The following is a 72,089-nucleotide window of genomic DNA, read 5'->3' as shown; positions in this document are numbered from 1 at the left end:
GGGTAGAGGAAGTATCTTCCCTAGAGGTGTCCTCAGGCTTGGCCACACCTGGTGGTCTTCAGGGCCTGGGATGGGTGTCTGAATGGGGACAACTTGGTGACTCCCCAAAGCACTTTCTGGAGTCCTCTCATTCTTAGAGGGTCGAGGAGCTGTTCATCCTCCCTGGGACTCTTAACTTGCTAGGCCGACGGTCATAAGGGAAGGGGTTGGTTACAGCTAGTTCTGTATGGGGCTCCTGAGCCCAAGGCAGGAGCTGGAGGCTGGGGTATTAGCTCTGGGGGAGGGCCTGTGTGCCACACCTCTTTTCTGGAGTCCTCTCAGACAAGAGACTGGTTTGCAGAGGTGGCAGATGCCCTATGGACATACGCTGTGAGCCCCCATCCCTCCCACTACTCATGGCACCCTAGGTTAGGGGTGTGTGCCAGAAGTGTCACCTCATCTGGGGGAGATTAGGTGATGAGGGGGAGTGACAGCTGGCGGTGGCAGGTGTCAATTCCCCTTTCCTGGATGGGGAGGTGTGTGATCTGCTGCCTGGTCAGAGAGGGGCAACGTGGGGGGCAGGCCACCATCTCTCCAGCCACAGCTGGGATAGGAGACCTCCTTTCTTTTCCCCTCACTTTTCCCATCCCTTTCTTAAAAATTGCACCTCATTACTTGCCCCCTTTGCCACCAGTTCCCACCAAGGAAAAGAAGAATTGCTGGAAACCCACCCCCCACAGAGCCCAGGTCCCGCAGCCCAGCCCTCCCACAGCCACTCCCAGTAACTAATCCTTTCTCCCTGTTACTCTCTCCTAGAATTTTGTAGCCACTTTGGCTAATGGGCTGATCCTCCAACCGCCTCTTGAAAAAGAACTCCAACCGCCTCTTGAAAAAGAACTACAAACCACTGCTCACTTCGAAATAAAAGAGGACAACAAATGGAAGAACATACCATGCTCATGGATAGGAAGGAATCAATATCATGAAACACACGCCCCAAGGTGGTAATTTATAGATTCAATGCCATCCCCATCAGTTACCAATGAGTTTCTTCACAGAATTGGAAAACTGTTTAAAGTTCATATGGAACCAAAAAGAGCCTGCATCTCCAAGACAATCCTGTTAAAAGAACAAAGCTGGAGGCATCACGCTACCTGACTCTCAAACTGAGTACTGGCTGGGAAGGGGCTACAGTAACCAAAAACAGCATTTTGGTACTGGTGTACCCAAAACAGAGATAGAGTAGACCAATGAACACAGAATCAGAGTCCTCAGAAATACTACCACATTATCTACAGCCATCTGATCTTGACAAACCGAAATAAGAAATGGGAAAGGATTCCCTATTTAATAAATGGTGTTGGGAATCATTAAATATAAGCAGGAAAGCTGAAACTGGATCCTTTCCTTACCCTTATACGAAAACATTCAAGATGGATTAGAGATCTAAATGTTAGACCTAAAAACTACAAAAATCCTAGAGGAAAACCAAAATTATTCAGGACATAGGCATAAGCAAAGACTTCATGTCTAAAACACCAAAAGCAATGGCAGCAAAGCCAAAATTGACAAATGGGATCTCATTAAACTAAAGAGCTTGCACAGCAAAAGAAACTACCATCAGAGTGAACAGGCAACCTACAGAATGGGAACATTTTTGCAATCTACCAATCTGACAAAGGGCTAATATCCAGAACCTACAAAGAACTCAAAACAAATTTACAAGAAAACAACCCTGTATCAAAAGTGCGATGGTGAATGAGATTTCTCAAAAGAAGAATATTCATACAGCCAACAAACACATGAAAAATGCTCATCATCACTGGCCATCAGAGAAAATGCAAATCAAAACCACAATGATACCATCTCACACCAGTTGAATGATGTATCACAAAAAGTCAGAAACAACAGGTGCTGGAGAGATGGAGAAATAGGAACACTTTTACAATTGCTAGGATTGTAAACTAGTTCAACCATTATGGAAAACAGTATGAAGATTCCTCAAGGATCTAGAACTAGATAAAAAATTCATATGACCCAGCCATCCCATTACTGGCATATACCCAAAGGATTATAAATTATGCTGCTCAAAGTATACATGCACACGATACATTTATTGCAGCAATTCATTCAGCAAAGACTTGAATCAACCCCCAAATGTCCATCAGACAGATTGATTAAGAAAATGTGGCACATATACACCATGGAATACTATGCAAGCCATAAAAAGGATGAGTTTGTGTCCTTTGTAGGGACATGGATGCAGCTGGAATCCATCATTCTTAGCAACTATCACAAGAACGAAAACCAAACAATCAGATGTTCACCATAGGTGGGAACTGAACAATGAGATCACTTGACTCGGGAAGGGGAACATCACACGTCCCAAATTTTACCATGGGAGGGGAGGGGGAGGGATTGCATTGGGAGTTATACCTGATGTAAATGACGAGGTGATGGGTGCAGCACACCAACAAGGCACCAGTATACATATGTAACAAACCTGCACGTTATGCACATGTACCCTACAACTTACAGTATAATAATAATAAATAAATTAAAAAAAAAAAAAAAAAAAGAAAAAGTAAACATCCTTTTGTGAGACCCCCTCCCGACCCCGACCTCCACATCAACATATCTCGTTATGCATCTGGCCCTTTCTCGGAGTCTATCCAGCCCTCTTGCTTCAAACCAGTTTATCCCAGGCCCCCAGACACTTAGGACCAACCCCTCCAGGTTCGCGGCCCCCGCTGGCCTCCCGCAGTATCACGGCTACTCCAGCCCCACTTTGTCCTTCCCTGTGTCTGCTCCTGTTTTCCTTCCCCTCCGCTCCCCAGCTGTGGACTAAGCTGAAGACGGGGGCAGAGAGACTGGAGAGATGGTAGGCATGCCTGAGATATTGGAGTGCTCCCCTGGATGGTGCTCTGGTGGGGTTCTGGAAGTGAAAATTTGAATTGTTAGGTTTTGGGGCTCCTGGTGGGGGCAAGATAGCAGGTAGGGGCTGTAGGGTTGTCATGGTACAATTTTGGGGCATTCTATACTACACTTCAGGGAAAAGTAGGGACCTGGAGTTTTAAGAGGCTGTGGGGAGATCCCAGATCTGACCCATGCTCCCATCTCAGGTTTCCTGTGGCCCCCTCCCAGGTTTCCTGTGGCCAGGCGGAAAGCAGCAAGCCCAATGCTGAGGACAGGACGTCCAAAGATTACTACTTAGACTCCTATGCCCATTTCGGCATCCACGAGGTGAGTGCGGACAGCCATGCAAGCCGGCGAACCTTAAGGGGGTTAAATATTGGGGAGGGGGCGGAACCTAATTTCCCACGCATGCGCAGTGCGTCCCCCGGAAGCAGGCCGCGCCTGTGCCCCTCTGCAGCTCACCAACCAGGGTTGCTTCGCCAAGTATTTGCCTAGGACACCGAGGTTAGGCTCAAGCTCTGCAGGGGTCCCTCGCTGAAGGCTAGGGTGGGAGCGCGCATGCGTGCCTGGGGCCTTAGCCTGAGGTCAGGCAGGGCACGCTGGTATCTGCCGCCCTCTAGAGACTGGTGGTGCAACTGCGCCCTGGCCTCTCCCGGTCTGACAGCTTCTGGACCCTTGTGACGAAAATACTGAGATCCCAGAATGCAGCTGGGGTGGCATACTAAGGAATTTTCTTCTTCCCCTGAGACCACTTTCATAAAATTGTGGCAAAATATACACAAATTACCATTTTTTATTTTTAGAGACAGGGTCTCGTTCTGTCTCCCAGGCTGGAGTGCAGTGGTGCAGTCACCAGCCACTGCAGCCTTGACCTCCCAGGCTCAGGCGATCGTCCCACCTCAGCCTCCGGAATAGCTGGGATCACAGGCGCGCACCACCACGCCCGGCTAATTTTCTTATTTTTTGTAGAGGTAGAGTCTTGCTTGGTTGTCCAGGCTGGTGTTAAGCTCCTGGGCTTAAACTATCCTCTCGCCTTGGCCTCCTGAAGTGCTGGGATTACAGGCGTGAGCCACCGCCCCCGACCTGAGGACTTTTAAAAGCCAGAGTTCGCTGGTTCTTAGGTAGCAATGGTAGCATCTGGCTTAGATGAGAGTTTAGTCCATCTAGTCTGCTTTTACAAATAGGGAAACTGAGGTGCACGGAAGGAAGTGAGAGGGCCTAGAGCTGTCCCTGGCCGTCCCAGCTGTCAGGACACCCTGTTCTCCAGCTGAGGATGTAGGGCCCCTCACGACGTCTTTGTGCTGCTCTTCCCCCACGAGATGCTGAAGGACGAGGTTCGCACCCTCACATAGCAACTCCGTGTTTCACAACCGGCACCTCTTCAAGGACAAGGTGGTGCTGGATGTGGGCTCAGGCACGGGCATCCTCTGCACGTTCGCTGCCGAGGCCAGAGGCTGAAGGGTCACCGGGGTGAGTCTCCAGGGTGGCCAAGGGGGCCCGAGCCTGGGGACAGAGAGGGGCTCAGGGATTGGATGGAGGGGGATGGGGGCTGAGGATGGAACTGGGGGGGAGTCTCACCCTCCCTTCTTCCTGGGCCCTCAGATCGAGTGTTCCGGTATCTCTGATTATGCAGTGACGATCGTCAAAGCCAACAAGTTAGACCACGGTGAGCTCAGAAAGAGTATGGGTTGGTGGGAGTGGAGTGGGGGAAATGCCCTGCTTCCCCAGGGCTTCCAGGAAGAGTTGTGGGGTCTACAGATGGGCCACAGATTCAGCGGCTCCTCTCCCATGGTCTTTTGGGCTGCCAGCAGCCTGAGAATCTGAGTGTCAAAGCCCTAAGTTTTTTTTTTTGTTTTTTTTTTTTTTTTTTTTTTGGTTTTTTGAGACGGAGTCTGGCTCGGTCACCCAGGCTGGAGTGCAGTGGCGCGATCTCGGCTCACTGCAAGCTCCGCCTCCCGGGTTTACGCCATTCTCCTGCCTCAGCCTCCCCAGTAGCTGGGACTACAGGTGCCCACCACCTCGCCCGGCTAGTTTTTCGTATTTTTTAGTAGAGACGGGGTTTCACCGTGTTAGCCAGGATGGTCTCGATCTCCTGACCTCGTGATCCGCCCATCTCGGCCTTCCAAAGTGCTGGGATTACAGGCTTGAGCCACCACACCCGGCCACCTCAGTCTTAAAGTTAGGGCAAGAACCACTCTCTACTTTCTTGAATGAGTAACAGAGTCTCATGGTTGGTGGCTGAGGGCCCACAATGAGAAGTCTCCCCTGTGATTCCCAGATGCCCTCCTCTAGTTTGACCAACACTAACTTCCAGAAAAGTCTACACCTACAAGCACATATATGAGTAAATTTCATGCCAGTAGCATTTCGTACCAGGCTCTTCCCTTGGCTTCTTTCATCTGTGTATTGTGTAGTTTGACACTTTTCAGGATGTTGAGGCATTGCACTCTTTTCCACTACCACCATCATAGTACGTCCCCCAGCTTTTTAAACCAGTCTTCTGTTGATGGGCGTTTAAGCTACTCTGAGATTTTCTTTCTTTTCCTTTTTTTTTTTTTTTCTTTTTTAGACAGGGTCTGGCTCTGTTGCCCAGGCTGGAGTTCAGTGAGTGGTGCAATGATGGCTCACTGCAATCTCTACCTCCTGTGCTCAGGTCATCCTCCCACCTCAGCCTCCCGAGTAGCTGGGACTACAGGCATGCGCCACCATACCTGGCTTTTTTTCTTTTTGTAGAGGCAAGGTTTTGCCATGTGGCCCAGGCTGGTCTTGAACTTCTGGGGTCAAGCAGCCATCCTCTCACCTTGGCCTTCCAAAGTGCTGGGATTAAATGCATGAGCCACTGCGCCCAGCCTGCTCTGAGATTTTCATCCCCTGCACATAATGTCATACACAAACTAATATATTTGTGAGGTCAATTTATAAAAGCAGATTGTTTGGGCAAAAGGTTAATTAGTGGCCAGGGCAACTGGCCATGCCCACTCTCTCGCTTTTATGCTACTTAGGGTCCACCACGTCCACTAGGAGGTCCTTGATGGCCACATCTTTGATGCAAGACATGTCAAAACCATACAAGATCTCCCGCCCTTGGGAGGCAGGCAGGGAGGGTTGAAACCAGAGACCATCCCTGGGACCTGGTGCAGGACTTTGGAAGGCAGAGTGTTGGCCTGAGGTCTCAGAGCCTGACCTGTCAGCTAGAGGTGGTGCTAGAGGCACAGAAAAGCCACTTTGTCCTTTAAGTATCTTCATGAGCTCTGCCTTGTGACAGCCATGCTTTGTGTTTGGCGCCCAGGCTCCAGGAACGGTGGTGAGCAACGCAGGCTGGCCCTGCCCCAGGGGGACATCCTCTGGAGGACACACCTAAGCCGGCAGCTCAAGGCCTGCAGCATGTGCACTGGAAGGCAGGACTCCGGGGTGATGAGCCGGTGCACACGAAGACGGACCACTGCAAAAGAGCATGGGGACAGGCTGGACTCAGAGATGTGCCTGTGGTCCAAGCTACTTGGGAGGCTGAGGTGGGAGGATCGCTTGAGCCTGGGAGTTCAAGGCTCCAGTGAGCTGTGATCCCACCACTGCACTACAGCTTGGGCAACACTGTTTGTTTGTTTTTTCTCTTTTTTTCCTTCAGAGACCCGTTTTTGTTTTTGTTTTTAAGTATGGTGATAGTGAGTATTTATTGAGCTGGAGCTAGGGGGATGGGGTTTGGTGTGGGGGGGCAGAGGAAGTTGTTGAGGGGGAGAGGAAGTTGTTGAGTGACAGAGGAGAGGAGGCTGGAAGGGCAGGCACCCCACCCAAGCCACCCTCCTGAAAGCAGGTGGGAAGCTGGCGCAGGGTTTTAGGTCGGCATTTGGGTCAACATTTGAGGTCATCACATTGGCAGACTTGTCAAGAAGGGGTCAGGAAGAGGACAAAGCAGGGCCCCTGCATTTGAGTGAAATTTGGCCAGGTGGGGGGCAGGGCAGGAGTGTGCACTGGACAGAGTTAGGGTGGAGCTCCCAGGTTTGGGTGTGGGAAAGAAGGGATCAAGGAATACAGGCTTGAATCTGGGACGGTTTGTTGGGAGCCAGACGGGCAGGATGAGAAATGAATGAGGAGCTGAGGCCAGGCACCAGTGAGTGAGGACCAGCAGGAGGGGGACAGCAAGGTCATGGGCCCTCCAGGAGCTGGGGAGGGTCGGGAGGAGGAAATGAAGCGGGGTGGAGATACATCCGGAGCTTTCCCTCTCCTGTCCTGCAGGAGGTGGACATCTACACTGTCAAGGTGGGAGACCGGACGTTCACCTCCCGCTTCTGCCTGCAGGTGAAGCAGAACGACTATGTGCACGCCCTGGTGGCCTACTTCAATATCCAGTTATAGAACTGATAACAGGTGAGCTTTCTTGGGGATCACGTCCTCCGCCAGAGATTTCAATGGAATGATCCCATTTAGCCCCCAGTACAAGCTCATGAGGGTCTGTTATTATCCTTGTCTTGTGGGGGTGGAAAGTCTCCATTGTGCAGAGTGTTGAAATCAGAATTTGTACATGAAGCCACAGCCCTGAATCATTCATATCCCAGGACCCTCTTCCCTTTCTCTGACTCTGCCCTCACGCTTCACTCTCTCTGGGTCTCTAACCCCCATCTTGTGCCCTGACCCTCCTTGGTCTTTGTCTTTCCTCCTCCTCCTAGGACTCTGTCCCCCCTCATTCTTGTGGCCCTCTGTCTGGGTCTCTGTCCACTTCTCTGGGTGCCTGTTGCCCTCTGCTCTCTGGTTCCTCACCATCCCATCTCTGATCTCCCTGGACTGATGCAGATGTTGCTGTGTGGGCGGGACACCTCTCCTCCTCACAGGGCTCTAACACTTTTCCCTTCCAGAAGGGCATCCTGGCCATTTCACCCATGGACTTGAACTTGCCCGTGGACTGAGATCTTCCTCAGAAGCTGCTACAAGATTGGACCTCATGTCCCTGCCCTCTTCATGTACTTTTCCAAGCCTTCCTATTCTACTCAGGGCTGTGAGGTGATGGTTGTCCTTCCAATTTTTGTCAAAAATAAATTGTTTAAAAATTGTCATATTAAAAACATTACAAAGTATTCAATTGTCTGTTCTTTCACTCGAGAACTAAAGTTCTAAGTAGAGAAGATTTGGTTCAGAGATCTCTGTGGTTTACAAATTGAAGGATATCTATTTGGAGTACCTACAAGGGCCTATTGCCTGGATGTGTAACATATTTGAGGATATCTATAAATATGATTCCAGCAACTTGCATTTTTTTCTCCTATTGTGCAATCTGGTTATTCCAGCTAATCATGTGTTGATGGTCATGAAGTCTTTCCAGCGAGTTCCAGAGAAAGGTACAGTCTAACTTCACCTGTGTCTAGGATACCACCGTCTTCTTGCTTTTCTCCTCCTATTGCTCTTTTTGAGTCTTTTTTGCTGATTTCTCATCTACCTATAGACAGTTGTTTGTCACACACCCATACACAACTTTTTTTTTTTGAGACAGGGTCTTGTTCTGTTGCCTAGGCTGAAATACAGTGGTGCTACCATGACTTACTACAGCCTTGACCTCCTGGGCTCAAGTGATCCTCCCACATCAGCCTCTCCAGTAGCTAGGAATAAAGGCATGTACTACTACATCTAGCTAATTTAAAAAAAAATTGTAGAAATGTTGTCTTGTAACCTTTGTTTTCCCAAAGGTTACTGAACTGCTGCCTAAGCCTATGTACCTTGATTTTAAGAAGGCCTCTGCTTGAGACTTAGAGAGGTTTAGTGGTATCTACTATCATCCTGCGTCTTAAAATATCTTGAGTTTGGCATAAAAAATGATGAAAGGAGATTAAATTTTTTAATTTAAAAGAACAACACTAATTTGGAAGGATGAGAAGCAGAATGCCTTTCCTTTGTTTTTTTCTGTCGTTGGGTTCTATTCACATCAAGTGGACTTAAATTGAAAGTAAATGAGTTGATAAACAACTAGATTCAAATTAGAAGCAACTTTGTTGCTTGGGGTTCTATACAGATCTGTCAACAGAGGCAGCCCACTAAGGCTGCACTATATACCACCCCACCCTCTGAAGCCATCCTTGCAAACTATTTAATTAAAAAATTCTCATTTTATAATGGCTTGATTTTTTAAAAGCATACATTTAGAAAACTATGTATCCCTCAAACATAAAATCTATCCACTAAAGTTTGATAAAACATGAAAACTAAATCCATAAACCAGAACAGAGGAATGAGCATTTCGAAATGCTTTTGAAGAGTGTTGGTAGTTTGATAACATGACAGTTTAAAAGCAAGATCCTTTTCTTTTTATTTTTTTAATTGCAAAATTCACTGATATAAATTGTCAAATTTTAAATATTTTAAAGAGGTGAGCTACTAATCATTTGAACATATTGCTATCAGTGGCATAGTAGCCATTTTCATGAAGTTGAACATATACTAATAAGCAGAAATTAGCTCTATTATAACCCTCAAAGTCTGAATTTATTGAAAGTAAGGTTTGCTAAAGAAACCTTTGTTCTAATGAAAACACTCTACACAACTTTACTAAAAAGCAACAACCATATTAAGCTGTCTTGTGACCTATTTTTTCTATAAAGTTGTCCAACACAAGCATTACATGCCCTTTTTGAGCTATATGGCCTTTCCTACAGTTATAGTAGTTAAAATACATTAAAATGTTTAAACTATCTTTAAGAAACATGTACATTTTATTCAGCCTACCAACAGAATAAAGTCTGCTTCATAGGATCTCTGAGCTCCTTTTGAAGTGCTATAATTTCCATCAACACTTACGGTACAAATTATTGTACCCTATTAATGCTGATTGTGGATTAGGAAGTATATGGGAAATAACAAAAATTAAAATAAGATAATATTAATAAAATATATGAAGCCTCCAATATAAAACAAAAAGATACATACTCAAAGAATCCCATTTTTTTCATTAATTAAAGCTTCAATTAAATAAATCTTTCAAAATAATGAAAAGCTTTCTTGATTTCATGTAACTTGATATAGAGAAGTTAAAATGTATCTTGAAAGACATTTTGACAATGGCAAATTAGAAACACACTAATAAAATACAATCAGAAACTTTAATCCCCCCAAATCCTCCCCATTCACTGTAACAAATACCTAGCATAGCAGCAAATCACAGAATAATCCTTGGGAAATGTTTTACAATTTAATTTTGAAAATACGTATTATAGCAACATGTCAAGTTTAAGGTTAACACAAAGTACTCTTCAGTAGCCCAATATTTTAAAAGTACAAGATTTTATATTAATCATGTTAAATTTCTTGTTGACAAAGCTAGCACAGGCTTTTTTAAAGACAATAAAACTTTGTGTGTAGAATCTTGCTATAGAGGTAGCTATTAAAACCACACAGGACAGAATTCTAAAATTGCTATAACATTTTACCCCATATACAATAAACGCTTTCCAGAAACATTGTGGTGTTCTAAGGCTGAATCAGTTGGCTCCCAGAGCTGAGTAGCAATAGGAAAGTATGTTTTATTATGAATGTCATGGAGACCGTGTTAAAACTCAAAAGTCACAGGCAGTCAGCAGCAAAGGGTCAATAATGCTCCCAGAGACACCGTGTCATCAACAAAGCCCGAGGTTTTCTCAGCACTGCACACAGCTTAAGGGCAAATTAACACAGCCAGGGAAGGACACTGCCCAGCTCCATTTCCCACAGTACACTATGGCTGCTCTAGGGAAAGCACCCCCAAAATGAAAATAAAGCAAACTGGTTGTGCAATTGGAAGCCAACTAACTTTTTAATGCAATCACAAATTCGTCCTTCAAAGAGGCTTCCAAAAAAAATCCAAACACTATTCAATCTCAAGTCTGCCTAAAAACGAAACCACAAGAAGGTTTCATTTTAAAAGTGCTGCATAAGGCCAGGCGCGGTGGCGCAGGCCTGTAATCCCGGCACTTTGGGAGGCCGAGGCCGGTGGATTACCTGAGGTCAGAAGTTTGAGACCAGCCTGACTAACATGGTGAAACCCCGTCTCTACTAAATACAAAAAATTAGCCAGATGTGGTGGCAGGTGCCTGTAATCCCAGCTACTTGGGAGGCTGAGGCAGGAGAATTGCTTGAACCTGTGAGGCGGAGGTTGCGGTAAACTGAGATCTCACTACTACACTCCAGCTTGGGCAACAAGAGCGAAACTCTGTCTCAAAAAAAAAAGAAGTGCTGCATAAATAGGAATTAAGACATAATTACTTAAGTATAAAAAGGACAAACATGGTCTTATGAAGCATTTCAGTTTTTAAAATTTATTTATTTTTATTATTTTATTTTATTTTTGAGATGGATTTTCGCTCTTGTTGTCCAGGCTGGAATGCAATGGAGCAAATTCCACTCACTGCAACCTCCGCCTCCCGGGTTCAAGCAATTCTCCTGTCTCAGCCTCTAGAGCAGCTGGGATTACAGGCGTGTGCCACCACGCTTGGCAAATTTTGTATTTTTAGTAGAGATGGGGTTTCTCCATGTTGGTCAGGCTGGTCTCAAACTCCTGACCTCAGGTGATCCTCCCACCTCAGCCTCCCAAAGTACTGGGATTACAGGTGTGAGCCACCGTGCCAGGCCTCATTTTTTATAATCTTAAAGTTTAACCAAAATTTTTGTGAGTAAAATATTTTAGTTTGGGAGATTTTACTGTTAACCTTGGGGTATAGTATTGCTAGTGTTCAAAGAGATTATTCTTACATTTATAATTAAAAGAGTAAATGAGGGTCCGGTGCGGTGACTCACGCCTGTAATCCCAGCACTTTGCGAGGCCAAGCCGAGCGGATCACGAGGTCAGGAGTTCAAGACCAGTCTAGCCAACATAGCGAAATCCCGTCTCGACTAAAAAGCCAGGTATGGTGGCACGCGCCTCTGGTCCCAGCTACTTATGAAGCTGAGACAGAAGAATTGCTTGAATTCGGGAGACGGAGGCGGTGGTGAGCCGAGATGTTGCCAGTGCTCTCCAGCCTGGACGACAGAGCGAGACTCCATCTCAAAAAAGAAAAAAGAAAAATAAAAGAGTAAATGAGAACTCAAAAACTACTACATTTTAGAAAGTGTGAATTACATTTGAATGACTTTGTTTCCAAAAAAGGAACATAACATTTAAATGTTTTCTGTTGGTTCTGAGGACATTTTGTCAACAGTTTTTGTATCCGACACCTTGATAAATATATGATGCTAATATTTTACATTTTTCAGTAAAAGTCTATGGGTAGGAATATGCTGATGTATTATTTCTTAAGAAAAAGGTGATTCATGACATCCATCATTTTGTTAATCATTAGGTATTATTTCTAAGTTACTATGTAAAGCCATCCTTCTTGAAACATGAAGAAAAGGTGCTGGAAGCAAAAAGGATAGTGAAAAGGTTTAAGGTCTATTTCTTAATTTTTACAATTCAGGCTTTTTATTTTCAAGCAGATAAAATAATGTCTTTAAGCATTAAAATATGCTGTAGCTCAAGATTGAGACAACTGTAAACATTCCTCCAACATGTCAAGGGAAGAGTTGCAGTATGTTTCTATTGTTGTAATATCAAAAGAATATTAAAAAAGAAACACACTACAATTGTGTAAAATGGCATGTAAGAGAATTTAAGAAAAAAATCACTGCCCTTTTATAACATTTTAATTGTATTTTAAAGAAATGTTCTCTATTTATTCATTCTAGTGATGAGGCCATCTTGTTTTGCTTTTATTTACTGACAATTATTTATAGGTATTGAGGAAAATAATTCTATATTGTTTAGTAAGGTGCTACCATAAGAATACTCCAAAATTATCATTATTCTGGGGATATATGAATTTTGACTATATCCCCAGAATAATGACTAATAAGAATATGAATTAAAAAATAATTTGACTAATAAGAATATGAATTAAAACATAATTCCTTTGTTGGCTATTTTTTACTATTAGAAAACTGACAGAGATGGCCGGGTGTGGTGTCTCACGCCTGTAACCCCAGCACTTTGGGATGTCAAAGCGAGCAGATCACCTGAGGTCAGGAGTTCGAGACTACCGTGGCCAACATGGTGAAACTCTGTCTTTACTAAAAATATAAAAAAAAATTAGCCGGGCGTGGTAGCAGGCGCCTGTAATCCCAGCTACTTGGGAGGCTAAAGCAGGAGAATCGCTTGAATCCGGGAGTTCCGGAGGTTGCAGTGAGCCGACATCGCCACCACTGCACTCAGTCTGGGTGATAGAGCGAGACTCAGTCTCAAAATAAATAAATAAGTACTTAAAATGAAAATAAAAAAGTTTGGCTACTTGAAATTTTAAAATTTACATTTGGCTCACATTTTATTTCAGAGGATTGCTTCCTTTTTAAAATCTCAGGCTGCCTGCTCAAAGGACCAGAAGCCAGGAAGTTCATAAAATCTGAAATTTTAAAATAATCGTTATTATATTCTTTTCATTTGCGAATAGCCATATAATATGTTATTTATAAATGCACATCACTTTGTACACAGGGTTAAATGCAAATACACTCCCGGTTGGTCCTAGCTCAGCTCAGGGAGGAAGCCATGCCTGAAAAGGTTGCAGCCCAGGCTGTCACTCTTTCTTCATTCAGCCCAGTGTCTGGTCAAATCTTCTGTCACTCAGGTACTGAAGGGGCGGGCTTTAAGCGTTATCCAGTCAGAGACTCTAAACTAGGAACCGTCCAGTAAGACACGCTCCTGGAAAGTACAGGACGGCTTCCGGGATTTGGTGGGTCCTTTGTCTCTTCCTGCAGCCAGATCTACTGGTCTAGTCTTCACTGCTCTGTATCCTCCGCTCCTGGAGGTGCAGTCTGTGTGGCCCGGTGACCTGCAAGACCCACTAGGAAACCCACCCACTAGGAAACCCAGAAATGGTAAGAGTGCCGGGTCCGACATCTCCAGAGAGGGGGAAGGGGCTGGTTGAAAGCGATCGGAAGTGGCTGTAGCGGGACTCAGGCCTCCCAGCAGTCAGCTCCAAAATCTGAGGCGCCGAGTTCACGTTGGTGCAGCTCGGCCCTCAGTCCCCTTCAGCCGTAAGATGGCGGCTGGGCGGACAGGCGGGACCCCGGGCGTCCTGTCTCTTCCCTTCGCAGTGACTGTGCCCGGCCTGGAGCCCTCTCTGGGCAGCTTTGCACCCACCGCGCCGCATCTCTACCCGATTGTGCGGTGACCACGGGAGGGTAGTCAGGGGAGAATCCTGACTCGGGGTGCGGGGTTCATGAATCGGAAGAGCTTTTGGTCCCTCTTTTCTCTTATGAAAAATTTATGGCAGTCACCGCAAACGTTAAATAATTTATTGAAACAGCAGTTCAAAAAATGTAGAGCACCCAGCTATGATTTGTAGTTTGTGGTCCATGGGAGAGGGTTTAAGAGAAGACTTTTATAAGGTGCATGATGAAAAAAACCCACATTCATTAATCGGTTACGTACAGTTAGGTTGGTTGGTTGGTTGAGATGGAGTCTCGCTCTGTCACCCAGGCTGGAGTGCAGTGGCCGGATCTCGGTTCACTGCAACCTTTACTCCCGGGTTCACGCCATTCTCCTGCCTCAGCCTCCAGCGTAGCTGGGACTATAGGCGCCCGCCACCACGCCGGCTAATTTTTTGTGTTTTTAGTAGAGACGGGGTTTCACCGTGTTAGCCAGGATGGTCTCGATTTCCTGACCTCGTGATCCGCCCGCCTGGGCCTCCCAAATGCTGGGATTACAGGCGTGAGCCACCGCCTCCGGCCACAGGTAGTTTCTTAATTTCCACTCTGAGCGTACAGATTTCCTGGTTATGCAATCAGAGGGTTTATAGTTGGTTAGGTCTGAATTTTGTTTCCCCCAGTGTAGTAATGTACAAAAAAAAAAAAAAACAAACAAACCAAAAAAACGCACTTGAGTTAGATTTTTTTTTCAAGTCAAAATCCAAAGACTAGAGCCACATCAGTTTCATCGCCTGCCACTTAGTTATTTTCACACTCCACAGGGGAATGATTTTCCCTGCGTTTTTCAAATGCGTCCCAAGCAACTTCTCAAGTCAACACCCCCACCACCCTGCATTTCTTCCTCCTAACTCTGGCTTGCAGTAAAATACTAAATTTTCAGTTCTTTTTGACATTCCCAAATGCCAGTTTCCCCTCCCTAATTCACATTATCAACTATTTGTCCTTTACTGTACGTTTTAGATATCGTGTTTTAATCATTTTTTAAAAGTTAAGATGGAGTCTCACTTTGTCACCCAGGCTGGAGTGCAGTGGCGCAAGCTGCGCTCACTGCATCCGCGCCATCCCTGTTCACTGCAGCCTTTTCCTCCTGCGTTCAAGTGATTCTCATGCCTCAGCCTCTTGAGTAGCTGGGATTACAGGCGCGTGTCACCACACCTGGCTAATTTCTGTAGTTTTAGTAGAACCGTGGTTTCACCTTGTTAGCCAGGCTGTTCTCGAACTCATGACCTCAAGACTGCCTGCCTTGGCCTCACAAAGTGCTGTGATTACAGGCATGAGCTACTGCATATGGCCATGAATTACTCATTTTTTGACAAAGCATTGGATGGGGCTTTTACAAAGATGTGTTTGAAAAATATTTCCCCTGAGAAGAAAGTGAAGAATAATCCCCTGACACTGTATTGTAACTCTTTTATCTTCTCTATGTACAGAGGTCTTATCAGAATATTTTTGGATCAAGGTTTCCCTTTGGAAACTTTTGGGATTGTTTTCAGCCACCCTTGAGTTTTTCCGGGTCTTGGGTTTCGGTATCGTTTGGGGATAAACCAAGATACCCACCATGGTTATGTCTGCTAGAGTGTCTAGTGAATATCGGCTCCTGGGTTATTTTCTTTAATAGGAAAACCTGAGGTATGGAGTGTAGCCCCTCAAGGAAGCAGGTGGATGCCCTAGGGCTGACAGGAATCTCCTGGTGTACTTAGATTTTTGAAAAGCTAACCCCTTGAGACATTAAAACTGTCTTTACCCAACCCAGCTTCCATTTCTTGGAGACACATTGCTGGTCAGCCAGTCAGATGCTGGTATTGAGGGAAAAACATAGAAATAATTTCTGCCCCCTGGGTTTTTTTTTAAGGGGACGGAAAAATAATGAAATAAATATAGTTAAAGAAAAATAGTGAACAATTTGTGAAAGAAAAAAATGGCATCCCAAAAGTCAAAAAGAACCTGACCCCAGTGACACAGTGCAAAACTTGGAAAGTAAAATGCATCTGGGGCACTCACTGGGCCATACGTAGTGCAGTGTCTCCTGAGAGGGTGGTTATTGAGCACTCAATTGAGCAGGATGGGGTGGGACAATCTCTTAAGTGATTGATTGGCCTTACTTGACACATGAATAAGGCACATTTGTTTTTTAATCAGCACTGCCAGTCTCTAGGCTTATCACCTGTAAAAGATTTGTTCACTTATTTGAACCTCAGTTTTTAATTGTTTGTTTTTTTAATCTAATATATAGTTTCTTTCCTTTTTTCTTTTTTTATTTTTTTTTGTTATACTTTAAGTTCTAGGGTACATGTGCACAACGTGCAGGTTTGTTACACATGTATACATGTGCCATGTTGGTGTGCTGCACCCATCAACTTGTCAGCACCCATCAACTCGTCTTTTACATCAGGTATAACTCCCAATGCCATCCGTCCCCCCTCCCCCCTCCCCATAATAGGCCCTGGTGTGTGATGTTCCCCTTCCCATGTCCAAGTGATCTCGTTCAGTTCCCACCTATGAGTGAGAACATGTGGTATTTGGTTTTCTGTTCTTGCGATAGTTTGCTGAGAATGATGGTTTCCAGCTTCATCCATGTCCCTACAAAGGACACGAATTCATCCTTTTTTATGGCTGCATAGTATTCCATGGTGTATATGTGCCACATTTTCTTAATCCAGTCTGTCACTGATGGACATTTGGGTTGATTCCAAGTCTTTGCTATTGTGAATAGTGCTGCAATAAACATACATGTGCATGTGTCTTTATAGCAGCATGATTTATAATCCTTTGGGTATATACCCAGTAATGGGATGGCCAGGTCATGTGGTATTTCTAGTTCTAGATCCTTGAGGAATCGCCATACTGTTTTCTACAATGGTTGAACTAGTTTACAGTCCCACCAACAGTGTGAAAGTGTTCCTATTCAGCACTTTGGGAGGCCGAGACAGGCGGATCACAAGGTCAGGAGATCAAGACCATCCTGGCTAACACGGTGAAACCCTGTCTCTACTAAAAAATACAAAAAACTAGCCGGGTGAGGTGGTGGGCTCCTGTAGTCCCAGCTACTCGGGAGGCTGAGGCAGGAGAATGGCATAAACCCGGGAGGTGGAGTTTGCAGTGAGCTGGGAGGCGGAGTTTGCAGTGAGCTGAGATCCGGCCACTGCACTCCAGCCTGGGCGACAGAGCGAGACAACGTCTCAAAAAAAAAAAAAAAAAAAGTGTTCCTATTTCTCCACATCCTCTCCAGCACCTGTTGTTTCCTGACTTTTTAATGATTGCCATTCTAACTGGTGTGAGATGGTATCTCATTGTGGTTTTGATTTGCATTTCTCTGATGGCCACTGATGATGAGCATTTTTTCATGTGTCTGTTGGCTGTATGAATATCTTCTTTTGAGAAATGTCTGTTCATACCCTTTGCCCAATTTTGATGGGATTCTTTGTTTTTTTCTTGTAAATTTGTTTGAGTTCTTTGTAGGTTCTGGATATTAGTCCTTTGTCAGATGAGTAGATTGCAAAAATTTTCTCCCATTCTGTAGGTTGCCTGTTCACTCTGATGGTAGTTTCTTTTGCTGTGCAGAAGCTCTTTAGTTTAATTAGATCCCATTTGTCAATTTTGGCTTTTGTTGCCGTTGCTTTTGGTGTTTTAGACATGAAGTCCTTGCCCATGCCTATGTCCTGAATGGTATTACCTAGGCTTTCTTCTAGGGTTTTTATGGTTTTAGGTCTAATATTAAGTCTCTAATCCATCCTGAATTAATTTTCATATAAGGAGTAAGGAAAGGATCCAGTTTCAGCTTTCTACTTATGGCTAGCCAATTTTCCCAGCACCATTTATTAAATAGGGAATCCTTTCCCCATTTCTTGTTTTTGTCAGGTTTGTCAAAGATCAGATGGCTGTAGATGTGTGGTATTATTTCTGAGGGCTCTGTTCTGTTCCATTGGTCTATATCTCTGTTTTGGTACCAGTACCATGCTGTTTTGGTTACTGTAGCCTTGTAGTATAGTTTGAAGTCAGGTAGCGTGATGCCTCCAGCTTTGTTCTTTTGACTTAGGATTGTCTTGGCAGTGTAGGCTCTTTTTTGGTTCCATATGAACTTTAAAGCAGTTTTTTCCAGTTCTGTGAAGAAAGTCTTTGGTAGCTTAATGGGGATGGCATTGAATCTATAAATTACCTTGGGCAGTATGGCCATTTTCACGATATTGATTCTTCCTATCCATGAGCATGGTATGTTCTTCCATTAGTTTGTGTCCTCTTTTATTTCACTGAGCAGTGGTTTGTAGTTCTCCTTGCAGAGGTCCTTTACATCCCTTGTAAGTTGGATTCCTAGGTATTTCATTCTCTTTGAAGCAATTGTGAATGGAAGTTCATTCATGATTTGGCTCTCTGTTTGTCTGTTACTGGTGTATAAGAATGCTTGTGATTTTTGCACATTGATTTTGTATCCTGAGACTTTGCTGAAGTTGCTTATCAGCTTAAGGAGATTTTGGGCTGAGACGATGGGGTTTTCTAAATATACAATCATGTCATCTGCAAACAGGGACAATTTGACTTCTTCTTTTCCTAACTGAACTCCCTTTCTTTCTTTCTCTTGCCTGATTGCCCTAGCCAGAACTTCCAACACTATGTTGAATAGCAGTGGTGAGAGAAGGCGTCCCTGTCTTGTGCCAGTTTTCAAAGGGAATGCTTCCAGTTTTTGCCCATTCAGTATGATATTGGCTGTGGGTTTGTCATAAATAGCTCTTATTAGTTTGAGATACATTCCATCAATACCGAATTTATTGAGAGTTTTTAGCATGAAGGGCTGTTGAATTTTGTGAAAGGCCTTTTCTGCATCTATTGAGATAATTATGGGGTTTTTAACTTTGGTTCTGTTTATATGCTGGATTACGTTTATTGATTTGCGTATGTTGAACCAGCCTTGCATCCCAGGGATGAAGCCCACTTGATCATGGTGGATAAGCTTTTTGATGTGCTGCTGGATTCAGTTTGCCAGTATTTTATTGAGGATTTTTGCATCGATGTTCATCAGGGATATTGGTCTAAAATTCTCTTTTTTTGTTGTGTCTCTGCCAGGCTTTGGTATCAGGATGATGTTGGCCTCATAAAATGAGTTAGGGAGGATTCCCTCTTTTTCTACTGATTGGAATAGTTTCAGAAGGAATGGTACCAGCTCCTCCTTGTACCTCTGGTAGAATTTGGCTGTGAATCCTTCTGGTCCTGGACTTTTTTTGGTTGGTAAGCTATTAATTATTGCCTCAATTTCAGAGCCTGCTATTGGTCTATTCAGAGATTCAACTTCTTCCTGATTTAGTCTTGGGAGAGTGTAAGTATCCAGGAAATTATCCATTTCCTCTAGATTTTCTAGTTTATTTGCGTAGAGGTGTTTATAGTATTCTCTGATGGTAGTTTGTATTTCTGTGGGGTCGGTGGTGACATCCCCTTTATCATTTTTTATTGCGTCTATTTGATTCTTCTCTCTTTTCTTCTTTATTAATCTTGCTAGCGGTCTATCAATTTTGTTGATCTTTTCAAAAAACCAGCTCGTGGATTCATTGTTTTTTTTGGAGGGTTTTTTGTGTCTCTATCTCCTTCAGTTCTGCTTTGATCTTAGTTATTTCTTGCCTTCTGCTAGCTTTTGAATGTGTTTGCTCTTGCTTCTCTAGTTCTTTAATTGTGATGTTAGGGTATCAATTTTAGATCTTTCCTGCTTTCTCTTGTGGGCATTTAGTGCTATAAATTTCCCTCTACACACTACTTTAAATGTGTCCCAGAGATTCTGGTATGTTGTATCTTTTTTCTCATTGGTTTCAAAGATCATCTTTATTTCTGCCTTCATTTCGTTATGAACCCAGTAGTCATTCAGGAGCAGGTTGTTTAGTTTCCATGTAGTTGAGCAGTTTTGAGTGAGTTTCTTAGTCCTAAGTTCTAGTTTGATTGCACTGTGGCCTGAGAGACATTTTGTTATAATTTCTGTTCTCTTGCATTTGCTGAGGAGTGCTTTACTTCCAACTATGTGGTCAATTTTGGAATAAGTGTGCTGTGGTGCTGAGAAGAATGTATATTCTGTTGATTTGGGGTGGAGAGTTCTGTAGCTGTCTATTACGTCCGCTTGGTGCAGTGTTGAGTTCAATTCCTGGATATCCTTGTTAACTTTCTGTGTCATTGATCTGTCTAATGTTGACAGTGGGGTGTTGAAGTCTCCCATTATTATTGTATGGGAGTCTAAGTCTCTTTGTAAGTCTCTAAGGACTTGCTTTATGAATCTGGGTGCTCCTGAATTGGGTGCATATATTTAGGATAGTTAACTCTTCCTGTTGCATTGATCCCTTTACCATTATGTAATGGCCTTGTTTGTCTCTTTTGATCTTTGATGGTTTAACGTCTGCTTTATCAGAGACTAGGATTGCAACCCCTGCTTTTTCTTGTTCTCCATTTGCTTGGTGGATCTTCCTCCATCCCTTTATTTTTAGCCTATGTGTGTCTCGGCGTGTGAGATGGGTCTCCTGAATACAGCAAACTGATGGGTCTTGACTCTATCCAATTTGCCAGTCTATGTCTTTTAATTGGACCGTTTAGTCCATTTACATTTAAGGTTAATATTGTTATGTGTGAACTTGATCCTGTCATTGTGATATTAGCTGGTTATTTTGCTCGTTAGTTGATGCAGTTTCTTCCTAGCATCGATGGTCTTTACATTTTGGCATGTTTTTCAATGGCTGGTACCTGTTGTTCCTTTCCATGTTTAGTGCTTCCTTCAGGATCTCTTGTAGGGCAGGCCTGGTGGTGACAAAATCTCTAATCATTTGCTTGTCTGTGAAGGATTTTATTTCTCCTTCACTTATGAAACTTAGTTTGGCTGGATATGAAATTCTGGGTTGAAAATCCTTTTCTTTAAGAATGTTGAATATTGGCCCCTACTCTCTTCTGGCTTGGAGAGTTTCTGCAGAGAGATCTGCTGTTAGTCTGATGGGCTTCCCTTTGTGTGTAACCCAACCTTTCTCTCTGGTTGCCCTTAACATTTTTTCCTTCATTTCAACTTTGGTGAATCTGACAATGATGTGTCTTGGAGTTGCTCTTCTCGAGGGGTATCTTTGTGGTGTTCTCTGTATTTCCTGAATTTGGATGTTGGCCTGCCTTACTAGGTTGGGAAAGTTCTCCTGCATGATATCCTGAAGAGTGTTTTCCAAGTTGGTTCCATTTTCCCCCTTAATTTCAGGCACACCAATCAGACGTAGATTTTGTCTTTTTACGTAATCCCATATTTCTTGGAGGCTTTGTTCTTTTTCCTCTTTTTTCTCTAGACTTCTCTTCTCGCTTCATTTCATTCATTTGATCTTTAATCATTGATACTCTTTCTTCCCGTTAATTGAGTTGGTTACTGAAACTTGTGCATTTGTCACGTATTTCTCGTGTCATGGTTTTTATCTCTGTCAGTTCGTTTATGGCCTTCTCTGCATTGATTATTCTAGTTATCCATTTGTCCATTCTTTTTTCAAGATTTTTAGTTTCTTTGCACTGGGTATATAGTTCCTCTTTTACCTCTGAGAAGTTTGATCGACTGAAGCCTTCTTCTCTCAAAATCGTCAAAGTCATTCTCGATCCAGCTTTGATCCGTTGCTGGCGATGAGCTGCATTCCTTTGGAGGGGGGGGATGCGCTCTGATTTTTTGAATTTCCAGCTTTTCTGCCCTGCTTTTTCTCCATCTTTGTGGTTTTATCTGCCTTTGGTCTTTGATGATGGTGACATACTGATGGGGTTTTGGTGTGGGTGTCCTTTCTGTTTGTTAGTTTTCCTTCTAACAGTCAGGAGCCTCAGCTGTAGGTCTGTTGGAGATTGCTTGAGGTCCACTTCAGAAGCCTATTTGCCTGGGTATCAGTAGTGGAGGCTGCAGAAGGTAGAATATTGCTGAACAGAAAGTGTTGCTGTCTGATTCTTGCTCTGGAAGCTTTGTCTCCGGGGTGTACCCCACCCTGTGAGGTGTGAGGTGTCAGTCTGCACCTAGTGGGGGATGTCTCCCAGTTAGGCTACGCAGGGGTCTGGGACCCACTTGAGCAGGTAGTCTGTCCGTTCTCAGATCTCAACCTCCATGCTGGGAGATCCACTGCTCTCTTCAAAGCTGTGAGACAGGGTCATTTACATCTGTAGAGGTTTCACCTGCTTTTTGTTTAGCTTTGTCCTGTCCTCAGAGGTGGAGTCTACAGAGACAGGCAGGCCTCCTTGAGCTTCGGTGGGCTCCACCCAGTTGGAGCTTCCTGGCAGCTTTGTTTACCTACTTAAGCCTCATCAATGGCGGGAGCCCCTCCCCCAGCCTCCCTGCTGCCTTGCAGTTAGATCTCAGACTGCTGTGCTAGCAATGAGGGAGGCTCCATGGGCGTGGGACCCTTCCGGCCAGGTGTGGGATATAATCTTCTGGTGTGTCATTTGCCAAGACCCTTGGTAAAGCGCAGTATTAGGGTGGGAGTCACCTGATTTTCCAGGTGTTGTGCATCTCAGTTTCCCTTGGCTAGGAAAAGGGATTCCCTTCCCCCTTGTGCTTCCCAGGTGAGACGATGCCTCACCTTGCTTCAGCTCTCGCTGGTCGGGCTGCACCAGCTGACCAGCACCAATTGTCTGGCACTCCCCAGTGAGATGAACCGGGTACCTCAGTTGAAAATGCAGAAATCACCCGTCTTCTGTGTCGCTCGTGCTGGGAGCTGGAGGCTGGAGCTGTTCGTATTAGGCCATCTTGCTCTGGGACCACCTCAGTTTTTACTTGTAAGTTGCATTTTATTAATAGGGCTTGAAAGGTGAAAAAAAAATGTGTGTGTGTATATATATGTATATATATTTGCAAATGGCATAAAAGAGGTGGGTTTCAGAAAAAAATTAATATCTAATCATATATTCCATTTGTTAAAAATTCTCATTCACCTTTTTCTTTCCTATTGTTGAGTTTTGAAATTTTCTCAGGTGTGTTTTTTATGGCTTGGTGATGTCAAACGGAATTTTAAGGCTTATCTTTTAGATGCTAGCTATGAAGGAAAAGAACAGGAAAAATCTTCCATTTTGACTGTAGAAAATGAATACATTTCCACAAGAAAATGTGGTAGATAACTGGTGAGTTACCTAGATTCATGAAAACATTAGTTCCTCTTCTTGCAGGGTACGTTTGTGACAGTCACTATCTCTTTTCTGTATCCTTTTATCTTGATTTCTGAGTTTCATGCTAAATTTTATTAGATGAAACTTGGTACCCCCTAGAAGTGTTCCCATGTGACTAATTGTTTACTACATGAGTTTTAATGGAAATAATTCAATAATACATTTATTGTTTGAAGGGAATAGATACTTTTGGTTTTCTTATTGAGGTATGAAATGTAGACACCTTAAAATTTCCTTCCCTTATATGAATACTGTGTTTGAGTAATTTTGCTGGATTTTACAGTTTCAAAAACCAGGTGAATAACTCTGAGATGAGGATTAAAGCTTGAGCCCAGTTACTCTGAGCTAAGGCTAATATTGAGCCTGCAAAAAGAGGTTACTAAAGACCCAATTACTTCTTTCTGGGGAGCCTCCCTCCTCTGCAGGTGTCTCAGCCTGCTCACCTCAGCCATGGAAGAAGCCTTTATACTGAAAGAAGCTTCAGAGCCCTGGAAAGCTGGGGGTCCACAGGCAGATGGAAGGGGACTGGAAAAGTCTTACTGAAGATGAAGCTGTTACTGTTTTGAGGCAGTTCCAGATTTTGTAAAACAAAGCAGTTAGATTTAAGTAAAAAATAAAAATTGAATTCCAAAGGAGTATTGCAACAGGAGGAAGTACCAACTATAAGATCTATAAAGATTGCAAAATTTAGGCAGACAAGGGCTTTCTGTCATAGGGAGTAGCAAAGCCGATTAGAAACAAGGTGCGAGGGGAATGGCAAATGGAGGGTGAATAATCAGATTTTAGGTCAGAGAGTGTTTTACCCTGAAGTCAGCATGTTCTTGGGAGGAACATAAAATACATTTGTATGTTGACTCAGACTGAGGGTAGGTCAAAGTTCAGGAGCCTGTGAAAAGGAGATAAACTTTATTAAAGTTTGGTTAAGAAGTGTTTTATTTTGACCACTGAAGACAAATTCAGCTGATTTTTTTTTTTAATGAGAAAAAGAAGGAAATGTGGAGAGCCTGTGTCTGGCTATGTGAAAGGTAAGAAAAGAGAGCACCATCTAAGTCATAATGGGAAGGGTGTTTCCATGAACTGTTCCTGGAGAACACAAAGGATGGGGAATTTTATTAATCATAGCTCTTCAACTGGATTATCTATGTGCTTTATTTCCCCCCACCTTTTTATTCGTTCTATACATTTCTTCCATTTGACTTGTCCTGGGTTGTATCTCTTTTAATAAACTAGTAAACATCACTACAGTGTTTTGCTGAGTTCTGTGACTAACTCTACCAAATTATTGAACTTGAGGGAGATTATGAAAGTCTCCAATTTTTAAACAGTAGCTCAGAAGCGTAGATGGGCCCATGGGGTTTGTGACTGGCATCTGCAGTAAGGACAGTGTTGTGGGACTGAGCCCTGTATCAGAATCTGCGCTGACTCTGGGTGGTGTCAGAATTAAAATATTAAACAGTGAGTTGGTGTTGGAGAATTGCTTGGTGTTCAGCAAACTTTACAGAATTGATGCCGGAAGAAAGATATCGCAGAGGCCTGGCCTGACTTGGAATGGAACTCTAGTTGTCTGGGAATGGTAGGCTCTGCTCTCCTGCACACAGGCTGTCACATTGCCCATTGTCCTGTGATTCCATGTCTCCTCCCAGGGTGAGAGAGGATTGAAAACTTAGAGGAAAGGAGTTTTGATAGCGGACCCCTTTTTCCCACAGCTGCCACCACAGGATTTCCACCCACTCACAGACATACCCACTGGACATGATGTGTCTGCACCCCTCCCAGGACTAGACACAACCCTTAGGAATTTCACCACAGCGTTTTTTATCCTAGTGTTTCTTGCCAAAAACCTACTGAAGTATCTACAAGTCTCCTGGCATATCCCAACGCCCAGACACTGAATCTGCAGCAGTAAGCTGTTTTCTCCACCAACCTAGGGTTCTGGACCATCTGTTTATAATCTCATCTGCCTGCATGGGCACAGAAATAAACCAGAGTACAGCTCTACCTGGGCCATATCTGTAGCACAAACCATTTCTTCCACCTACATTGCACTCTCTCCTACCCATGGATTTTTTTCCTTTTAACTTTTAGTTTTGGTTCAAGGGTACATATGCAGTTTTGTTATGTAGGTAAAATTGTGTCATGGGGTTTGGTGTGTTGATTATTTTGTTACTGAGTTACTGTAGAGCCAAACAGGTGTTTTTTCGTGATCCTCTTTGTCCTCCCACCCTCCACCCTCAACTAGACCTCAGTGTCTGTTGTTTCCTTGTGTCCATGTGTTCTTATTATTTAAATCTTACTTTTAAATAATAACATTCATTTGGCTTTCTGTTTCTGCATTAGTTTTCTAAGGCTAATGGTCTCTAGCTCCATCCATGTTGCTGCAAAGGATATGATCTTGCTGTTTTTTATGGCCACATGGTATTCCATAATGTTTATGTACATATTTTATTTTTATTAAATCTTGTTTCATGTTATTTTACTTTTTTAGAGAAAGAGTCTCACTCTGTTGTCCAGGCTGGAGTGCAGTGGCAAAATCTTGGTTCACTGCAGCCTCAACTTCTGGGCTCAAGCAGTCTTTCTGCCTCAGCCTCCCAAGTAGCTATAAGTACAGATGCACACCACCAGTCACAGCTAATTTTTGGTTTTGCAGTTTTTGTAGTGATGGAGTTTTGCCTTGTCGTTTAGGCTGGTTTTGAACTCCTGAACTCAGGCTGTCCACCTGCCTTGGCCTCCCAAAGTGCTGGGATCCCAGGTAGGAGCCACCATGCCTGTCTGTACCACATTTTCTTTATTCAGTCTACCATTGATTGGCATTTAGGTTGATTCCATGTCTTTGCTATTTTGAATATTGCCGCCATGAACCTACATGTGCATGTGTCTTTTTGACAGAATATATTTCTTTGGGTACATACCCAGCAATTATGAAATTGCTAGGTCAAATGATAATTTTGTTTTTAGTTCTATGAGGAATTACTATACTGGTTTTCACAATGGTTGAACTAATTTACATTCCCACCAGCAGTGTATAGGCATTCCCTGTTTTTTACAACCTTGCCAGCATCTGTTATTTTTTTGACTTTTTAATAATAGCCATTCTGACTGGTGTGAAATGGTATCTCATTGTGGTTTTTCTTTGCATTTGTCTAATAATTAGTGATGAACATTTTAAAAAATATGTGTATTGGCAACATGGAAAGTTTTCTTTTGAAAAGCATCCATGCATGTTTTTTGCCTACTTTTAAATAAGATTGTTTGCTTTTTTTCTTGTAAACTTGTTTAAATTTTTTATAGATTCTGGATATTAGACCTTTGTCAGAAGTGTAGTTTACAATTTTTTTTTTTTTATTCTGTAGGCTGTCTGTTCACTCTGCTGATAGTTTCCTTTTCTGTCAAGAAGCTCTTTAGTTTAATTAGGTCCCATTTGTCAAATTTTGCTTTTGTTGCAGTTGCTTTGGTACCTTCATCATGAAATCTTTGCCAGTTTCTGTGTTTAGAATGGTATTTCCTAGATTATCTGTCAGTGTTTTTTTCTTTTTTCTTTTTTTTTTTTTTTAACAACTTTAAGTTTTACATTTAAGTCTTTAATTCATCTTAAGTCTTTTTTTGTGTATGGTATAAGGATAGAGTCCAGGTTCAATCTTCTACATAGTGCTAGCTAGTTATTTCAGTACCATTTATTAAATAGGGATTTCTTCCCAAATTCCTTTTGTCAGCTTTGTTAAAGATCAGATGGTTGTAGGTGTGTTGCATTATTTTTAGACCTCTATTGTGTTGCATTGGTCTATAAGTCTGTTTTTTTTTGTACCAGTACCAGGTTGCTTCGGTTACTGTAGCCCTGTAGTATAGTTTGAGGTCAGTAATGTAATACATTCAGGTTTGTTCTTTTTGCTTAGGATTACCTTGGCTATTTTTTTTTTTTTTTTGGGTTCCATATGAAATTTAAAGTATTTTGTTATTTTTTTTAGTTCTGTTAAAAATGTTAACAGTGGTTTAATAGAAATAGCATTAAATCTGTAAATTTCGTTGGGCAGTATGGCCATTTTAATGATGTTGATCTTTTCTATTTATGAGTATAAAATAGTTTTCCATTTGTCATCTCTGATTTCTTTAGTCAATGTTTTGTAATTCTTGTCATAGAGATCTTTCACCCTCCCTGGTTAGCTGTATTCCTAGTTATTGTGAATGGGATTGTTTTTGATTTGGTTTTTTGTTTGGCTGTTGTTGATGTACAGGAATGCTACTGACTTTAGTACATTTATTTTGTATTTTGAAACTCTGCTAAAGATGCCTGTCAGTTTAAAGAGCTTTTCTGCTGAGACTGTAGGATTTTCTAGATACAGAATTATGTCATCTGCAAACAGGGATAGTTTGATTTCCTCTCTTTCTGTTTGAATGCCTTGTATTTTTTCTTTTGCCTGATTGCTCTGGCTAGAACTTCTAATTCTATGTTGAATAAGAGTGGTGAGAGAAGGCACTTTTGTCTTCCTCCAGTTTTCAAGGAGAAATGCTTCCAGCTTGTTTCCATTCAGTATGTTGGCTGTGAATTTGTCATAGATAACTCATTATTTTGAAGTATGTACCTTCAATGCATAGTTTGTTGAGGGCTTTTAACATGAAAGATGTTCAATTTTATTGAAAGCTCTTTCTGCATCTATTGAGATAATCTTGTGATTTTTGTCTTTAGTTCTGTTTATGTGATTAATAACATGTATTAATTTGTGTATGTTGAACCAATCTTGCATCCCATGGATAAAACCTAGTTGAACATAGTGGATTAATTTTTTGATGTGTTGCTGGATTTGGTTTGCTGGTATTTTTTTGAGGATTTTTTTAATCAATGTTTATCAAAGATACTGGCCTCAAGTTTTCTATTTTTTGTTTTATCTCTGCCAGGTTTTGGTATCAGAATGATGCTGTTCTTATGTAATTACTTGGTGAGAAGTCCTTCCTCAATTTTTTTGGAGTAGTTATAGTAGAAATGGTACCAGGTTTTCTTTGTACATCTGGTAGAATTCAGCTGTGAATCTGTCTGGTCTTGGGCTTTTTTTGGTTGGTAGGCTATTTGTTACAAATTCAGTTTTGGAGCTTGTTATTGGTCTATTCAGGGACTCAGTTTCTTTTTTGTTCACTCTTGGGAGGATGTGTTTGCCCAGAAATTTATCAATTTTTCTAGATTTTCTAGTTTGTGTGCATAGAGGTGTTCATAGTAAACTTCAATAGTTGCTTGCATTTTTGTGGGATCAGTAATAATATCCCTTTTGTCATTTCAAGTTTGGATCTTCTTTCTTCATTAATCTAGCTAGTGGTTTATTTAACTTAGAAAATTTTTCAAAGATTTAACTCCTAGATTTCTTAAGCTTTTGTGTAGTTTTTACTGTCTAAATCTCCTTCATTTCACATCTGATTTTGGTTACTTCTTGTCTTCTGCTAGCTGAAGAGTTGATTTGCTCTTGCTTCTCTCATTCTTTACTGATGATATAAAGTTGTTAAATTGAGGTCTTTCTACCTTTTTGATGTGAACATTTAATGGTTTAAATTTTCCCATTAACACTGTCTTAGTTGTGTTGCAGAGATTCTGTTATGTTGTATCCTTGTTCTCATGTTTTAAAGAACTTCTTAATTCCTGTCTTAATGTTGTTATTTACCCCAAAGTCATTTAAGTGCAGGCTATTTAATATCCATGTAATTGTATGGTATCAAGTGGGTTTTTTGTTTGTTTGTTTGTTTTTGTTTGTTTTTTGAAATGGAGTCTCGCTCTGTTGCCCAGGCTGGAGTGCAGTGGCACGATCTTGGCTCACTGCAACCTCTGCCTCCCGAGTTCAAGCAATTCTCCTGCCTCACCCTCCTGAATACCTGGGATTACAGGTGCGTGCCACCACACCCAGCTAATTTTTGTGTTTTTAGTAGAGATGGGGTTTCACCATGTTGACCAGTCTGGTTTTGCACTCCTGACCTCAGGTGATCCGCCCGCCTCAGCTTCCCAGAATTCTGGGATTATAGGTGTGAGCCACCATGCCCAGCCTAAGTGGGTTTTTAAAATTGAATTATATTTTTGTCAAGCTGTAGTCTGTGTGTGTGATTAGTATGATTTTGGGATTTTTGAATTTGCTAAGGATTGTTTTATTTCTGATTGTGTGGTCAATTTTAGAGTATGTGCCACATGGTAATGAGAAGAGTGTATATTATCTTGTTTTTAGGTGGAGAGTTTTATAGATGTCTATTTGGACTATTTGGTCAAGTGTTGAGTTTAGGTTCTGATATCTGTGAATTTTCTGTTTCAATAATGTGTCTAATAGTGTCTGTGGAGTGTTGTAGTCTACCACTGTTATTGTGTCAGAATCTCAGTCTCTTTATAGGACTCTGAGAACTTGCTTTATTCATGTGCAACCATGGACTTTTTATAACACGTTTCCTCTTTAGCTTTTTACCCCATAAACATTCTTCCAAGTGCACCATGTGCCCAGGGTTACTCCTTAGATGCCTGAATCCAGTGTCTACTAAAATTCAGATATCCAAGAGTTCAAAAACGTCCAGAGACCTGGCTGCTTTCGGACAAAATATAAATGAGAAATAAGTGGCTTTATTCTCCTACCTGAAAATGAGGGAGGATATTTTGTTCATCTCCCTTAAAGCATTTGGATTATATGTAGGTTTTTTTCTGTGCTTTTTAAAAAATATGTGTAAACAGTTGTAACAGCTAAATAAACCTTTTTTTCATTTTTACTGACTCAGGGTAGTAGTCACTTAGGGCGTCAGATTTTTTGCTTTTTATTTTTGCTTTGGCAAAGGTTTGTTTCCCTTCTTACCTTCCTTCCTTCCTTTCTTTCTGCCTGCCTGCCTTCCTTTTGAAATAGAGTCTCACTCTGTCGCCACTGCAAGCTCCGCCTCCCAGGTTCACACCATTCTCCTGCCTCAGCTTCCCTAGCAGCTGGGACTACAGGCGAACGCCGCCACGCCCGGCTAATTTTTGTATTTTTAGTAGAGATGGGGTTTCACCGTGTTAGTCAGGATGGTCTCGATCTCCTGACCTTGTGATCCGCCCGCCTCGGCCTCCCAAAGTGCTGGGATTACAGGCGTGAACCACCGCACCTGGCCATGTTTCATGTTCTTAGTCTTTTAAAGTGGACACAGATTTGTTTAGATTAAAGCTCATTGTAAGAGCACACAAAAGTTGAGCACTAAGATAGGATTAAATTTAGCATTGCAGAATGATAAAGACTAAAAGATGCTAAGTTTGTTTGGTGGGAAACTGATTATCCAAGGTAATTATTCAATATTTGCAGGCTGAAGTATTTACATTTCAAAAACAAAAATGAGGTGAGAATTTTTCTCTTAATTATCGTTCCCAAACACTGTCTAGAATTACTAGACATGATATAAATATATTAGATGCCAACTAAGCTTTACTCTAGCAAGGACTTTCCCCCTCAGGCTTCCAGTAAACTCATAATTGTGCTGCAGAGTGCATGCTGTCCCCTAAATATGCAGGCAGAATTGTGTCTCTGCCTATTTGCTATTTATAGTCTTGTACAGTCACTTCTAGAGAGGCTAGATCAGATTTTTACAAACTTTACAGGGTCGCAATCTATCATTTTACCTCTTTCAGTGACTCTTGTGTTTTCAGATGTGAAACTAATTCACAGACCACAGGGCCCAAAAACCCAATCAGAGTAATGACATGTAGACACGAAGTTCTCCTCTTTCCCCTTCCTCCTCTTGCTAAAATGCCCACCAATTTCCGTGCCCACAAAGGTGCAGGTAACATCTGTTGCTATTCCAACAATCCAGGACCTACACCTGCAGCTCCATTTTCTGAATCTAGGTCTTATATTTGGGGGAAAAAACCTTTTATTTGAGGAATACAAATTCTTTCAGTTGTCAAACCCAGACATTAAAATAAGAGCACAATTATGTCTTTTTTTCCCCCTTTTATAAACTATATTCATTTCTTAAAACTCTTCGCTGTTGCCATTAGTAGCTGTAAATTAAACTATTAATGTCACACTGGATACTAACACTATAACCCATACTCTAAACCTTCACAATGTATATCCAACCAATAATTAATGTTATTTCTGTAAATAAATAAGAATTTTTATATCAGCCCACTCTCTGTCTTTTTTTTTTTTTTTTTTTTTTTACCTTTACAAATCCACTGGTGACTACTGCTAATTAAAGTGTAGATTCCAGGCAATTTGAATCTTTGCTGTCAGGTTACAGTCCTCATGTTTGGCCCAGATAAGCTTGTCTACTTATATTCATCTTTCTTCAGCTTTTTCCTTTTAGGTAGACATATCACTTAGAATGCTAGAGCCGCCTGTATGAGGGGCTTTCTCCGTTGATTGTACTCTACTTGCTGTAACACCCAAGAATGTAGAGCCAGGTTGATCCCACCTAGAATCTACACCTAAGTTCTAGCCCCTGCCTGGGATTACAAGACAGGGTTAGACTTTGTATTGAAAATGTACAGAAAACCAACAAGAGGCATTTTCTGCATTGTGAGATGTCAACATTGACATCTTAAAGTTTCTTTTTAAGAGTGTGGCTCTTTGAGCTTTTCAGATCTTATCCAGTGACCTGCTATAGTTAGGTGAGAGGCTCCAGGTGTAAACAATCTGAAGGCAAAATCTGCAAGTGTAAACAAGCATCTTAGGAGTGAGAGATCAAGACCACAAAGTATCCACAGCATGATCTCAACTACACCTACCTGTAAAATGTGATTCTGGAGTACAGTATTCTCCTTCCTCTTACCCAAGAGCTAGCTAGTCAGGACAAGTGATCCAGGTTCTGGAGCTCCACCAGGGCAGTTCCATTTTCTATTTAGAATCAGCCTGAGTTTCTCCTGCCTGGCTTACCATTGGGCCGTCAGCCCAGGCTCACTGGAAGTCCTCTCACAATCAGCTGGGTGTCGCTGAGCAATTTGAGGATGTCCAGAGCAGAACTGTGTCAGTCAGACAAGAGTGGTTAATTCTGCTAACTCTCAGTATAAGAGAAATGAGTCAGCCTGTGTTTGTTCCTCCCTTCATACAAAATAGGTCTTTGGTTGGTAGCCAGATGAGAGTTTCTCCAGTTTCCTGGCACTTGGGTGAAAAACAAGGTCTGGAGACTCAAACAGATAAAGTAATTTTTAAAATTTTTTATGGCCATTCAAAAACTAGTTGAAGCAGTCATGGTTCTTACCATCCAGGAACTTTCTGTCTAGGCTAGCAACTAGATACATTGTTGAATTAAGCATCATATGGTTGGTACAATGAATAGATGTGTGCAAAAAACCTTAGGCTTTGCTTGGGCCACCTTATATTTTTGTGACTTCTGATATCATCTTAAGAGATACTTAGGGACAGAAGAGTTGTTATTACTCTTTGTATTTCTATTACCTTGCTAAGAATACATATTTATTTTCTAATAAAATTACCCTAGAAAACTTTAAGAGATTTGTTTAAATTACTTATTAGTTTATGTTATAAAATTGACAGGGCAGTGGTGAAAAAAGATTAAAATTACACAAACTCTGGCATTTAAGTTTCTCTCAGATAAACTTAGGAAAAATAGAACTGGAAATACCCCTGGAGGCATAGAGAGCAGAATTCTACATAGGGTTCTCTCCCTGACCCAGTTCTGTTCAGAGTCACCTTGTTTGGGGGCTTCATTTAGGTCTGGCCCCACCATGGAGTCTTGCCTCACAGAACTGATTAGGAAAAATCAATCAGAGTTTTGGGTGGTGAATCCTACTACCTTTCTAGAACTGTTATGCACAATTTCCTGAAACCCAGAAGGAGATAAATGGAAAAAATCAAGTATGCATTTTAAGGTCTTAATTTTTAAAGTTTCTATTAAAACCAGTGCTTGTGGAGACATTCCATTTAGCAACTTGTTTTCTATGCCTTCGGATCCAGTAGTTGCTCCACAAGTCACAAGAAAGTAAATATAAATACAGTAAACATTTCACTGAACTACATTAACCTCCTCCTTTCTGTATCCCTCTCATCTGTCTATATTTAGCTTTTACTCTATACATTTTTTAACAACCAATGACTGAGAAACAAAAGTAAATAAAAATGGTGGGCCCTTTATCTTAATAATGGGAATTATTAGACACTTAGTACTAAATCCCAGGGTGTTACGAAGATTAAATCACATAATACATTATTCCCAACACAGTTCTCTGTAACATACCCTTGATCACATAGTACTTGCTTAATAAACATTGCATCAATACGTGTGTACATGTTGTTTTCCAAATGCAGACTTATTCAGGCATTGCTGCCTCCTATTTTCTCTGTAAACTTTAAAGAGCCAACAAAGAACATGATACTGTAGGATGGAGATTGGTTGTCTTCATTTGTACCAAAATTATTTGTGTTGTGACAAGAGTGTTGAGTGTAAGGAATTCTGTGCTGTACCCGCTTTCTCTAACTAATCTAATGATGAGCCCAGGGGGAGCACCATCAGCATTGACAGTGGACTTGTTTAAAACACACATTTATGTACCGTTTGCAAACCTTCAGAATTGCATTATCTAGAGTGGGGCCAAAATTATCAAGAGATTTATAAAGTCATTCAAACATGTAAGGTAATTCTTAGCTAAGTGGTTGTCAGCCTAGGCTTCTAATTAGGATTACATGGCCAATTTGCAGAAATCTCTTTACTTGTGTTTATGGGCCAGCAAAACTGGGAAAAACACAGGTTCTTTCATTTACTGGATGTTTGACAAAATATTCTTATTAGGCCAAACACAGTTACATTACTGGTGAACTTGTTAGAAATTCAGAAACTCAGACTTTATTCCAAATCTTCTGACAAAAATAATCTGCAACACAAGATCTCCAGTTCATTATATACATTGAAATTTGAGAGGTGCCTTCTAACTCAACATGTCTTTTCCATCTGAAAAATATACACAGCTCATTTTGTGTGATGTAAATACAGCACTCAAAAATGTATGTTTATGTTTATGCCTGAATTTTATATGTTATAATCCAGAAAACTATAATATATACATTGATGTTGTGGATTATGCCTCTCTCTTTACACAGAGTTAGAGAATATATTAGAAAATATTTCTGTGTTGAGAATTACTTTATGAATTGCATTCACTCTTATAAGTTAGAAGCACTTCTCTTTACTCTCTCATTTCATCTTGAGTCAAATTAAAAATTCTGCCCATGGCCACTTGGTAAATATGTGTGTGTGTGTGTTTTCAGGGACCATTGACATTTATGGATGTGGCCATAGAATTTTCTCTGAAAGAGTGGCAATGCCTGGACACTGCACAACAGAATTTATATAGAGATGTGATGCTAGAGAACTACAGAAACCTGGTGTTTCTCGGTGAGAATAACTTCAATACACATTTCATAATATATTCTAAAGGTTTTATTTATTTATTTTTTGTGTAGAATTTTTTTGGTAGTTTTTGCTTTGTATAAATGAGTTTCAGATTCCTGTTTTGAAATAAATTTTGGGGATTTGTCTGTGTAGAGAGGAATATCTTCAAGACGTTTCATCTTGATCTGAATTTTCCGCATTCCTGAGCTGATCTGTGTTTTTCACTCTAGATTATTGGTAATGCCTGAAGGTTGGTGGCATAAAATATTGTTTCCTCCACCTTAAAATCCACCAGTTTTTTTGTTTGTTTGTTTTTGTTTTTTTTTTTTGAGACAGAATCTTGCGCTATCCCCATGCTGGAGTGCAGTGGTGCAAGCTTGGCTCACTCCAGCCTCCACCTCCTGGGTTCAAGCAATTCTCCTGCTTTAGCCTCCTGAGTAGCTGGGATTACAGGCGCACACCACAACACCCAGCTACTTTTGTATTTTTAGTAGAAATGGGATTTCACTGTTTTTCCCAGGCTGGTCTCTAACTCCTGACCTCAGGTGATGTGCCTGCCTCGGCCTCCCATAGTGCTGGGATTATAGGTGTGAGCCACTGTGCCCGGCCTTCCACCACCAGTTTTTCATTCAGTAGTATTGGGTAGTGACATTAAGAACATACAAATTTAAAATATTTTCTAAAGATTTAGAAATTTCTGTTATAAATTACTATTTTGGGATTAATTTAGTAGAATATTCTATTACATCATCTTTACTGAGCAGATTACTAGCTTGAGAATTGAAGAATATGAGCAATATTCATGTTATTTATTTTTAATAAAACAGGTATTGCTTTCTCTAAGCCGGACCTGATCACCTATCTGGAGCAAGGAAAAGAGCCTTGGAATATGAAGAGACATGAGACTGTAGCCAAACCCCTAGGTATGTGAGAATGAATGCAACAGAAGAGAGGTCCAAAAGTCAAAGAGAAAGTCAGTGCTTAAAATGTGATTTGGGAAGCTGTGTTCCAAAGGAAAGAGTTTCTGGGATGCCTGAGGATTTTTTAATTTTACTGTCACACAAGGACACCTTCTGTCTTACGTTTTTAAATTTTCTAAAGATTCGACTTTCTCTTTGGTGATCTTCCTTCAAGTTTACAATGAGAGCCAAAGTCCTCTTCATGAAGTATAAGAGACTGCAAAATCTGGCCACTTTTCCGTTGTTTTGGGGGACACACAAATGTCTACATAATTTTGAGAAACTGCTGTGTTAAACTATTATTTTAAATTCTCTTTTAGCATTATGTCCAAAACAGGTGAGTAGTGGTTTATGTTCTTTTTTTTTGTTGTTCATTTTTCCACACAGTCCATCCAGTTTTTATTACTATACTCTTGAAATACAGTTTGAAATTATAAAGTATGATGTCCTTCTGCTCTGTTCTTTTTCCTTAAGGTTGCTTTGGTTATTCAGAGTTTATTGTAGTTTCATGTACATTTTAGAATGGTATTTTTCATTAATGTGAGAAAAATACCAGTGAAATTTTGATAAGTTTATTGAATTTATAGATTACTTTGGATAATATGGCACTTTACAAGTATTTATCCTTGGCTGGGCGCGGTAGCTTACGCCTGTAATCCCAGCACTTTGGGAGGCTGAGGTGGGTGGATCACGAGGTCAGGAGATCGAGACCATTCTGGCTAACACAGTGAAACCCCATCTCTACTAAAAATACAAAAAAGGAGCTTGCAGTGAGCAGAGATCACGCCACTGCATTCCAGCCTGGGTGACAGAGCGAGACTCCGTCTCAAAAAAAAAAAAAAAAAAAAAAATTATTCTTTGAATCCATAGAAATAAAAATTTTCAAATTTATTTGCGTCTTTAATTTCTTTCATTGATATCTTATATCTTTCATTGTGAAGATTTTTTTACATCTGGTTGAATTTGTTATCAGAAATTTATTTTAATGCTCTTCTAAATAGATTGTTTTTCTGTTATATCAAAGAGTTTGTTTTAAGTGTATGGAACCATAACTTATGCTTGTAACTTAATTTTATTTTTCTAGTCTACTGAGTATATTTATTAGTTTAGACAGGTTTTAATGTAGTGTTTCTAGTTTTTTATGTACAAGATAATATGATCTAGAAACAGCAATGTTTTACTTATTTGTCTTCAATCTTCAATGGCTTTTGAAAACTTTTTGACTACTTATTCTGCCACACACTTTCAGTGCTATGTTAAAATAGAAGCATTGACAATGGGCACAATATAGTTTTACATGGGTGTCTGTGAATTTGAAGGAGCAAACACCTCTCCAAGTTTTTATAAACTGGTTTCAGAAGGTAAAGATCGTTTTTTTGTTGTTGTTGTTGGGACCCCAGGGTGATGGGATGCTCTCTGGGTTTGTAGTGGAGAAGGATTATAGTTTGGTTTATCACAAGACTTATGAGTCTACACTAGGGTCCACCTTTAGTTGGCTTGTTACAAGGAGCTTGGGTAGTTATAATTTCCATTTTACTTTTAGACAGACTTAATATCCTTCAGGACTTTGATCTTTAGAACAGACACTAAGTGGGGTTTCCGCAGTTGGGTCTGCATATGGTAGGCCTTGTATCAGGATGTGGATGAGTATGGCTTTCACTGAATACCAAAGAGGATTTTCCTAGGTTACTGTGCGGGTTTCTATGTAGGCTTAACTGGCCATGAACTGTGGTCCAGGAAGCTGAAACTGAGTCATGGAACTGCTTCAGAGATCATAGTAAAGGCTAAGGTCTGCAGACCTGCCTGCATGGCTATTAATTTGTATATTCCTCTAGACCTCCGGAAGGCCAGAACCTCTCCCAGACTGTGGCTAGGAGGAGTTTGGGATGGTTACTCCTCCTTAGGAGAGTAAGTTCACAATTCTCAGTGAGACCAAGTTGGGCGAACTATTTCCTGGTTGTTAGCCAGGAACAGAGGTCCTGTAGTTTGCCACCTTAATGAGGGCCTGCCTTCTGAAAAGAATACTCCTCAATCTTGGGCTTTAGGAGAGTTTCACAACTTCCTTCCTGAATCTCAAAGCTCTATTAAAGGCACTTATTTTTGAGATGGGGTCTTGCCACATAACCCAGCCTGGTCTTCAAATCCTTTCCTGCAACAGTTCTCCAACCTCAATATACCATGTAGCTGTCATTACAGGTGTGAGCCATGATGTCTGGCTCTATTATATAGACATTTTTGTCAGGGATGGCTGACAAATTTTCTTGCTGTGGGGGAATAAGAAAATAGAGCACCTTTTCTTTTTCCATCTTACTAATGTCACTATCTCTATACATTTCTACTTTCTGTTTCCCATTTCAAATTTGCCTGCAATATTAGATTTCTTTGGACAATATGTTAGAATTTACATGTTGTGCCTGAAGTAAATGAAATAATTAGTATTACAGAATCTTTGAGGTGTCAATTTTCTTCCTGGAAACCTCTGTGGCTAGTGGCACCTTTGCCCGAGTTCTTGTCCTGCATCCAGGAAGAATAAGGTATGCAGACAAGTGAAGGGTGAAGAAAAGAAAGAGAATCTTCATTTAGTGTTAGAACAGCTCAGAGGAGACCCACCTGCTCCTTTCTGTAAGCAGGTCATCCCATCGAGTGTTCAGCTCTCAGCAGAGAGGAGGCCCTGGAAAGGGTGGATTCTCTGTGCAGGCAGGTCATTCTGAGGTCTCTGCGGGTCTCTGAAGCTGCCGGGCAGAGAAGGTAGCTCCTCTCTGCGGCTGGTCATCCCATTGTTTCTGTGTCCTCTGCCCTCTCTGGCTGAGCCCGGGGCTTTTCTGGAGCTCAGAGAGGAGAAAGTACATTCCAGTTTGTCCTTGGGTGGCCCTGGTCAGGCCTGGAGGAGGCACCAGAAGTCCCCACTTTGGTCTGCGGGTCCCTGAAGGTTGGGCTCTACAAGGGACTCTTCTTCTGCCAAGGAAACTGTCTTCCTCCTGCTGCCATTTATATGGCTCCAGGGCTTGGCTCCAACCCTGCTCTGAGCTCCCAGTGCATGGGTGCCGGGAGAGAAGAGAGGCAGCAGGAGCAGACACCTCCAAGCCAGCAGAAATGGGGGAGGGTCTTCCCAGGACCCCAACGATGTAGGCAGCAGTGATGCCCAGTCTTCTACATGGGAGGGCGGCTGTAGCTGTTCCCAGGGAGCTCCGACCCCAGCAACTTGAAAAGGGCAGAGCTCTTGCTTGTCCTTGTGGAGCAGGAGGCCCAGGTCTGCAGCCATGGGTCAGGTGGCTGCAGCTGCACCCAGGAGGCCAGATCTTGGCTTTTCCTGCCTGATCCTGTTCCCCCCCCCCCCCCCCCCACCACCACGAGCACAAGGAGGATCAGATTCACAGCCATAGTTTGGGTGGCTGCAGCCCCACCTAGGAGGGCAGGGCTCCTGCCTGCTTTGTAGAGCAGAAAGCCTGAGTCTTCAGCAGCACCCAGGGAGTTCCTGCTCTAACTCAGAAGAGGTGGCATCTCACCAGCTCCATAGAGTGTGCAACCCCAGCTGCGCCTCTGTGCTGCAGCCAGCGTAATGGCAGCAGCTACTTCCATCAGTCCCCCCTCTGAAGAGGTACATCTAACTGCCATTAGAATAGGGGCATTAAGGATGATGACCATTAACTGCTTCATACTGACATGGGGTGTTGTTTTGGGAAAACAATAGTTCTCTCTCAGAGGCCTATCCAAGGGTTTCCAGTAAAAGAGATTTATCTACTGAGGCTCTATTTGTATACCTCATTTGAAGTTTGACATTTGAAGTTTGACAGCCCATCTCTTATTTTTTCTGAGCTATAGTCAGAGATCATTGGTTGGTTCACTTCCACAATTGTCAAAAGGTACAAATAACTCAAAAGCTTCCTTGATTTTGAAAAACAAAACATAAGGATCAGCAGTGTTCCAAGCAAAAAGTCAAGAAAGATTAGTCTTCTATTCAGTTCACCCAGTCAACTCCTATTCGCAATCTCCAAAGTTAGCAGAAACCTGCACTCAAGGGTTATAATCCATTCTTTGAGGAGGATCAAAACAACAAATATCTATGAATGTTAGAATGTCCTGGGATAGTCACAGTGAAAGACATGATTGACAAAAGAAATTTAGTCACCTTTGTGATTTATGATAACCTAACACATAACTTTGATTATAATTGATAACACAAGCTCAGACATCAGAACTCTAGGAATCCCATACAATTTTTGGAACACACATTAACATTTTTCACTAAAATATAACCTGAAAATCAAACACCACCTGATCAATCCTATGTAAGTAAACATGTCAAATAATCCTGTTTACCTCTCTCTTGGATGTCCCAGGGGCCCTCTGTAGCATCAAAAAGCTAGGGGTTAGAAAAGACAATTTTGAAGCTCTAAGGGCTCAAAACACTTAATAGAAGTTCAGGTTACCTTAAGTCATCTGTTTAAATGACTCAAAGTGTTGTATTTTGTTTGTTTGTTTGTTTGTTGTAAAGCAAAAGCCTTTACTCGTCAAGAGGGAAGACCTAGTTTTTCAAACAGTCCGTTTCTTGTCTTTCCCTTCTTTTTTTGAGTGTTTATTCAAAAGTCAAAGAAAAATCTTTTTCAAGAGAAAGAAAGCCAAATTTCACGCTTGCATTAGTCTATTATTGTCAACCTCAACTTTTTAAATTAAACCTTATAGATAATTTTATTCAATCTTAACAAGTTTGACTCTGAGGTACAATTCTCTAAAAACCTTTTATAACCCTTTACAAATTTGTGTTAAAGGGTAGGTCAGTGCCTCAAGACACCCTTGTTGTGCTTTTATTCCAGTGTTCAATTTATGGAAAAACCAAATAATACCCTTTTGAATTTAGTCAATATGTTCACATACAGAATCTCTTTACAATTTTTAAAAACTTTCCATAACTTGTTTGAACCTTTAGTTGTATCTTATTTAAAACAATCCTTTAACCGTCTAAACTAGGCAAAAATTTGCATTTTCACGCCTTATATTATTTCACTAAAGACGTATTTCACTTTCCTTATGCACCTTCCTTGTAAATCTGTTTTCAGTGTTCTCAATTACATGTTATAATGGCAACTGTTAGCAATGATTAATTTTGGTGAAATATTTGGTAAGTTATTTTAGTTACGTACTTAGGTGCAGATCAGGTCTGTTTCTGGCATAGCTAGGGGCATGACATTTATCCCCAGCCCTTAAAAACCTGTAAAGCATGAAATTCGAACAACTTTAAAAATCCAAAGAAGCAGTCCATGACCTTAAAGCATTTAGCCAACCTAGTTTCTGGCTTGCATAATTTAGAATATATATCTACATTTTGAAGACATTTCTATTTTTACCAATAATTTTAAAGCTAGCTTAAGTTATACTTAATTCACATGTATTTGAAAATTGCTTACACTTATTACTTGAGTGCTCTTACTTGCAAGCTAATTTGGTAGACACAACATGTAACAGTAAGTGTCCAAAGAGACACATCTAGACATGTATACACACAAATGAAGATCTAATAGCTTGGAACCCTAGCCATGACGTGGCAATACAAGTTCGCTGGTTTTATTTTGTTTGCCCCAGTAGATAATCCAATAAAGGCTGTGAACCAAAATTTTGGGTAAAGCAGTTTCCATGGCAGTTTAATTTTTGAAGGCCGACCTCTGCAGACTCTAAAGAACACTGGGACCAAACAGCACCAAAGGAGAGCATCACATGTTAACTAGGCCATCTGCTTAGAACCACAGCACAAAAGCCTGTATATATGCAATGCCCTTCCACTTTCCCATTCAGTGGTAAACTCCAGATTCCATACAATGTTGGGGGCCAAATGGTATGGCAAATGTGAGACGAAATTCTAGGGAGGGTTTAGTACTAGACCTCAGAATTTCTGCCAGGGGTGTTCCCTTCAGAGAGGTTGAGGTCCGGAGGAACCCCTGTGGTGTCCCCTTTGGGATCCAGTCTTAGAGTGTCAGATGTCTCTGACCTTAGGTTTATGTTTTTCTTCCAGAGGCAATGGCCTACTATGAGCTTTATAAAACCACACTTCCCTATGCTAACCATTCCACTAGAGTGATAGCCATAAACTAAAAGGCATCATAGCTTTAATACTTTCAAAGTATTTGATCTAAGTGCTTGAGCCCAAAAGATTGAGACCAGCCTGGGGAACATATAAAGACCCTCTCTCTACAAAAAAATTTAAAAATAGCCATGCATGATGGTGTGCCCCTGTGGTCCCAGCAACTTGGGAGATTGATGGGACTGCATTACCTGAACCTGGGAGTTTAGGCTACAGTGAGCCATAATTGTGCCACTACACTACATCTTGGATGCCAGAGTAATACCCTGTGTGGTTTTTTTTTCTTTTTTTTTCTTTTTGAGCCACAGTTTCACTCTTGTTGCCCAGGGTGGAATGCAATGCCATGATCTCGGCTCACCACAACCTCCACCTCCTGGGATCAAGTGATTCTCCTGCCTCAGCCTCCCAAGTAGCTGGGATTACAGGCATGTGACACCACGCCTGGCTAATTTTGTATTTTTAGTAGAGACCGGGTTTCACCATGTTGCCATGCTGGTCTTGAACGCCTGACCTCAGGTGATCCACCCCCCTCAACCTCCCAAAGTGCTGGGATTACAGGCATGAGCCACCGTTCCCGCCTTATCCTGTCTTAAGAAAAAAAGCTATACACTTCAGGCATGTTAAGTTTTTCACATTGTTATGCAAAAAAGAAATTTTACATTTGTAAAACTAAAACTCAGTACCCACTAAGTAACAACTGCCCACTTTACCCTTTCTTCAGCCCTTGAGAAACATTCTTCTACTTTGTTTTTATGAATGTGACTGCTTAACATCTCTCATATAAGGGGTATCATATAGTATTCATTGTTTTGTTACTGGCTTATTTTAGGTAATATAATATTCTCAAGGTTTATCTTAAAATGTGACAAGATTTTTTTTTAGGCTAAATAATATTCCACTGTATGTGTATGTTATACTTTTTTGTGTTTGTAAGTGAAAGAACTTTTGAGTTGCTTCAGCCTTTTGGCTTTGTGAATACTGGTACAATAAACATAGATGGTCAAATATATTTTCCAGGTCTTGAGTTGCATACTTTGGATATAGATTCATAATTGAGATTGCTGTATTTGATGATACTTCCATGTTTAATTATTTGAGAAACCTAACATTTTACAGTGATGGCTGTATTTTTGTTTTCCACCAACAATCAACATGGGTTTCATTCACATTGCATCATCAATGGATTTGCTTCTTTTAAAAGATTTGTAATGGCCATTCTAATTAGTGTGAGGTGATTTTGGTTTTCATTGTAATTTTTATGCATTTCTCTACAAAGTAGTAATTTTGTATGTCCTTTCAAATGCTTCTTTCTAAAGTTTAGTTATGTGTCCATTTCTAAATCTAATTATTCAACTGTATTTTTAAATGTTGAGTTGTTTATATATTCTGAATATTAATTCCTATCACGTTAATATTTTCACCCATTTCCTAAAAGGCATCATCACTCTATTGAATGTTTTCTTTGATGTACAGAAATATTGTAGTGTAGTTAAATGTTTCTGTTCTTTTCTTTGTTGCTCAAGCATTTAATGTTGTATCTAAGAAAATGGTGCCAAGAGCAAAGTCATGTCCTTCCCTTATTTTGTTTCTAAGAGATTTATTATTTTATTATGTCTAAGTATTTTATTTAAACTCTTGTTTTTATATGGCTTAAGAAAATGATCCAACTTTATTTTATTAGTATAGGTTTCCAGTTTTCAACGTTATATTTTGACTATAAAATCAAATTATTAATCAGATTTGATAAAATATTATTTATCTTTATGGTGTGTCATGGCAACATGGTGGAAGATTATTTGATCATATACAGAAGGGTTTATTTCTGGGCTCTCTATTCTGTTCTTTCATCTGTTTATCTGTCTTTGTGTCAGTACCATATTGTTTTTGTTATTGTAGCTTTTAATATGTTTTGAACTCAGGAAGTATAATGTCTCTTTGTTCTTTTTCATGGGTATTTATTTGGCTATAGTTCATAATCAAATTTGAAAATTTCAACCAAAAGTGTTGTAAAAAGCTGCTATTGGGATATTTATAGGGATTATACTGAATTTGTGTATCACTGTAGGTTACATTAACATCTTTAAAAAGTTAAGTTTTTGACTATTGAGCAAGAATATGTTGAAGAGTATGTTTTAATTTCGTATGTTTTTTGATTTGCCAGTTTTACTTTTGCTATTTCTAGTTTCATTCAGTTTTAGTCAGAAAACACACGTGTGTTATTTTGGTCTTTGATATGGTTTGACTCTCTGTCCCCATCCAAATCTCATCTTGAATTGTACTCCCATAATTTCCACATGTTGTGGGTAGTACCTGGTGGGAGATAATTTTAATCATGGGGGCAGTTTCCCTTGTACTGTTCTCGTGGTAGTGTTTAAGTCTCAGAAGATCTGATGGTTTTATCAAGAGTTTCTGCTTTTGCATCTTCCTCATTTTCTCTTGCTGCCATCATGTAAGAAGTACCTTTCATCTCCTGCCATGATTCTGAGGCTTTTCCAGCCATGTGGAACTGTAAGTCCAATTAAAACTTTTTTTTCTTCCCTGTTCATGGTAGGTCTTTATCAGCAGTGTAAAAACAGATTAATACAGTCTCCTTAAGTTTATTTGTTGTTGTTGTTTTGAGACACATTTTCCTCTGTTGCCCAGGTCAGAGTGCAATGGCATTATTTTGACTCACTGCAGCCTCAGCTTCCTGGGCTCAAGTGATCCTTCCCACCTGTCTCCCAAGTAGCTGGGACTACAGCTGCACTTAACCAGTATTCTTAAATGTAATAAGACTCGTTACGTGTCCTAACAGAATATACCAGGTGCAAATAAGAATATTGTGTATTCTCTTGCTTTTGACTGGAAAGTTTTGTACATGTCTGTTAAGCCTACATGGTCTATGATATGGTATGGATGTCCATGTTCTCCGGACTTCATGCTGCATTATAATCCTCAGTGTTGGACGTGGAACCTGGTGAGAGCTGTTTGGGTCGTGGTCATAGGGGTAAATTCCTCATGAATGGCTTGACACCATCCTTTTGGTAATCGATAAGTTCGCACTTCATTGATTCAAGTGAGAGCTGTTTCCTTAAAAGAACGTGGCTACTTCACTCACACTTGCTCCGTCTCTTATCATGTGATATATCCAGTTATTCTTTGCCTGCTAGCATTATTGTTAGCTTCCTGAGATCCTCACCAAAGCTGATGCTGGCACACACTTCTTGTACAGTCTGCTTAGTTGACCGCCAAGTAAACTCTTTTTTCTTTATAAATGATCCACTTTCAGGTGTTCCTCTATATGCAAAGTAATTAATACAGTCTATAATGTTGTCTGAGTTTTCTGTTTTCTTACTGAATTTTCATCTGAATGTTCTAATTATTGAAAATGAGATCTTGATGTCTACAATTATTATGTTCCTATGTAGTTTTTTCTTCACTTAACATTTGCTTAATATATTTTAAAGCCCTGATGTTACATATAGATAGATAAATGTAATAGTTTTAGATTCCTGGTAACTTGACCCATTTTGCCATTATATAAGTCTTTGTCTCATGCTAGTACTTGACTTAAAGCATATAATGTCTAATATAATTATGACCACCTAAACAAATTGTGCTTACTATTAGCATGAAATATAAATTTTTTCCACTGTTACTTTCAGCCTGTTTGACTCAATGCTAAAATAAGTCTCTTGTAGGCACCATATTGTATGCATTTTTTTAAACACTCAGGCATTTATTCCTATTTCTTTTTATAATTTAATTAATTTATTTGTTCATTTATTTTTGAGATAGGGTATCACTCTGTCAACCAGACTGGTTTACAGTGGTGTGATCATGGCTCACTGCAGCCTCAATCTCTGAAACTTTTATGACCTCTCATTTCAGTCTCTGAAGTAGCTGGGTTACAAGTATATGCCATCACAAGCAGCCAGTTTTTTTGTTTCGTTTTGGTATTTTTTGTAGAGACAGGGTTTTTTCTTGTTGCTCAGGCTAGTCTTGGACTGCGGGGATCAAATGTTCGGTCCATGTCCTACTTCCAAAGTCCTGAGATTACATTTCTTTTTATTAAGTGGTTTAATTTATATTTTAAATAATTGCTTAAAAAATGGAGTAACTGTTACCAGTTTTATTATCACTGTTTTACGTATTTTTTTGTAGATATGTTTCCTCATTTCCTGTTTTGCTGCCTTAATTTTTATTTTTATTTTGCAGTGGTTTTGATTTTTTAATTTTGTTTTGCATATTTTTAATGAACATTTTGTAATCTTAAAATATGGAGATTATATAACACATCTTAAAGTTACAATAATATATTTTAATCTCATAACAACTTCAACTGAATACAAAAACTATACTTCTGTATGTATTTTCCAGTGTTATTGATATTAAAATTATTTTATATTGTGTACCTAGTAACAGATTTATGCAGATTTATATTTTGTTTATTGTATTCTATACAACCTTAAGAGTTTTATGCACCATCATTATGATAGTAAAGAATTCTATATGTCTTTATATTTACACTTAGTGGAGAGCTTTAAATTTGTATGTGGTTTTATAATACTGTTCAGTATTTTATTTTTCAGCAAATTGACTCATTTTAGCATTTCTTTTTTTTATATTGCAGTTTCACTGTGTTGCTAAGTCTGATCTTGAACTCCTGGTCTCAAGTGATCTCACTGCCGTGGTCACCTAAAGCTGTAGAATTATAAGCATGAGCTACTGTGCCTGTCCACCATGTAGCATGTTTTGTAGAACTATGGTAGTAATAATGAACACGCTCACCTTTTATTTTGGAAAGTATTTATTCATATCCTCTTTTTGAAGTAAAGTAATTTAGAATCAATAATTAGTGCTAAGAATTTTTTTTATTGCATCAAAATTTGGGAAGTTGTTTGACATTTTTATCTCCAAGTAACCTCTATATTACTTTTTCCGTATAGTCTTCTAAGATTCCTTTTGTGAATATATTGATCTACTTGATGGTGTCCAATCAGTTTTACATTCCATTTATAATTTTGTTTGACAGTTGCATTTTTGTATTGTATATTTTAGGGTACGCCACCTCACACCAGTTAATTGTGGTTTGATTAGTTTATAATTGTGTATGACAATATTTAACTCTTTATAATTGAAGACAGTATGGAGGAAAAATCAAATACGTATCAGCCATATGTCTATTGTCAATATAATTACCTCTTTTTTTGCCTGGATAAATATTATCCCTGTACTTTTTTATGACTACTATATTTGTTGTGTAGGTTTATTGTGGATGATTATTTAACCCTAAGTGAGTAGTCATAAAACTTTTTCTAATTTCAACACCCATCTGTGAATCTGTATTATTTTTGTGTGGGCGCAAATCTTTTTTATTATTTATTTATTTATTTACTTATTTTGAGATGAACTCTTGCTCTGTCACCAGGCTGGAGTTCAGTGGTGCAATCTTGGTTCATGGTAACCTCTGCCTCCTGGGTTCAAGCGATTCCACTGCCTCAGCCTCCAGAGTAGCTGGAACTACAAGCGTGCACCACCACACCCAGCTAATTCTTTGTATTTTAGTAGAGATGGGGTTTCACCATGTTGGGCAGGATGGTCTTGATCTCCTGACCTCGTCATCCGCCACCTCGGCCTCCCAATGTGCTGGGATTATAGATGTGAGCCGCTGCTCCCAACCGGGAGAAAATGTTAGATTTGAAGATAATTTTAAAACTATCACATATCTGAATCTATTCTAGATATTGTTCATTTTTACTTGTCAGAAACACACAACAAAATTTATAATACAGTATTATTAAATATTCATTTTGGTCATGTTAATTACATTGACATTATTATGCTACATATTGCTAGAATGTTTTTATCTCGCAAAGCCAAATCTCAATATACATGACACAACATGAATTTTTCTAATTTCTTGGCACTTTTCAAACACCACTCTGTTTTCTGTTTCTGAGAGTGTGGCTACTTTATGTATTTTATACAGTCTCTGTCTCTTTGAGGCTGGCTCATTTCTTTTGCATAATGTCATTAACATTTATCTTTATAGTTACAATATTTTCTGGTTTTTGAAAACTGAGTGAAATTCCAGTATTTTCAAATTATACCTACTGAATGATTTTGGTGACAGAAATTTGCATTACTTCAAGAATGCCATGTGAAATTCCAAAAGCATTGCATCAAATTTGTCGACTACATTGAGCGGTATGGACATCTTCATAATATTAATTATTTCAGCCTTTCAACAACAGCATGTTAAAGAGTTTGTTGTTTAATTTGTATATATTTGTGAAATTTTCAGTTTTTTTATGGTGTTATACTCTCATTCTATTTTGATGATAGTACTTTTTTAAAATTCAGTTTTAAAAATTTTGTCAGGACTCTTTTTTGACCTAAGAAGTGGTCTATCAAGGACAGTGTTGTATGAGATATTGAGATGAGTGTATCCTGATACTGTTGAGCAGTGTTCTCTATACCTCTGTTAGGAATAATTGTTTTATACTGCCTTCAAGTCCTCTGTTTCTTTACTAATGTGTCTTGTTTCATTTTTATTATAGATATGGGATATTGAAGTATCCTAATATATGCTCTGTGATTCTTTAGTTTTGTCAATATTTGCTTTATATACTTCGAACCTTAATGTGAGATGTACACATACACAAATGTACATAAAAATTTGTCATAGGTTCCCAGTGAATGAATCTATTATTACTTAGTATCTTTCTTTGTAGCTTCGGAGTTTGGAGTTCAAGTGAATTTTATAAAATATGAGAGTTTTTGACTTAAGATATAGCTTGTGTATTATTTTGAGCTGTTCTACCATTTTGTTAATATTTTTATGGACATCTACTTCTATTTGGTGCTCTCAGGTTTTTTTTTTTGTCATTAAATCTGAAATGACTTGTAGAAAGGCAAGTTGGGTCTTCGTTTTTAAAATATGTTGTATAAATCTCTATTGAAAGTATGTCTCTTGATTGAAAAGTTATGTGTGTGTGTGTGTATATATGTATAATTAAATAGACTAATGCTATTTTACTCTTTTATTTGATTCTTGTATCTTTGTTTCTCATTTCCTGTCTTTCTGGTCTTTGTGTCTTTTTAATTTCTGTATTAATATGTTTTTACTTTCTTATTTTCTTTTGTGTATCTATACAGATATTTTCTTTGTGGTACCTTGTGGTTTACATAAAACCTCTGAAAGATACAACAATATACTTTAATCTAGTAAAAAATTAACTTCAGTTGCAAAGAAATATTCCTCATTACATTTGCTCTCACTTGTTATTTATGTTGCTAATTATATCTCTTTATGTTGTACATTCATTAACAGATGTTTATAAAAATTTCTATGCTTTTGTCTTTAAATTTTTAAACAATAATTTAAAATGTTTTTTGCACCTTTATGATAATGTTATGGAATTCTATTTTTGTGGATGTGCATATCTTTCCCAGAATGATGTGTTCTCGTATAATTAGGTACTGTTTTCTTGCATCATGTTATTTTCAGTGAAAGGAACTCTTTTTATCATCTTTGATATGTAGGTCACATGCAGTGCCAATATACTTTCTCAGAATTTGGTTATTTTGGAATGTTTTTTTCTTTTTATTTGGTAGAACAGTTTTGTTGTTGGTATAATTCTCCCTTGACATATTTTTTTCAGGACTTAGACTATAGCACATAGTTCCCTTCTGGCCTGCAAATTTTTTATTGGCAAATTCACTGTTTATCTCATAAGACTATGCTTGTAAATAACACATCACTTTTCTCTTGTAGCCCCCAAGATTTTCTTTTTGTCTGTGACTTTTGAAATTGTGTTCATATATATGTTTGTTATAAATATCTTTATGCATATCCTAGTTTGTTGAGCTTCTACATTTTTACATTGTTTTTTTCTTCCAGGATTTTTTTTTTTGTTGTTGTTGACCAAATCTTGCTCTGTCATCCAGGCTGGAGTGCAGTGGCATGATCTCGGCTCACTGCAACCTGTGCTTCCTGGGTTCAAGCAATTCTCCTGTCTCAGCCTCCTGTGTAGCTGGAATTACAGGCGCACACCACCATGTCTAGCTAATTTTTATACTTTTAGTTGAGATGGGGTTTCACTATGTTGGTCAGGTTGGTCTCGAACTCCTGACCTCATGATCTGCCTGCCTCAGCCTCCCAAAGTGCTGAGATTACAGGCGTGAGCCACTGCACCTGGCCTCTTCTAGAATTTTTAGTTATTATTTCTTTTTGTACTTTTTACCTCTACAATTTTTTGATGTTTTAATGTTTTTGTTGTTCCATTTTTTATAGTTGTCTGTTTTCCTATTTCACTCAATATTATTTAATTTGAAATTAATTTATGCATCTTCATTTTTTATGGTTGCTTTCTGAACATTTTATAATTTTTATATGGGGCTATGTTGTAATATTTTGTATGCATTGTATTCTTTGAGACTTGGACATTTTAAAAGAGCTATCTGTCACAGTCTTTATGATGTAGCTTATTTTCTGGCATAGCCTGAAACCAATAGTTTTAGCTAGAGATTCTGGGAATCTCTCAAACATGTTCTTAGAATGTGTCTTGTCTGAAATTTTGTGTTCATTTTTTAGTTAAAAACATTTATTAGTGTTTCTTCTTAATGGCCAGTCGTCATTTTCTACATGTGTTTTCTCTCTGTAGTACTGCAGTCTGTCTAATGTTGTAGCATTTACCTTTGATCTTAGCAGACTCCAAACTGTCATTCTAAAGAATACCACTGTAGTTGTCTGTTCTCATGCTGCTAATAAAGACATACTGAAGACTGGGTAATTTAAAAAGAAAAAAGCTTTAGTGGACTCACTGTTCCATGTAAGTGGGGAGGCCTATCGTGGCAGAAAATAAAGGAAAATCAAAGTGACATCTTGCATGGTAGCAGACAGAGAAAGGGCATGTGCAGAGGAACTCTCCTTTATAAAAACTATCAGATTTTGTGAGACTTGTTAACTATCACAAGAACTGCATAGGAAATACCTGGCCCCATAATTCACCTATTACCTCCCACCAGGTTTCTCCCACAACTCAAGAGAATTATGGGAGCTGCAATTCAAAATGAGGTTTAAATGGGGACGCAGAACCAAACCATATTAGCCACCACTTCCTTTAGTACTTAATGCCATGGGAGACAGAAACCAGTGTGTGAAAAGCCAGAAATAGACATGTATGTATCACTATTATTCTAGGTTTTTTTTGTTTTGAAAAAAAAACAGGTGTTGGCAATTTACTTCTAAAGGCGCACTATATTATGTTTGGGGAGCAGGAAGAGCTTTGTTGGATAAATGTTACAGGCTTTTCCTTCTATGTGACTCTGCATTGTGCTCACCTAGGATACTGCACACAAGTAACTTATTTATAAATCTTTCACAAATTTATTTTGTTCAGTGTGTTTTTGTTGAATTTACATGTGTATGAAGGAATTTAGAGTCTGTGGTCCTTTTCTATGCCATCTTGCTTATGTAGTTTGTATAATTTTATAGTTTAGATATATAGAGTATACAAATCTTAGTGTAGCAAGTGGAGTAATTTGTTATTTTTATTTTTTTTCAGTTATGTGTTCTTATTTTGCCCAAGACCTTTGGCCAGAGCAGAACGTAAAAAATTCATTTCAAAAAGTGATACTGAGAAGATAATTGAAAACGCGGGAGATGAGAAATCGTACCACTCAAGAAAAAGACTGTAAAAAGCATGGATGATTGTAGCGTAATGAAAGAGTTTATGAGAAACTTAACAAATGTTTGACAGCTACCCAGAGCAAAACATTTCTATGTTATAAATCTGTAAAAGTTGTTTATAAATTTTCAAATTCAAATAGATGTAAGACAAGACATCCTAAAAAGAAACCTTTTAAATGTAGCAAATGTGACAAATCATTTTGCATGCTTTTACATCTAATTCAACATAAAATAATTCATACTAGAGTGAATTCCTACAAATGTGAAGAATGTGGCAAAGCCTTTAACCGGTCCTCATACCTTACTACACATAAGATAATTCATACTGGAGAGAAACCATACAAATGTGAAGAATGTGGCAAGGCTTTTAACCACCCATCAACCTTTAGTAAACATAAGAGAATTCATAGTGGAGATATACCCTACCAATGTGAAAGAACGGAAAAGCTTTTGCTGGAAGTTATCAAACCTTAATAACCATAAGAGAATTCATACTGGAGAGAAACCCTACAAATGTGAAGAATGTGGATAAGCTTTTAATCACTCCTCAACCCTTAGGAAACATAAGATAATCCATAGTGGAGAAAAAGCCTACAAATGTGAAGAATGTGGCAAAGCTTTTAATCGCTTCTCAATCCTTAGGAAACATAAGATAATCCACAGTGGAGAAAAACCCTACAAATGTGAAGAATGTGGCAAGGCTTTTAATCACCCATCAACATGTCGTAAACACAAGAGAATTCATAGTGAAGATAAACCCTACAAATGTGAAGAATGTGGAAAAGCTTTTAAGCAGTTATCAAACCTTAATAACCATAAGAGAATTCATACTGGAGAGAAACCTTTCAAATGTGAAGAATGTGTCAAAGCTTTTAACCAGCTATCAACCCTTACTAAACATAAGAGAATTCATACTGGAGAGAAACCCTACAAATGTGAAGAATGTGGGAAAGCTTTTAAGCAGTTATCAACCCTTACCAAACATAAGAGAATTCATAGTGGAGAGAAACCCTTCAAATGTGAAGAATGTGGCAAAGGCCTTTGTGACTCCTCATCCCTTACTATATATAAGAGAATTCATAGTGGAGGAAAATCCTACAAATGTGAAGAATGTGGCAAAGGCTTTTGCAACTCCTCATCCCTTACTACACATGAGGGAATTCATAGTGGGGAAAAACCCTACAAATGTGAAGAATGTGGCAAAACTTTTAACCACCCATCAACTCTTAGTAAACATAAGAGAATTCATAGTGGAGATAAACCTTACAAAATATGGAAAAGCTTTTAAGCAGTTGTCAAACCTTAATAACCATAAGGGAATTCATACTGGAGAGAAACCCTTCAAATGTGAAGAATGTGGCAAAGCTTTTAAGCAGCTATTAACCCTCACTAAACATAAGAGAATTCATACTGGAGAGAAACCCTACAAATGTGAAGCATGTGGGAAAGCTTTTAAGCAGTCATCAACCCTTACCAAACATAAGAGGATTCATAGTGGAGAGAAACCCTTCAAACGTGAAGAATGTGACAAAGCTTTTAACCAGTTTTCAAACCTTACCACACATAAGAGAATTCGTAATGGAGCAAAGTCCTTCAAATGTGAAGAATGTTGCAAAGCTTTTAACCAGTTTTATAAACTTACTGTACATAAGAGAATTCATACTGGAGAGAAACCCTACAAATGTGAAGAATGTGGAAAAGCTTTTAATCACTCCTCAATCCTTGGGAAACATAAGATAATCCATAGTGGGGAAAAACCCTACAAATGTGAAGAGTGTGGCAAAGCTTTTAATCGCTCATCAATCCTTAGGAAACATAAGGTAATCCACAGTGGAGAAAAACCCTACAAATGTGAAGAATGTGGCAAGGCTTTTAATCACCCATCAACCCTTAGTAAACATAAGAGAATTCATAGTGGAGATAAACCCTACAAATGTGAAGAATGTGGAAAAGCTTTCAAGCAGTTATCAAACCTTAATAGCCATAAGAGAATTCATACTGGAGAGAAGCCCTTCAAATGTGAAACATGTGGCAAAGCTTTTAACCAGCTATCAACCCTTACTAAACATAAGAGAATTCATACTGGAGAGAAACCCTACAAATGTGAAGAATGTGGGAAAGCTTTTAAGCAGTCATCAACCGTTACCAAACATAAGAGAATTCATAGTGGAGAGAAACCGTTCAAATGTGAAGAATGTGGCAAAGGCTTTTGTGATTCCTCATCCCTTATGACACATAAGAGAATTCATAGTGGAGAGAAACCCTTCAAATGTGAAGAATGTGGCAAAGGCCTTTGTGACTCCTCATCCCTTGCGACACACAAGAGAATTCATAGTGGAGAGAAACCCTTCAAATGTGAAGAATGTGGCAATGGCTTTTGTGACTCCTCATCCTTTACTACACATAAGAGAATTCATAGTGGAGAGAAACCCTTGAAATGTGAAGAATGTGGCAAAAGCTTTTGTGACTCCTCATCCCTTACTACACATAAGAGAATTCATAGTGGATAAAAACCTTTCAAATGTGAAGAATATGGCAAAGCTTTTAACCACCCATCAACCCTTACTAAACATAACTCATAGTGGAGATACACCCTTCAAATGTGAAGAATGTGGCAAACCTTTCAACCAGCCATCAAACTTTAGTATACATAAGAGCCTTCATACTGTAGAGAAGGCTTACAAATGTGAAGAATGTGGAAAATCTTATTAACTGTTTCTCAAACTTTACTAGACATAAGATAATTCATACTGGAGAGCAACCCTACATATGGGAAGAATGTGGCAAAGCCTTTAACTGGTCCTCAATCCTTATTACACATAAGGCAATTCGTACTGCAGAGAAACCCTACAAATGTGAACAGTAAGGAAAGGCTTTGGTGTATTCTTAGCCTTTACTTAAGAATTCATGCTAAAGAGCAACTCTATACAAATCTGAAGAATGTGGCAAAGGCTTTTGTGAATCCTCAGCCAGCCCTTGGTAAACATAAAATAACTCATATTGAAGCATGTAGGAAAGCTTTTTGTCAGTACTCAACTCTTACTAACCATAAGCGACTTCACACTGAAGAGAAATCCTACACTTGTGATGAATGTGGAAAAGTTTTTAACTGGTCCTTAAACCTTACAAAACATGAGATAATGCATAATGAATGGAAACTCTACTAATGGTAGTGTGGCAAAGCCTTTAGTGTATTATTAACCTTTACTAAACATAAGGTAATTCATACTGGAGAGAATTCCAACAAATATGAAAAATGTGATGAAGATTTTAACAAGTTCTCAACACTTACTACACACAATTCATACTGGAGAGAAACCCTACTAGCACAAAGAATGTGGCAAAGCCTTTTACGAGTCCTCAGTTCATAGCAGACATAAAATAATTTATATTGCAGAAAAACTCTATGAACCCAAAAGATGGGACAATGCTTTTAACAACACGTCAAACCTTTTTTTTTTTTTTTTTTTTTTTTTTTGATGGCGTCTCACTCTGTCACCCAGGCTGGAGTGCAGTAGCATGTTCTCAGCTCACTGCAAGCTCCGCCTCCCGAGTTCATGCCATTCTCCTGCCTCAGCCTCACGAGTAGCTGGGACTACAGGCGCCTGCCACCATGCCCGGCTAATTTTTTGCATTTATTAGAGATGGGGTTTCACCATGTTTGCCAGGATGGTCTCTATCTCCTGACCTCATAATCCACCTGCCTTGGCTTCCCAAAGTCCTGAGATTGCAAGCATGAGCCACTGTACCCAGCCCACCTCAAACTTTTGGAAATATGTTCCCAGACCCCAGAAATGTGAAGAATATGTCAAAGACTTTAAATGGTTGTCAGTCTTGATTGTAGGTAAGATACTTCATACTGTAGAAAACTACATATGTGAAGAATGTAACAAAACTTTTAGTGCTCACATTTTATTGCACAAGAAAGCATTTATACTTGAGAAAAAAACTGTAGAATTATAAAGAATGTGGAAAAGCCATTGATATCTACTCATATCTTAACCTCCAAGAACTCAATAAAAGCATTGTAAGTGTAATTACTGGCAAAATATCTTTCAGAAAATATAAACCGTTAAAGTGAAGAAGAGTATTCATTCTGAAGACAAACATTACAAATGTACAGGGGGTTGTAGTATGATTACTTGTGTCATAGACATTATTGTACAGATTTTGTATTAGAGGAAAACCCTGAAACAGTTTCTCAAACCTTGTTCAACATAAGGGAATTTATATTGGAGAAAAACCTAATAAATGTAATGATTTTGAATGAAGAATTGTTAAAAAATGACAGCGAAAAAAACACCAGAGTTGATAGTAAAATATATTTTTACAGATGCAGTAAATATGAAAAAGACATTTACTTCAAAATTAGGTGTATGTCAACATCAGATATTTCACAGTTGAAATTTCAACTAAGGCACTGACCCTCGAGACATTACACTAAATCAGAGTGTTGAGTGTAGAAAATTACCCAAAACTAAAGATGTTAGGTAAATTATTTGTAAATAACTTTAAGAAAATGGGAGAGTTACAATTGCATTCAAAGTATACTATTTTCAATGAAAAAACTTAGTTTTTGGGGGGAGGGGGAAATTAGTAATGATACAGTTCATCTCACAAATTACTTCATGCTGTATCTTTTATTTTAGTGGTCATAATAAAAATCATAGAAAAATATAAATAATATCCATACATTTCTAAGTCCTGAATAAGTATTTTTAAAAATTTGTTACATGTTTTTATTTGAACATGTGAACTCTGCCCGCAAACACATACAGACTTTGAGTGCTGATTCACATAAAGTTAAATACACACGTTAGTCTAATGATACGCCTTAATTGTAATAGAATCGTAGAGTGTGTTTGTGTGTGTATGAGTTTTACCTATTTTCAGGAAAAAAGCAATATTAGAACAAAACAAATTAATAAGGTGTCTAATTTACTAAACTAAAAACCTCAAGAATGCTGAATGCAAATCTGTTTAATTCATTACTGTACACACTATTTTTCCTGATACTTATAATTTGTTTTTTGTTTTATAGTATAAGATGTATTAATTGTGAGCTGGTTAGTAATTAATTTTCATAAAATTTTGTAGGGCACATGAAGTAATTTTTAGATGTAATTTCATAATTAGTATACTTATACTTTTTTAGTTAGAGCATTGTGTTCAATTGGAGAACCTTCTGTAAGCTTTCTATTTAGTTCCTTTTACATTTTAAAATTGATATAAGTAAATTTATTGGCTTATGACGTAAGTCAGTTTATTCAGATAACTACTTGGGAGGCTTCATGAGTCATGAGGATTTTGGGTTTGTCTTTTTTTGTTTTTTCTGTCTGCTGGTTTTTTTTTTTTTTTTTTTTTTTGAGACGGTGTCTCACTCTGTCCTCCAGTCTGGAGTGCAGTGGGATGATCTTGGCTCACTGCAACCTCCACCTCTCGAGTTCAAGTTCCCCTGTCTCAGCCTTCCCAGTAGCTGCGATTACATGTGCTTGCCATGACACCTGCCTGATTTTTCTGCTTTTAGTTTCATCATGTTGGCCAGGCTTGTCTTGAACTCCTGGCCTCAGGTGATCTGACAGTCTCGGCCTCCCAAAGTGCTGGGATTACAGGTGTGAGCCACCACACCTGGCAAAGATGTTTTGATATATTAATGTAGCAAACAAAAATGACAGTGCTTATGTAACAGATGCTCTGTAATTTCTGCTGGAGTTAGTTTGCAAGTTCAAGTCAGAGATGGAAAATATCAATGGTGAAGAAATAACATTGATTCTTCATGTGGACAGAACGTTTTTTCCTGGCTGCACAGCTGACACTTGATTGATTTGAAGATGACTTCTGCTTTTATTTTCTGATTATCTTCAGTTTTTTTGTCTTAGGTGTATTCCAACTATGTATGCATCACAGAGCTTCTTTTTCTGTGTTATGGCTACAGTGTTCTCACTTTCATTTTTATGCCATGTCATTTCACATGGTACATTGTAGATTTTGATGAGAAAGTTGTTTTTTGTTTTGTTTTGTTTTTTGAGATGGAGTTTCACTCTTGTTGCCCAGGCTGAAGTGCAATGGTGATCTCGGGTCACCACAACCTCTGCCTCTTGGGTTTAAGTGATTCTCCTGCCTCAGCCTCTGGAGTAGCTGGGATTACAGGCATGTACCAACACACCCGGCTAATTTTGTATGTTTAGTAGAGATGGGGTTTTTCCATGTTGGTCAGGCTGGTCTCAAACTCCCAGCTGCAGGTTATCTGCCCCTTGGCCTTCCAAAGTGCTGAGATTACAGGCGTGAGCCACTGCTTACGGCCCGAAAGTTGGTATTTTTAATGTACTAAAAGTTGGTTTTAACTGGAGAGTTTGCTTATCAGTATAACTTTGACATCAGGTAAAGGCATACATTATCCACAGGGGAGAGAATTAAATCATTTAACATTGTTTTTCTTTGTTTGTAAAAGAAAAATTTTAAAAGATTCTTATACAGAGTGTGCCAAATATAAAATATATCTTCGAAATTAAATTTTTAACAGTTAATGGTAAGGAATTTTTAATGTTTTGTGATATAACACAACTTATGTTTCCATGCAGAATTTTCTGTATTTAAGCGTGAATGTTAAAATTTGCAAAATAATAAAATTACCTCTGTAGATTTTAAATTTGAATAATTTTTGATATTGATATTACAGTTTGAAGGAATTTCTCACTTCTTTTGTATAATCTTTTTATTGGGTGAAGTTTAGCATACAGTTTTTATACTTAGTCACCTAACTGTAGCCAACTCCTTGGCTATTTTCTCTGGAAAACGTGATTATGCCAGTTTTTGAATTAAAAGATTTTCTGTTATTTTCCTCGCAAACTTATTTACTGTGTTCACAGAGTGGCCAGTCACAGGACCACCAGCAATGCCTGCACTTTTACTATCTTTAATTCCATTACCATCATCACCAGAAACTCCAGGTGTCCCAAACTTAAAGTAAAAGCCCTAAAATACACTGGCTTCTCCCAGGCACTGTGCTGTGTCCAGAACATGATGTTAACTATCAGAGTTTCTATGGTTATAATTGACAAATGACAAAACAGCACAAAGCTATATATTGTTAGTACTATTCAGGCAAGTTTATGACAAATAGAGACCATATTTGAACTATTGTTAACTTTCTATAAAGTTTTAAAAATATTATTTTAACTTGATAGAGGAAAAGGGTATTCTTTAAAATATGATATTTTTTAAGTATATATACATTGTCAAATGCTTAGTTGTATGTAATAAATGCATTAACTCACAGAATCAACATTTTTGCAGTGGGACCACATGGCATTGTCTTAGTATTTTTCAAAAATACGAATACATTATTATGCACGATAGTCACCATGCTGTACAATAAATCTCTTATTCTTCCTATGCAACTATAGTTATGTATTCTTGGATAGACATTTTTCCAACCCCCCTTTTCTTCTAAATACCTTGGCACCTGGTGGTCACTATTTTACTCTGTACTTCAATGAGATTAAGTTTTTTAGAATCCATGTGTAAGTGGAATCATAAGATACTAGTCTTTCTGTGACTAGCTTAATTCAACTAATCTCTTCCAGATTAATCCATGTCATTTAAAATAATAGAATTTTTTAAAAGGTAAATAATCCATTTTGTATGTATACTATATTGTATTCATTTATGTATTAGATGTTGAACAGTTAATTCTATATTTGGGCTATTGTGAAGAGTGCTGCAAACAACATAGAAGTGCAAGTATTTGTTCATTCTTATTTTATTGTGAATATATATCTAAAAGTGCAATTACTGTATTATATGGTAGATTGATTTTAAATTTTTTTCAGAAATCTCTCGTTTTTTTTGAATAGCTGTCCTCATTTATGTTCAAACCAATAGTGTGCAGGCATTTTCTTTACATCTTTACCAACGCTCTTTTTCATTTGGTAAGAATTTTTGGAACAGGAGTGATTTGATAGCTCATAGGTATTTTTTGTTGCCTTCCTCTGACAATAATTGACACTGAGCATTTTTTAATATATCTCTTGACCATGTCTTGTCTTGAAAAATATTTAAGATTTTTGCTCATAGTTATTTGTTTTTTGTTGTGTAGTCATTTGAGTTTCTTGCATATTTTATATATTATCCCCTTGTCATTCAATAATTTGCAAATACTTTCTCCCATTGTTTAGTTGTCTTGTAATGTTGATTGTATTAGATTCTGTACAGCAGGTTTTTAATTTGAAATAATCTGACTCTTCCATTTTTTCTTTTATTCTCTGGGATTTTGAGGTTAAATTTAAAAAGTCATTGCCCAGACCAATGTTGTGAGCCTTTTAGTCGGTATGTTTATAGTAGTTTAGAGTTTCCAGTCTTACATTTAAGTAACTAATTTATTTTGAATTCTGAGATGAGGATCTCATTTTATTGCTTTGAATGTGGATATAAAGTTTCCCCAACACCATTTATTGAAGATACTGCCTTTTCCCTAAGAAACTGTGACCTTTTTAAGTATGTTACTGGTATTTTGATAGAGGTTGCATTATATCTGTAGATCATTATGTGTAATAGAGATAGTTAACAATATTAATGCCAATTCATGAATGAGTAATATTTTCCATTTTTGTGTTATTTAATGTTTTTAGAGTACAATGTAAAGTGTTTCACCTTTTTGGTTGAGTTTATTTCAAAGTATAGTTACTACAGCTATTGTGGATAAGATTGTTTTTAAATTTCATTTTGATATAGTTGTTAGGGTATAGAAGTCCTACTGACTTTAGGATGTTGCTTTTGTGTTCTGCAAGTTTAATGAATTTGTTTAATAGTTCTGATAGTTTTTAGTAAAGTGTTCAACTTTTCTATACATAAGATTATGTCATCTTTGAACAGGATAATTTAAATTCTTTTATTCAATCTGAATTCGTTTGATTTTATTCTCTAATTTCTCTATCTTGGACATTTTGTACCATGTTTAGTAGGACTGAAGAAAGTGGACATCCTTGTTCTAGCTCATAGAGTGAAAGCTTATAACTTTTCCTGTTTAGTATGTTCTTAGTTTTTTTTTTTTTTTTTTTTTTTTTTTTTTGCTATGCATGAGATTTATTGGCTTGAGATGATTTTTCCTATACCCAATTTTTTCAGAGATTTATCATAAAGGGATGTTAAATTATGTCAAACTTTTATTCTACATCTATTTAAATTTTAGAGTTGTGAAGTCATAACTAATTCTACATAAATAAAAAAAAGTTTTAAAGACTACTATGAACATAACTGTGCATGCAAATTACAAAATTTGTAGAAAATAAATAATTTTCTGAGTACCCACAACTTCCTAAGATTGAACCAGAAGAAACAGAAGTCTTGAACAGAGCAAAAATGTATAAAATATATAATGAGATTGAATAAGTAATACAAAACATACCAATCACAAAAATCCCTGGATGACTGGGTGCGGTGGCCCATGCCTGTAATCCCAGTACTCTGGGAGGCCATGGCAGGTGGATCACCTGAGGTCGGGAGTTCAAGACCAGCCTGAAAAACATGGAGAAACCCTGTCTCTACTAAAAATACAAAAATTAGGCAGGCGTGGTGGCACATATCTGTAATCCCAACTACTTGGGAGGGTGAGGCAGGAGAATTGGCTCAACCTGGGTGGTGGAGGTTGTGGTCCTCTGAGATCATGCCATTGCACTCCAGCCTGGGCAACAAGAGTGAAACTCTGTCTCAGAATAATAATATAATAATAATAATAAATAATAATAATAAGCCCTGGATCAGATGAATTCACAGCCAAATCCTACTACATATACAAAGATGAGCTGGTACTATACTGAATGTATTCCAAGAAAATCAAGGTGAGATTCCACCCTAACTCATGTGAAATCGGTATTGTCTTGATACTAGAATCTAGTGAAGACACAACAATAACAAAAGAAAAACACAGGCCAATGTTCCTGTGAACATTAAAACAAATTCTCTCTGAAATACCAGCAAGCTGAATTCATGAGTAAATATTTTGCCACAATCATGTGAGTTTTATTCTGTATTCAAGAATGTTCCATTATATGCAAGTCAATATAAGTGCAATTTACCTTGTAACAATAATAGCAAAAAGTTATTAACTAAATAGATACAGAAAAAGCACTCAAGAAAATCCAATATTTATGGGACAATGACAAAATATACCTCAAAATAATAAGAGCCATCTATTACAGATTCTCAACTAACATCATACTGAACAAGCCAATGTGGATGCATTCTTCATATGAATAGAAGTAAGACCAGAATATCTACTGTAAACATTCCTGTCAACATAGTTCTGAAAGTCCTAGCCAGACCAGTCTAACAAAAGGCATTTATATAACAATAAAGTCAAATTATTTTCACTGATGACATAATTTTCTACCTAGATTTCACCAAAAGACTTCTAAGCCTAAAAATGACTTCAGCAAAGTCTCAGAATATAAAATCAATATAGACAAATGAGTAGCATTTCACACACCAATAACTTTGAAGCTGAGAACAAAATTGAAAACATGGTTCTGTTTACAATAGACACAAAAAATAATACCTAGAAATACGTCAAATCAAGGAAGTAATATCTCTACAAGGAGAACTACAAAATACTGCTGAAAGAAATTAGAGACAACACAAATGTTAATGTAAAAGCATTCCATGCTCATTGAATTGAATAGTCAATATAATTCAAATGTTTGGGCTGACTAAAGCAACCTGCAGATTAAGTGTTATTTCTATCACGCTATCAATGCCATTTTTATAGAAAAAAATACTATTCTAAAATTTATATGGAAGAATAAAAATGCCCAAATAGCCAAGGCAACTTTACACGAAAAGAACCTGGAGGCCCCACATTACCTGAGTTCAAACTGTACTACAAACTACAGTTACCAGTATAACATGGTTCTATTGCAATAATATACATATAGACCCCTGGAACAGAAGAGAGAGCCCTGAAATAAAGGTACACTTCTACAACCAACTTATTTTTGACAAAGTCAATAGAAATAGATGAATGGGAATTAACTCGCTGTTTAATAAATGGTACCAAGAAAATTGGTTAGTCATGTGCAGAAGAAGAAAACTGGACCCCTACCTCTTACCATATAAAAAACATGACTAAAGATAGATTAATAACTGTGAGACTTAAAGCTATAGAAATCCTAGATGAACATCTAGAAATTATTCTAGATACCGGCTCCTAAATAAAATTTATGACTAACATTTTAAAAGTGAATGCAACACAAAAATAAAAAATTCCATCTAATTAAAGAGCTTCTACATAGCAAAAGAAACCATTAGCCAAGTAAACAGACAACCTGCATTATGGAATTAAATATTTGTAAACTGCATATAAAAAGGATTAATATACAGAATTTATGAGAAATTTAATAAGCAAAAGAGACAAATAGGCACTTCTCAAAGGAAGACCTAAGAGCTGGCAATAAACATGCAAAAAGTTGCTCAATATTCATAATCATCAGAGTCACGTCCATCAAAATGACAGTGTGGTACCATTTTACACCAGTTAAAATTGCTGGTATTAAAAAGTGAAAAAACAGTTGTTGTAGTTTTGAAGAAAAGGAAATTTGTATACACTTGGTGAGAATGCAAATTAATTCAGCTCCTGTGGAAAGCAGTTTGGAGATTTCTCAAAGAACTAAAAATAAAATTGCCTTTTGACCCATCAATCTTATCAGTGGGTATATAGCCAAAGGAGAATAAATTATTTTGCCAAGAAGATACTAAACAATCACTTGTTTATTGAAGCACTATTTACAAAAACAAAGACATATAATTAAACGAGGTACTTAGGAATCTTAGATTGGATAAGAATAATGAGGTACTTATACACTGTGCAATACTATACAGCCACAGAAAATAATAAATAATTTTTTTGTGCAGCAACATGTATACAGCAGAAGGCCATATTCTAAGCTAATTCACACAAATCAGAAAAACAAATACCACATGTTCTCACTTACATGTGGGAGCTAAACATTGGGTGCACATGGAAAAAGATGGAAACAGTAAACACTGGGAATTTTAAAAAGAAAAAAGGAAGGGAGACAAGTATTGAGAAACTATCGGATCTGATGTATGCTGTTTGGGAAATGGGATTATTAAGTGCCCAAGCCTCAACATCATGCAATTTACCAATGTTACAAATCTGCATATGTACCTTCTGAATTTAAAATAAAAATAAATCCTTTGTGGTATAATGACATGTTAGATTTCTCCAATTCTGGGTTAACAGTTGTAATTAGTGGTGAAAGAATTATTTACTCCTTAAGGCATAGGAATGAATGTTTGTTTACCAGGACTCTTTGCATTCTATAAGCTGCTATCTCTGAAAACTCTTGACCTATAGCCCGAGAAGTGTTTTTATCCCTAAATATGCAGCTAAAACAAATGACTACATCTTTATCATTTATTATCTGTACAGTAGACTATAGAGTTAATTTGTAACTCTACTCTTGGGGTAAAATGGTATGTTTAATCCCTTTTTTTTCAGAATGAACCATTTTTGAAAATGTGAGGCTGTGAAAATCCTGCTAAATTGCTGAATTAGGAAAAGGAAATATTTTTAAAAAACGCATAAAGGTCTTACTGCCATGGCTCAATAATGATGAAACAGACAGTGTGGGTTATTCGAGACTTACATTGCTGCAAATGCTCATTCCATCACAATCATTCTGGTAAAAAAAAGGAACAATGGGTTAAGAAGGTTTAGAATACTTTTCTGATTCAATTGCAGTGTTAGATTTCTGTTTTTATTTGCTTTATAGAAGTCTGTACTTCAACAAAAGATGCCATGAATTTCAAGTTAATATGCTCACACATATATTCTCTGTAGAAGGGTACTAATGTGTTTGAATCGAAGTGTAGCATTTGTGGCCAGGCATAATGGCTCATGCGTGTAATCTGAGCACTTTGGGAGGCTAAGGTGGGCGAATCTCCTGAGGTCAATGAGATCAGACTGGCCAACATGGTGAAGCCCCATCTCTACTAAAAATACAAAATTAGCTTGGCATGGTTGTGCACACCTGTAATCCCACCTACTCGAGAGTTTAAGGCAGGAGAATCGCTTGAACCCAGGAGGCAGAGGTTGCAGTGAGCCAAGATTGCACCATTGCACTCCAGCCTGGGTGACAAGAGTGACTCCATCTCAACAACAACAACAAAAATGTAGCACAAGGCCTTTCTTGTGCTGCTCTGTTTGTGTGAAATAGGAAGGCAGAAAGTAAAGCAGAGTCAATCATGATATTTCTAGTTTCTACAGTGACAGCATCTGAAATCTAGTGTTAAGTCAACTAGAAATAATGATAGTATTTACAAACTGAGAAAAAACAATTCTTTGTATTTTTAGTTTATTTTTTATAGTTTATAAAATGTAGTTTCTGAATTATTAAGTTAAACAACTTGAACATGCCGATACATAAAATTTCATCTGGATGATAGTATTAATATTTTAATAGCTTATGATTTTGAGTTACAGTTGCCTCACTTGGTTTACCTGAAAGCAGTAGTTTATTTTCTAAGTATAAATAGAGAATAGGCTTTCCATAATCCTAAGTATAGAGATGCTTTAAGATTAACACTATGATTATATCTGAATAAAATTTATAGATTTCAAGTAACAGAAATTTTGATTTTTTAATAGATGTGAGAAAGCAATGAAAATAATTTGTTAAAGTGAGTTTTTTAAAAAAACTTCACGTGTTCAGTAAATAACATTTGAAACCACATCGTGACTGACCAGTAATTCCAATCTATTTTATTTTAGTCACTGAGAAAACTTAATTATTCAACAAAGGTATTTTTATATTAGTGGTTTTGAAACTTTCAGAAACTAGATCACTCAATGGATAATGATGTGTATGCAGACTACAAATATTCTATATAATGAGGCTCATTTTACCTTTTAATATAAAAATTCAATATATTTTAAAAATAAAATTATTGCCTTTTTAAGTCAGAAGAGGGATGTCATTGTTAGAATTAATCTACCAAAGTATTTGTTTTAGACTTAATAATAACTACTTTAAACTGAAAATCAAGTTCTACATACTAGCTAAGGGTTAAAAAATGGTATTTAAATTTCTCTTTATTTCTACTAAATTAGAAAATTTAAAGCTGAAATGCGAAGTCAGGAATGAAAACAAGCATTGGATTAGAGTGTGTTTGGCATAATGGTTAAGATTGAAACTCAGTATCAGGTGGTTCCTGATTGCGTCCCAGGTCAGCCAATTATGGGCTGTATGACCTGAATAGTTTTATGTCCTGTCTGTGCTTGACTCCTCAGCTGTACACCGAGGATAATACTGCCAAAATCCTAGGGTTTTGGTAAAATGGAAGCAATTAATGCAAATAAAGGTGCCAGAAGAGCACACAGCACATAGCAAGTGTATGGACAATTTATAAGCCCTTATTTGTTGATTCTGTTAGATCATGATAAATGCTAATCCTGAAAACAAGGTGGCCACATTAGTAGTTTAACCCGTTTTCATTCTTATTCAATCTGTGGTAAAATAGAGGTTGGCAAATTCCCATATATTCATATATGACATGTATATAAATATGAAAAGATTTCTTATTGAGTACTATTCACGCTCCAGTAACACTAGACAAATAAGCATTTAAATACTGGATGTTTGTCAATTTTAAAATTAGAGAAGGAGGCAAACTCTTTTTTCATCTATTGAATAAATTCCTTATGTTCATTTGTTAAATTTAAATGTAGTTTAAAAATATAAATTCAAATAACTTTTCTTCTCTAACAAGTGAAGGAAATTATTTATTTAGATATTTAGAGAATTTTAAAGAGTTGCTTTAGAGTCTTTTAAAGTATTATATTGTTTTGAACATAAAAAATCAACATTTGATTCCTGAGTGTTGGGTTCAGACTATTCATGATATTAAAAGTTTACTTACCTACATCACGAAATGAGCAAGCCAGTTGAAATAAAAATATATATGTGTATGTTTCCTGGAATTTTAAGAGGAAAAAACATTTTTTCTCTAGTCTAATTTCTTAAAGTTTTTCTCTCTTTTTTTTTAATTACTAGTATTTTAGATTGACAAATTAAAGATGCATACATTTATGGGATACAATAGGATGTTTTAATATAGGTATATAATATGAAATAAGCCATATTAAATAACATTTATCAGCTCACTTAGCAATCATTTTTTGTGGTGAGACATTTGAAATTTACTCACAGTTATTTTGAAATATATAATACAGTACAGTTTACTAGAGTCATGCTGCTGTGTAATAGATCTCAAAACTTATTTTCCCTATTTGAAACCTTGTACCCTTTGATCAACAACTTCTTATTTTCTTCCCACCATTCCCAGCCTCTAATAACCGCTATTCCACTTTCTACTTTTTTGAGTTAAACTTTGTTAGATTCTACATATACATGAGATCATGCAGTATTTGTCTTTCTTTGTCAGGTTTATTCCGTCTAGCATGGTGTCCTCCAAATTTATCTATATTGTTTTAAATAGTAAGATTTACCCCTTTTTAAGACTAAATAGTATTCCATTGTGTATCTATACCACATTTAAGAAAATTAATTTAGATATATTAATGTATTCATCTATTGGTTTGAAACAATCGTTTCTTATTTAGGGATATTTTTTGTCAAAGCAGGTGTGTCTCAGATTACTAGAAGTGAAACCTCATGCCTTGGAATTGCCAGATAAACATTCCTTGGCCTTTGTTGTATGCATCAAAAGGATTGATGGCGTGAGTTTACTGGTGCAGAGAACCATTGCAAGTCTTCGCCTAAAGAAAATTTTTAGAGGTGTGTTTGTAAAAGTCACCCCCACCCAGAACCTAAAAATCTGCTTATAGTGGAAGCTTATATAGTGGGACCTTATGGGACCTGGGGATTTCCAAATCTGAAGTCTGTCCAGGATCTCATTTTGAAACGTGGACAAGCCAAGGTCAAGAATAAGACCATCCTTCTGACAGACAACACAGTGATTGAGGAGCATCTGGGGAAGTTTGGTGTCATTTGCTTGGAAGACTAGTAATGAAATTGCCTTTCCAAAGAAGCATTTCCAGGAGATCTCATGGTTCTTGTGCCATTTCCACCTCTCAGTGGCCTGTCATGCTACCAAAAATAGAACAGGCTTCCTCAAGGAAATGGGCACACCTGGGTATCGAGATGAACACATCAAGCAGCTTACCCATCAGCTGAACTAGACCCATTTGCCAAAACTGCAGTGAATTTTTATCAATGCAATGGAAGCATGTTTTTGGCTTTTTGGAGAATTTGTATCAAGTATATTCAGAGAAGATTATTTTCCAGTTTATCTTCAAAAACTGGAAAGGAAGGGTCAAAGAAAAGACAGTAGCTTATATTCACGGCAAGTAACTCTCATCACAGTCCAGTTCCAAGGAAAATTCTAGAGTTTTCCACATTGGCTGCCACCTTATCTGAAAGCAGCATATTCTATGGAGGAAGGAGTCCTGCTTTGTTCCATCTATTCTAGGGTTTAGTGTTGGTAAATGAGTAACTCTAGCATTTGTACAAGCTCCCTAAGACTCCTGCAGCAGTCAACCAAGCACAGGGACGTAATTGAATCTGGAGATTCCTGGGGACTTGTTTTGAAAAAGACATGACATACATATAGGAAGAAAGACACAAAAGTAAATATTCATTTGTCTCTGCTGTAAGTCTATGTTCTAACTTTTCAGTGATGGCTTTGAGAGCTCTCAGACTTGACTGGCTCTAAGTGTATCTGGTGACTTTTGTATTCTAACCTGAAACTGGTTTAGTACTTTTTCCTAAAAGCTCAAGATTTGAGAATGGGGACTCCTTCACCAGAAAAACATGTATAAACTCAAAATGTTGCTTGCAGTTCTATGGTGTTTAGACCTTTCTCAATTACCTGTGCTCTTTACTGGTTTTGTTTTGTTTTTTGTTTTTGTCTTTGTTTTGAGATGGAGTCTCACTCTGTTGCCCAGGCTGGAGTGCAGTGGCATGATCTCAGCTCACTGCAGCCTCCACCTTGTGAGTTAAAGTGATTCTCCTGCCTCAGCCTCCCAAGTAGCTGGGATTAAGGCATGTGCCATCATGACTGGATAATTTTTGTATTTTTAGTAGAGACGGAGACAGGGTTTTCACCATGATGGCCAGGCTAGTCTCGAACTCCTGACCCCAAGTGATCTACCCGCCTGTGCCTCCCAAAGTGCTGGGATTACAGGTGTGAGCAACCGCACCTGGCCCTTGTGTACCTTATGTGAGGAAGTCCTGCTCTTACTCAGTATATGTCATACAGACCCTGATCTTGCTACTCTTGTTCCATGTCCTGTAGAAGACCAAAGTTTACCAAGATAGCTTTTTCCCTTCATGTTGGCAGACAGTGTTGCCCCCTGCACCATCTATAACTCAGAAATGCCCACTATTTCTCCCCCTGGGCTTCAGGATAGAATTATCTGTTTTTTCTGATGATCAGCACTCTCCCTTAAAACACAAATCAGGAAGGAATTAACAATTTTCTTCGTTTGTCATAAATGAAATTAGCACTGATTGGCTTTGTAGGCCCCAGACAGGCAGGCAGCTTAATTTGTTCCTTGCATATTCTAGTTTCTGGAAGTATTACCCCTTGTCCTGCTGGTAATGACATAGTAGCTAGCAGACCAGCAACTGGGCATCTGGGGATTTTAACCCTGAAAACAGTGGGTTTGATAGTGCTTGTGTTTTTCATCAGTGTCCACCCCAAGTGGGTCTGAAGTTCCTGCTACTGTCTTCACTTAGTTACCGCCCACTTGCCATCTGAGCAATTGGTGAGGATGTGTCAGGCCTAGGTTAAACTTGGAAACATGCTTGACCATTCTATTCCCTGCTCCTTTCAGATCAGTTTGGCTGCAATTTTGACACCTGGGACCCTCAAGCATAGCTGGGAAATCAAGTTAGAGGTATAACTGCCTTAAAATATGCCCACTTATGAGGTAATTAGATTGATTCTCTCCAGAGGTAACCTGCCAAGAAGAGATGCTATAGATGTTACTCTTATACTGTAAAACATTGTGAAATCAGATTACTTTAAAATGATGTATTACAAACTTATGGAAAAAGCAGTTATGACTATGGAAGCCCAAGGCTTATATCCCAGCTGTCTTACACTAAATATGGGTACAGTGTTTCCACTCTTGTCTAAAAATGGGAGCTAATACCCTCCAACTTGTTTGCCTGACATGGTGGTTAAAAGGATTAAGCAAAACAATAGTTTGTAATTTATTCTGTCAGAGCAAACTGATGGTAAATAAAAGGAATAAGTTGACTAAAAATAACTTTTTTTAAAAAATAAGAAAAACCATAAAACATGTTTGTAATTTATAATTGTAAACAAATAAAAGATATTATGAAAATCAAATTCACATCTTTGAATGGCTTGGCATAATAGCCATGTTTTTTTAAATGGCTAGATTACTGACAAAAAGCAAAGAAAATATTTTGGTTTTGCTCAATCATTAAGTTTTTGACCTTCTAAATCTAAAATACTGCCAAAAGGATTTGAAGGGAATATTTTTTAGGTGGCTTCTTAGGGTTTCCAATGCAATACAAGAAGAATTTTGATAGGCCAAAAAAAAAAAAAAATGCATTCTACATACACAAATTTCTCTTCTCTGATTGCTTTAACATTGAAAATTGAAGGTTGAAAATTTAGTGTCTCAGTATAGAGTAAAAATATTTATTTTTCAGTCAAGCAAATAATTCTGTAAAACTAATGGGTAACAGATACCTTTAGCTGACCAAAAAAATAAATAAATAAATAAAATAAATAAATAAATAGTATGACTATATTCAGTAAGTATCTAGCCATGCAATTGACAGCCCAATTAAATTCAACCCCCAATATGTGCAGGTGAAAAGCATTTATGTGCAATGTGCTGCACCTCCAGTTAGCACTTTCTTCTACCTGTTTACAGAGATACCAGTTATCCCTAAGTAACTCAGAGTAAATACTGGGAACTGAGAATGCTGTGTGCAGAGTGATTGCTGGGAATATGGTTAATGCATTTCTTCCATATTAAAAAAAATCATGAATCCTCAAAAAGGCTTTTAGTAAAAGACTTTATTTCTAGTGCTCAATATGGATTCATAGAAAATTTAATATTCCGGGTAAGTCAGAGACACTTAAATGTCAACCAAATTTTATAAAACATATTTGAATGAGATCAAGTCTTTGGTGAGAATTGTATTAGTTAATTTAGAGAAAAATTAAAAACCAATACTTTGGGCCAAATAACAGTGTTTGGCATAGGAGTACCACCCAAACAAATGCTCTTCATCATCATTATCGTTAAAGTAGCAATAGCACCACATGCTTTCTGGAACCAGCTGGCCTGTTTTTCACTTATGTAAAGTGGTGAATGCACTGAAATAGTGAAGGAGGGTAATATAAATTGAATTCTTCTGTGAAATACAATTTTTAATAAGAAGCATTTGTTGTAGAACTATAGATGAGACTATTTGTATGAAGTTATATTTTTACTTTTAGTAACAGAATAACTTCATTCACAATATTCTTATTTTAGATACTATTCCTTTTTCTGCTGTGTATTTGCTAGCTTTGGGTCAAATATTACCTGAGCTCAATAATGAATATTTATTTCACCACAAACATTTTATTACTGACAAATTTTAATATTTTGTTTAACATACATTAGCTTTTGGTGAAAAAAATTGTTTTTCAGTGTGTTGTTTATTGCTGAGAAATGTCCATTCTGCCAAGAAGCTGCAATTGTCAGCTCTACCCACATTGACTAATACTGAGTGAAAGTGATTGTGTGGATAAGAAGCAAATGAGTCTTTTCTGTATCTCCTTTATTTATTGACTGAAGAAAGAGGAGGATGCAGATATAAAACGAAAGAAGATATCCCAAAAATATCATGAAGAAGTCATCTTAACCAGAAAAAAAAGTAGGGGATGGTTATGTCAGCAGAAAAAATTATTTTGCTAAGTCTCTGAAATATTAGTATACAACCTGCATTGCTTTAACAAATATATTATTTCTTCAGTTTTGATTCTTCAGGATATGATTTAATTCCCTGGTGAATCAAAACTGAGAGGAGAATAACTTATTTGTTAAAGTAAGAGTTGTAAAGAAGATCCATTACTTTTGACCAATATCTCCTCCACCCCCAACCCCAGGCAATCATCATTCTACTTTCTGCCTTTATGAATTTTTTTACACTCTACATAGAAATGAGATCATATGGTATTTTTTTTTCTGTGCTGACTCATTTCATGTAGCACAATATTTCCCAGGTTCATCAGTGTTGTTGCAACTAACAACTTCCTAGCATCCCATTGTGTAAATATATCACATTTTCTTTATCCATTCACCTGTTGATGGATACTTGATTTTTATCTTAGCTATTGTGAGTAATCCACTTCCTTCTCTTTCATTTGTGTTTATCTTTTTTCCTACCCTTTTTTATTTCCAGGAATAGTTTAATTTTAAAATATAAATTATAATTGTTAAATACCTTCATTTTGATGCCTTCTTTTTGGTTAATATTATGATGGATTGAAAAATAAGTTTAAAAAAATACTTGGATTAAGACCATTACTTCATTAGTAACATAATTGGAGACAAAACAGTAAGGAAAATCAATATTGATTAGTGAAATAATAATTAGCCCTGGTAGTTATTTTCTCTTCCACCTAACATGAAAGCTGCCTCTTTGTTTCATTTCTCCCAGTGGTGAGAAAGAGGCTTCTGATCAAATTGGTCAGCATAGAATTTTGTAAAATTTACTCTTTTGATCTGAAAATTAAACTAATCTATTACCAGTAAAGTTCCTGT

General features: G+C 38.3%; 1 pseudogene; it reads left to right on the top strand.

Moving 5' to 3' along the window:
* The first annotated feature begins 13,251 nt into the window (after window positions 1–13,251).
* On the top strand, window positions 13,252–54,688 carry LOC101010113 (annotated as a pseudogene).
* The last annotated feature ends 17,401 nt before the right edge of the window (window positions 54,689–72,089 follow it).

The sequence above is a fragment of the Papio anubis genome, chromosome 18 (assembly GCF_008728515.1).
Source record: "Papio anubis isolate 15944 chromosome 18, Panubis1.0, whole genome shotgun sequence".
NCBI lineage: Eukaryota > Metazoa > Chordata > Mammalia > Primates > Cercopithecidae > Papio > Papio anubis.
Note: the sequence above shows the minus strand (reverse complement) of the source record. Positions and strands in the feature narration are given on the sequence as shown.